Source organism: Drosophila rhopaloa, unplaced genomic scaffold (genome assembly GCF_018152115.1).
Source record: "Drosophila rhopaloa isolate 14029-0021.01 unplaced genomic scaffold, ASM1815211v1 contig_164, whole genome shotgun sequence".
Classification (NCBI taxonomy): domain Eukaryota; kingdom Metazoa; phylum Arthropoda; class Insecta; order Diptera; family Drosophilidae; genus Drosophila; species Drosophila rhopaloa.
In genome coordinates, this window is record NW_025335044.1 from 47,733 (window position 1) to 119,821 (window position 72,089).

The 72,089-nt window shown below is 41.3% G+C and overlaps 1 protein-coding gene across 4 annotated transcripts; it reads right to left on the reverse strand.

Moving 5' to 3' along the window:
• Positions 1-13,630: 13,630 nt before the first annotated feature.
• LOC108040059 (proline-, glutamic acid- and leucine-rich protein 1) lies at positions 13,631-56,317 on the reverse strand. 4 transcript variants are annotated; one of them, XM_044458372.1, is made up of 10 exons: positions 56,223-56,317; positions 55,964-56,157; positions 34,271-34,805; positions 34,037-34,216; positions 22,765-22,872; positions 18,802-18,946; positions 18,566-18,733; positions 17,636-18,506; positions 14,864-15,008; positions 14,671-14,795 (listed from the first exon to the last, which is right to left on the reverse strand). In XM_044458372.1, exons 2-9 carry the CDS (start codon positions 56,154-56,156, stop codon positions 14,995-14,997), a joined length of 2,214 nt encoding a protein of 737 aa, XP_044314307.1. In that variant the 5' UTR covers position 56,157; positions 56,223-56,317; the 3' UTR covers positions 14,671-14,795; positions 14,864-14,994. The 4 variants fall into 4 exon arrangements, with proteins under 4 accessions (XP_044314310.1, XP_044314309.1, XP_044314307.1 ...); XM_044458373.1 differs by lacking the exons at positions 14,671-14,795; positions 14,864-15,008 and having other exon boundaries at positions 17,575-18,506; XM_044458374.1 differs by lacking the exons at positions 34,037-34,216; positions 34,271-34,805; positions 56,223-56,317 and having other exon boundaries at positions 14,670-14,795; positions 55,964-56,075.
• Between the last annotated feature and the right edge of the window lie 15,772 nt (positions 56,318-72,089).

The following is a 72,089-nucleotide window of genomic DNA, read 5'->3' on the forward strand; positions in this document are numbered from 1 at the left end:
ACAAAACCGCCGTCAGCGACAACACCGCAGTCAGCGACAACACCGCCGTCAGCGACAACACCGCCGTCAACGACAACACCGGCAGAGCCATCACCAGCAGAGCCAACATCGGCAGAGCCAATACCGGCACAGCCTCACAGCGGCAGAGCCATCACTGGCAGAGCCAACCTCGGCAGAGCCACACAGCGGCAGAGTAGCAGAGCCAATAGCAGCAGAACCAATACCGGCAGAGCCACATAGCGGCAGCGCCATCATCGGCAGAGGCAACCACCCGGCCGAGCAACGGGTATGATACAATAACATAAGGTAGTCTCGTCGGCAAAATCTGGTACCTCTACTATTATATCAATGAGTGCGACTGAAATGGGAACTGTTCAGTAAGTGCGAGCAGAGCGACAATAGAATGTGTGGCTTAACTCTTAGATGTTTCAGGGTTTTTTTTTGCCTTTCATAATAAAACGAGTTTAATTTTTTTTTATAATTTAATTTTTAATAATCTGGAATTTGAAAATAGACGTTGTTTTTGTCTTTGAATGCTAAGTGTTTTCTTAAAATTCTCTTTTTTCCAAACATTTCGGTGCTTTTAAAAATTGTACGCCATCGACGTGTTTGCGGCACAAATTGCAACCTTTTCCTTCCAAAAACGAACACGTACTGATCAAAACCCGAACGTTTAGACAGCCGACGAGACTACCTTATGTTATTGTATCATGGACAGAACAAACAAACGCCAACCGAGCCGAACAGCACCGGCGATCTTCACCCGAAGGGCGCCCTTAGCCCATGAGATCACCCCTCTTCCCCATGTGGCAGCCAAGGCAGGAGCGGCACCCGGGTTTTCGGGGTCGCAAACGCCGCGGCCGTAGAGATTACCTCCCCTCCCCCACGTGCCTTGGTGACCAAGGCGGGAGCGGCACCCGGGTTTTCAGGGTCGCGAACGCCGCGGTCGTAGAGATCACCTCCCCTTTCCCCCGTGGGTCGGCAGCCAAGGCAGGAGCGGCACCCGGGTTTTCGGGGTCGCAAATGCCGCGGTTGTGAGATCACCTCCCCTCCCCCACGTGGCTTGGCGGCCAAGGCAGGAGCGGCACCCGGGTTTTCGGGGCCGGCTAACTGCACCCCTCTTCCACCTCCTAATCTCCCCATGCCCAACAATTCCGGCCATTTGGCCACCCGTCCGGTCTGTCCCCGCAAATATATAAATATTTCCGTGGAGGACCCTGATACGACTTTGTATGTATCCTGGCCCGTGATTAGCATCCTTACAGAATGGCGCCAAAACTGGGACTAGACAAGACATGCAGGACGTCAAGGACATCGACATCCACCGTGGATTAAAGCCCCACAGTTTGGACAGCATAGGAGGAAGTTTAGTGAGGTTAGGCGAATTTTGTGTCAGGAACCACACAGGTGCCATGACCATATTTTCCGGGACGCTGACGTACATACATACATACTCACGCACACGCAACGCAACAAGAAAAAAAATCATAGTTCGGGGCATCAGATCCCCGAACACTACGTCGGCGTACACGACGCGAAATATAGGCACGAACACTACGTCGGCGCACACTACGCGAATTATAGGCACGAACACTACGTCGGCGCACACGACGCGAAACATAGGCACGAAGCTTCACGAAGCTTACAAAGGGACGAAGACAGACGCATGATACAATAACATAAGGTAGTCTCGTCGGCTGCCTAAACGTTCGGGTTTTGATCAGTATGTGTTCGTTTTTGGAAGGAAAATGTTGTCTGCGGACGAATTTTTTACAGAATTAACCCTTGAGCAACATGACTTTTTGCAATTTGTGCCGCAAACACTCGATGGCGTTAAATTTTTAAAAGCACCGAAATGTTTGGAAAAAAAAGAGTGCTGTGGGAGGAATTAATAATTTTAACAAAAGACTTAGCATTCAAAGACAAAAACAACGCCTATTTTCAAATTCCAAATTATTAAAAATTAAATTATAAAAAAATTAAACTCGTTTTATTATGAAAGGAAAAAAACCCTGAAACATCTAGAGTTCGCAATTTATTGTCGCTCTGCTCGCACTTACAAAACAGTTCCCATTTCACTCACTATTGTTATAATAGTAGAGGTACCAGATTTTGCCGACGAGACTACCTTATGTTATTGTATCATGGTGCAGACAACGGGCCGAAGCCAGAAGCCGACTTTGGTCTCGTGCCGGCCGAAGGCGAGAACGCCGACGAGGAGCAAAGGGATCGGCAGACGAGGACGGCTCACGAACGCCCCTCTGCTCGCCGATCGAGGAGTTGGTTTTTGGCATGAAAGGTGATAACGTGGACACCTCGTGCCCGGGACTTGGCGGAGCTCAGCCAAGCGGTACCACTACCGGCTGCCCAGGACAAGGAGACCCATGAGGCCCCGCCCTCATGGATAGGCGGGACTCCATGATGATGGAGGGACAGGAGGAGCTGGTGAGACTGGCCTCGGCCCGAACCCTACGGGGAGCAACTCTCGTGGCGGTGAGACAGATAGGAGCTAGAGCTAGGAACCTTTTATATTAAAGGGGAAATAAAATAATTAACGCAACATTTATTTCGGCGCTTTTCTGGTAAGGTTTCCTCCCTCTCCCTCTCCAAGTTCATCACGTGGTTCGGCAGCCAAAGCGCGAGCGGCACCCGGGTTTTCGGGGTCGCAAATGCCGCGGTTGTGAGATCACCTCCCCTCCCCCGTGGCTCAGCAGCTAAGGCAGGAGCGGCACCCGGGTTTTCGGGGTTGCAAATGCCGCGGCCGTGGAGATCACCCCCCTTCCAGCCACGTGGCTTGGTGGCCAAGGCGGGAGCGGCACCCGGGTTTTCGGGGCCGGCTAACTGCACCCCTCTTCCACCTCCTAATCTCCCCATGCCCAACAATTCCGGCCATTTGGCCACCCGTCCTGTCTGTCCCCGCAAATATATAAATATTTCCGTGGAGGACCCTGATACGACTTTGTATGTATCCTGGCCCGTGATTAGCATCCTTACAGAATGACGCCCGAACAGGGACTAGACAGGACATGCAGGACGTCAAGGACATCGACATCCACCGTGGATTAAAGCCCCACAGTTTGGACAGCATAGGAGGAAGTTTTGTGAGGTTAGGGGAATTTTGTGTCAGGGAGCACACGGGTGCCATGACCATATTTTCCGGGACGCTGACGTACATACATACATACTCACGCGCACGCAACGCAACAACAAAAAAAATCATAGTTTGGGGCATCAGATCCCCGAACACTACGTCGGCGTACACGACGCGAAATATAGGCACGAACACTACGTCGGCGCACACTACGCGAATTATAGGCACGAACACTACGTCGGCGCACACGACGCGAAACATAGGCACGAAGCTTCACGAAGCTTACAAAGGGACGAAGACAGACGCATGATACAATAACATAAGGTAGTCTCGTCGGCTGTCTAAACGTTCGGGTTTTGATCAGTACGTGTTCGTTTTTGGAAGGAAAATGTTGTCTGCGGACGAATTTTTTACAGAATTAACCCTTGAGCAACATGACTTTTTGCAATTTGTGCCGCAAACACGTCGATGGCGTTAAATTTTTAAAAGCACCGAAATGTTTGGAAAAAAAAGAGTGCTGTGGGAGGAATTAATAATTTTAACAAAAGACTTAGCATTCAAAGACAAAAACAACGCCTATTTTCAAATTCCAAATTATTAAAAATTAAATTATAAAAAAAAATTAAACTCGTTTTATTATGAAAGGAAAAAAAAAACCCCTGAAACATCTAAGAGTTCAGCCACACATTCTATTGTCGCTCTGCTCGCACTTACAAAACAGTTCCCATTTCACTCGCACTCATTGTTATAATAGTAGAGGTACCAGATTTTGCCGACGAGACTACCTTATGTTATTGTATCATGGTGCAGACAACGGGCCGAAGCCAGAAGCCGACTTTGGTCTCGTGCCGGCCGAAGGCGAGAACGCCGACGAGGAGCAAAGGGATCGGCAGACGAGGACGGCTCACGAACGCCCCTCTGCTCGCCGATCGAGGAGTTGGTTTTTGGCATGAAAGGTGATAACGTGGACACCTCGTGCCCGGGACTTGGCCGAGCTCAGCCAAGCGGTACCACTACCGGCTGCCCGGGACAAGGAGACTCATGGGGCCCCGTTTTCATGGATAGGCGGGACTCCATGATGATGGAAGGACAGGAGGAGCTGGTGAGACTGGCCTCGGCCCGAACCCTACGGGGAGCAACTCTCGTGGAACCTTTTATATTAAAGGGGAAATAAAATAATTAACGCAACATTTATTTCGGCGCTTTTCTGGTAAGGTTTCCTCCCTCTCCCTCTCCAAGTTCCTCACGTGGCTCGGCAGCCAAAGCGCGAGCGGCACCCGGGTTTTCGGGGTCGCAAATGCCGCGGTTGTGAGTTCACCTCCCCTCCCCCGTGGCTCAGCAGCCAAGGCAGGAGCGGCACCCGGGTTTTCGGGGTCGCAAATGCCGCGGCCGTGGAGATCACCCCCCTTTCCTCACGTGGCTCGGCAGCCAAAGCGCGAGCGGCACCCGGGTTTTCGGGGTCGGAAACGCCGCGGCCGTAGAGATCGCTTCCTCTTCCCCATGTGGCTCGGCAGCCAAGGCAGGAGCGGCACCTGGGTTTTCAGGGTCGCAAAAAACCGCGGCGATCACCCCCCTCGTGCGGAAACGGCGCGGTTTTGGGGTGGAGATCACCCTCTTCCCCATTAGGCAGCCAAAGAGGGGCGGCACCCGGGTTTTCGAGGTCGCAAATGCCGCGGTTGTGAGATCACCTCCCCTCCCGCACGTGGCTTGGCGGCCGAGGCGGGAGCGGCACCCGGGTTTTCGGGGCCGGCTAACTGCACCCCTCCTCCACCTCCTAATCTCACCATGCCCAACAATTCCGGCCATTTGGCCACCCGTCCTGTCTGTCCCCGCAAATATATAAATATTTTTGTGGAGGACCCCGGTACGACTTTGTATGTATCCTGGCCAGTGATTATCATCCTTACAATTTTATAAAACTTGGGTAACCCACCACCGAAACATAAGAGATAAAGCGTAATTAAACAAAATGTGCGTAATGTGAGTAATGAGTACGAATAATGATAATAAAACGTGATAAAGACAAAAACTTATGCCAAGTGGCTAGGGATAAAAAATGGAGAAAATAGTAAAAAATGATCAGGCGAATGACAACATGCTTGTGTTTCGGCTACCTAAAGTTGTCCTTGTGGACCACCCTCCCCTTAATGAGGACTGTGGTCCCCATGTCCGTTTCCACAGTGTTCTCTTCTCTTCTGTTGGATTTCAATAGGACTTTGTCGCCGACATTGAACACTCTGTTTTGTCGGGAGCCATTTTCCCTGCTTCTCAACTTATTTTGGGCATGCCTTATCCTTTCCTGTATATCGCACCACGTCGGCCGGTCTCTTATCGATGACCAAATGTATAGGCTTGTTGTACTTAGACGTGGCCAGCAAGATCAACTCTACAGTGTCGCTAATGCCTTTGTCAATTTTAAGGCATCTGGCAAGCTCCACCAGAGTGCTGTGGAATCGCTCCACTTGTCCGTTCGAGACGCTGTGGAGTGGCGGTCCATTTAAGATGCAAAATCCGAAGTGATTTTCCAGCATGGCCCGAAGGGTGTGCGAGTTCAATGAGGGTTCATTGTCGCAGTAAAAAAAGCCGGTTTGAGATCCTTTATGGTTCTAGAGGGAATCGGTTGGACCATTGCAAACTTTGAAAATTTGTCAATGCATGTGAGGAAGTATTTCCTGTCAGAGGAGAAAATGTCTATGTGTAGCATTTCTCCCACATGACACGGTACTAGCGTTTCGACGTGTTCGTGTTTTTTAGGATGCCTGTCATATTTTGCTTTAGCGCAGGTCTTGCAGTTAGTGACGATTTCATTCGCTAACTTGGTCATTTTCGGGAAATAGTATTCCGAAAGTACCTGCTTGACATTCTCCTGTGCAGATCTGTGAGCCCTATTATGCTCAGTGGTGAAGACTTCTCGTCTCTCAGCGACTGCGAAAATATCTGTAACACGGTTCTTGCAGTGCCAGAATTTGGTGGCTGGGAATTGCCGGACCAATTCATCCTGTATCATTGCCATCGTGTGCAGATCGCAATGAATGGCGTTTACGCCTTTGGGGATTATAATGTCCGCGAGCTCCTCAAGCAGTGACTCCTTGCATGTGAAGTCAATGTTGTGCCGTCTCTTGTTTCCGAAGAGTACGAAGTTGCGTTTAGGCGGAAAACGTGCTTCCTCCAGAGTTATCTGGTTCTGAAAGCAATTCAATGGCTTATCCGTGGCTTCGATGGTGTGTGTGAGCGACACTTGGCTGTGAATAGTGGCCGCACACGAATAAGCTTCTTCCGTTAAGTTGCTGTCTGGAGAGGGGATCCGCGACGAGATTCTCTTCGAGCTTTCCATCGTTTGATTTTCGCATTCGGATTGGATTCCGAAACTGCGAATGTCAATGGCTGGTGGTCAGTATAGATATTTATAACTTTTACTGCATATAAGTAATGGCGTAATTTGGCCAGTGCCCAAACTATGGCTAACAGCTCACGCTCGTTAGTAGCGTAGTTAACCTCTCGGTCTTTTAGGGTCCTAGATATCATGGTGATGGGTCTGGCCAAATGCCGAGGCATCCGTCGTTAGATCGAAAGCCTTCTTGTAATCCGGTTAACTGAAGCCAGAATGTTACGCAACGTTTGGAAAGCAGGCCGTTGCTGTTCGCTAAATTGCACCTTGATATTTTTGGATCTGTGCCTACTGACACTTCCATGCTCCCCTTCCAGAATATCGGAGATGCAAAATCTTTAATGAAGCATCGGTAATAACTGGCCAGGCCAAGGAACGATCTCACCTCGAATATATTTTTGGGTTCGGGGAATTCCTGAATGGCCTTGATTTTTTCTGGGTCAGTTGTGGCACCGTTGTTGGTGACAATAAAGCCCAAAAAGTCCGATTTTTGCGTTGATACCCTCATGTTGGCGTCGTGCAGGCTCTTAAGAACCCAATCTACGTGCCGTATGTAGGCGTTTTCGTCTTCTGAGAAAACGATGACATCATCAACATAGACATAGCAAAATTTGCAAATCTGCTCTCGCAGTATGCCGTCGATGCTTCTTTGGAAGATGCTGGCAGCTTTCTTCAAACCAAATGGTAGCCGGCGAAACTCACTAACCGTCCTGATGGTAGCTACCACCGAGCATTTGCCGAGCATTTTAATAAAGGCCTCTCTAGCTAGGGGGGGCGTCCGAGCAATCAATGTTGGTAAAATAGACGTCGAGGCACGATTGGAATTCTAACTTTTCTACTTCGGAGCCCCATTTGAGGTGGCCGTAAGCTAGACAAAGCGATGCCCCTGCCTGTTTGAACAGGTCAAAGCCAATTATGGCATCGAAGGAGGACAAATCTGGTAATAAGAAGAACGTGGCCTTCAAGTTGAATAGGGAGACAAAGCTGTTCTTAGTGATGGTGGTGACGCCATGGATAGAATGTATCGTAAATGGCGATTCTACCGGGCGGACGCCTTTTAATCCTTCGTATGGACGGATGAAATTTTTTGACGCGCCCGTATCTACCAAAAGCTTCACATCTACTCCCGCTACTCTTCGTTTGATGACGGGTAGCAGGGATTTTCTCCTAAAAAATGAATAACGTCTGAATCATATTCATGAATGGCGTCGTCATTGATTTCATGGGCCGCGCTTGAAGCTGCGGCGGTGTATTTGTCCTCAGTTTCGCCTGCGCTCTGCGCGACCCGGTTAACCCTCTGCCTCTTGTGCGGGCCGGATCGATCGGATACGGCCGGCTTTCTGTTTTGGTAAGCCGGCGCCTGAGATGGCTTGAGCATCTTGGACAGCAAAGGGTCGATGTCCATGGACTCGGGAGTATTCTCACGAAGCCTATCACTGCGTGGAGCAGAGTGAACTTGAACTTTGTGCTGCTTTGTGAAATATGGATTCTTGCTAGCACCTGTTTGGAAATTGTTCTGAGGAGAGGCCTGTTAGCGCTCCTGCGTCTTTGGATATTGTTTTTTATCTTTAGTCTCCTGGCTTTTTGCAAACCAATCCGCGAAGGAATACCCTTCGTGATTTGCCTCCACCTCCTGGGCCAAAGCAAGCGCTGTTGGCATGTCCTTCGGCTTTGCCGAGAAGAGGACATCTGTGAGGCTGCGTTTTAATCCCGAGATGAATACTCGAAGGGCTAAACCCCGAAATTTCTCGCACAGGACCCTTGCCGCCGAAGCGTCGTGCGACATGGTGGCTTTGTTTGTGAGGAGGGTCAATTTTTTCTCGACCTCATCATAATATTGTAGCAGTGAGAGATTTCCCTGCCTGAGGGTGCCCATCTCCTGCTCTATGACATGCATCGGTCGCCCGTCACTGTATGTGAAATCGAAGCGATTTATAATCGCATCAAAATTTAATACAGTGCCAAACGAAGATAGCACGGCATCAGCTCCCAATAATAATTACAGCCTGGTGATGGCGTAAGCTATTTACATAATTTCTAAATATAAAATATGCAGATACCGCCGCCAAGAGACATATGTCTCTTGTGCCCCCGTAAATTCGGGCAGGCATTTAACGGCGTCTAGGGGCTCGTTGCATTGAACATTGCCTGTGATATCAATGGGTTCATAAACTTTAATCTGGGGGGTTTCTATCTGGGCGGGTGATACCCGCGCCTCTGCCACCTGCCTAGCTAAGTCTTCTATAGTTTTGCGCATTTCATTCTCCCTGCGCTGGTCCTGGCCAGCCTTTTCTGTTTGGTTATCCCTATAATTTAGGAATGACATGGACAGGAATGCTAAATTCCATTAACCAAGACTTTCATGCCTAGCAGCCTTACATAAACAAAATTGTACAGCAAAGGGGCCGTGGCGGCTGAGCTGCCGCTATGGTAAACAAAGAAGCGAAGCTAACAAGAGTCGAAATGTGAATTGGCGGTGTCGGGTAAAAAAAAAAAAAACTTCAAGATTGTTGCGAAGCTAATACAGAGAATTTTAGGTATAAGCAAAAAACACAACGACACAAAAGGGCAGTTGAGACAGTTCTGTCGCCAATTAAATTATTTAAATAAATTATAAATTTATTTATTTCCCAGCGGCGCTCTTGCGCTGAGATATTTAATAATATGTTTTTATTTTATATGTGGCCGTAATGTAGATGTTCAGCACTGAGATTTCCATATGTCTGATATACTAATATTTTTAGCAAACAACAACAGAAACAAATATAATAATAACGCATATAATTCCACAATTTAAAATTTCACAATGTCACCAAATAATGAGTATGTTAATTAATATTGTATTTATTTTTTAAATTAACACCAAATTATGGAAGCGGAGCTGCAGAAAATTTTCTGGCAGTGATTTACTTGTTTTATTTATTCGAGCTGCAGAAGAATAGGCTGGCCGAAGAAGTTACACACAAGAAGTTACACACAAATGCAGATGCCGGGAAGTATAAGGACATGATCCCTATTATACCGCTGTGGGTACTTTTGCGTTGAGCGCCAATTAATATATATGATTATCCCAATTATGAATTGCCGTCGGCAATTGATATCTCCACGGGTGCTCCTTGGCAGTTGCAGATAATCCAAAGGGTGCGGGTGACAAGGTCCCCTGCTGTGGTTGCTGGCCGGCTGGCCGAAGAATTCTCCAAGATGAATTATAAAGATTACGATGGAAGGGTGACTGCCCTTCTTTACCTGCTGGCCTAGGGATTCAGACAGTTTTTCAATGATAACAATTTAACGACAGTTGATCTTGACATATGCTGACTTAATTTTCGGAAATTTAATAATGAAATGTAATAATGTTAATCCATTAACATGGATTGTAATATTTTAACAGACGCAACGGACAATATATCTCCAACGGGGGTATCTGTGGGCTCCTCAATCCACACACTTTCCAGGTCTGCATGATCTAATATGCTAGGGCTAACTATATTGATTTTGGCAAGAGCTATTGCTAGAAATAAATTTTGCAGCTCCATCGCAATCATCCTATTCCGAGATAATAACATCTCGTATAGGTGCCCCGAGTCAATTTGGGATTCTTTAGCCGACCTCAGAATTGGGTTGACAGTGGTGGAAATACTATTGATTTGTTCCTGTATTTTTTTGTTAATATTTATCTGTCTATTGTTTGCATTGATAAGTTGGAATTCAGTAAGTTTAATATTTTCAAAGTCCTCCGCGTCTGGCGTTCTCCTGACTGACGAACAGTTTTCATCGATCTGAGTACTAGGCTTAAGGAACTGCAATCAGTCAAACCATAGTTGGTTTCGATGATTTGCAAACATAGATAAAATCGATATTTCACTCAGAGATCACTTCACATTGGAGCAAGACTCATAAATGGATATTTAAAACAGCCGTGTATAAATCACTACAATTGGCAATAGCTCTCGTTGTCAGCCCAGAATTCTATAATGTGCTTTACAAAAAAAAAAAAAGTCGTTTTTGCCACTGAAGCTTGCGAGTTTTCGTGTGGCTTGCAAATATTATTACGCCAAGAGAACCGAATTACGCGTAATATAGTAGTGAAAGTTACCCAACTTTAATCCTCAACATTGCTACGAGTTGGAAAGAAGCCAAATTACCGCTGTAGCTATCGAAAAGATTACAGTTGGTTAGAGCTTATATGTCATACTTTTACATTACAAATTGTCACCCTAGCTTTTTAGCTAATAAGTCTTCCGTAAAAAAATATGGCTAGACAGAGCACAATAAGTCTAAGACGAACATTTAATTCCTGCATTCTGCTTATAATTTCAGTCAAAAGTTTTCAACGCAGTGAAGGCGACATTTCCGACCCTATAAAGTATATATAAATTAATATATATGATTATCCCAATTGTGAATTGCGGGTGGTCCCTCGCAGTTGCAGATAATCCAAAGGGTGCGACTGACAAGGTCCGCCGCTGTGGTTGCTGGCCGGCTGGCCGAAGAATTCTCCAAGATGTATTATGAAGATTACGATGGAAGGGTGACTGCCCTTCTTTACCTGCTGGCCTAGGGACTCAGACTGAAACTTAAAGCTAACAAAAAAGAGACTCATAGCGGCCACTCCATGAGCTTCCGGCCAGACGCTGTGTCAGCAATTTGGCCGGAGCGAGACTTCGGACGATCGGTCATTGCCGTCGCCCGGTTAACTTAGTTAACCTATATTCCTGATCAGCATCACCAGGAGAGTCGATCTAGCCATGTCTGTCTGTCTGTCTGTCTGCCTGTCTGTCCGTCCGTCCGTCCGTTTCTACGCAAACTAGTCCCTCAGTTTTAAAGCTATGCTTCTCAAAAGTTGTCTCTCTATTGCAGGTAGTATATAAGTCGGAATGAGCCGGATCGGGCAACTATATCATATAGCTCACATAGGAACAATCGGAAAAAAAATTTAAAAGTATAACTTTGTTGTTTTTTTTAATTTTGTTTTGTTCTTTGGGATTTGGTAATATTTAAATACTTTGGAATTACGGTTTTAATCAAATTAATTTTATTAAATCAAAAAATTTTTAAAAAATTGTATTTTGCTGTTTTTTTATTTATCAAAATATTGATTTAAGACATAGTAATTATTTACTATATCAGAATTACGCTTTTAGTTTTGTCAAAATAAGACAAAAATATCATATAGCTGCCATGCAAACGAAATATAGGCGCTATACAGGCTTAAGCGTTTAATGAGTTTATGGGCGTGGCAAACTTTTATTAGGCCAATCGATAGGTATTGACGAAACAAATACATATCAATTAAAATTTTCATAATAGCATCAAAACTGTGGCCACAGCTTGTGGCTTGTGGGCGTCAGAGGGGGCGTGGAACAATTTTGAAACAAACTTGCGCTACGTAGGAACTCCTAAAATCTACATGCAAAATGCCAATCTTCTAGCTTTTATAGTATCCGAGATCTCAGCGTTCATACGGACAGACAGACGGACAGACGGACATGGCTAGTTCGACTCGGCTAGTGATCCTGAACAAGAATATATATACTTTATAGGGTCGGAAACGCTTCCTTCTACCTGTTACATACTTTTGCACGAATACAATATACCCTTTTACTCTACGAGTAACGGGTATAACAATGAAGCTTCGTCAATATTGCGCACCATTTTGCCATCGTTTCTATATTATCCGATTTTAATTTAATTAAATCTGTAATTCCATAACATTTAAATATTATCAAATCCTAAAGAACAAAAAAAAAAAATAATTAAAAACAATAGAAAGAAAACTTTTGGGAAAGTTTTAAGCAGATAGCTTTAAAACTGAGGGACCAGTTTGCGTAAAAACGGACGGACGGACAGATATATATATACTTTATGGGGTCGGAAATGTCTCCTTCAATGCGTTGCAAACTTCTGACTAAAATTATAATATCCCCCTGAAATTTACAATAGAGAAAATATTCTTTGGGATTTGGTAATATTTAAATACTATGGAATTACGGTTTTAATTAAATTAATTTTATTAAATCAAACAATTTTTAAAAAATTGTATTTTGCTGTTTTTTTATTTATCAAAATATTGATTTAAGGCATAGTAATTATTTACTATATCAGAATTACGCTTTTAGTTTTGTCAAAATAAGACAAAACAAGAGAGAACGCTATAGTCGAGTGCCTCGACTATTAGATACCCGTTACTCAGCTAAACAACTTAATATAAATATGCCTTCTTGTAATAAATTGACTAGAAAGATTAAACATACATACTTATATTGGCTAAACACATACATTCTTAAATAGTATTATGTATATTAAAGTCTAAATGTTTGCACAACACGAGTAACGGGTATAGCGAATAGCTTTTTTGAAAGGAGTTATCTTTGCCGGGCAATTGCAACTGAGTACAATGTAAATACATACATATGTATATGCTTACATAAATACACACATACGCCATTGTTTGACTCAGACCTCCAATTTGGCTAACTTGATTTGATTTGCATAGTTCTTGGGATATAGTTCGGTATTGACAAATGAAAACAAATGAAATTAGCGTTGACTCTGTTGAGCACCTTGGTCAGCTGATCCAAAGTCATCCGTTAGATGGCGCCATGGAAGGCGGAAATGTAGGCGCTAGCCAGGCTTAAGCGTTTAATGGGTTTTTGGGCGTTAGAGTGGGCGTGGCAAACTTTTATTAGGCCAATCGATAGGTATTGACGAAACAAATACATATCAATTAAAATTTTCATAATATCATCAAAACTGTGGCCACAGCTTGTGGCTTATGGGCGTCAGAGGGGGCGTGGCACCATTTTGAAACAAACTTGCGCTGCGTAGGAACTCCTCAAATCTACATGCAAAATGCCAATCTTCTAGCTTTTATAGTATCCGAGATCTCAGCGTTCATACGGACAGACAGACGGACAGACGGACAGACGGAGATGGCTAGTTCGACTCGGCTAGTGATCCTGAACAAGAATATATATACTTTATAGGGTCGGAAACGCTTCCTTCTACCTGTTACATACTTTTGCACGAATACAATATACCCTTTTACTCTACGAGTAACGGGTATAAATATCATATAGCTGCCATGCAGACGATGGCAAAACGCAGCGCATTAGTTAAACATAATATACCAATAAATAAAAACGAAAATGTTGAGCTCAGTTCAAAAATGTTTATCTTCTTAAAACAATAATTTGTTATAATGTTATTTAAGTTCACCAACAAATTCTGCTTCCAAGTCCGCTATCATTTTTTCATCATCATATTTTCCTAAGTTCTTTGGCAAATTTTTGACACATTTTTCAAAATTGTAGTAGGAGGATGACAAGCCAGAACTATCATTGCCATTAATCATTTCTTGATCACGGTTTTCAAAACTCTCTAAGTTGTCGTTTACTAAAAAATGGCATGATTCTTTTGATATTTCCTTGACATTTTGTGCTGAGTCGTTCAACAATTCTGGAATTATTTCGAAACGATTAGTATTTAATTTTTCAAAACATTTATCATTTTTCAATAAATTATTATCAAACTCGATGTTATATTTATCATTAACGTCAATTGTAGTTATTTTGGAGGATGTTTCACTAAAATAGACATTCTTTTTATAAAGTGGATTAATTGCTTCAGGACCAGTTTGTAAACTAACTTTTTCTTTTTCTTTTTGATTACTTGGGATTACAATTTCATTCTCATCAGCATGAATGTGTAATTGACTTATGTCTTTAAGTGATATCCATTTTGAATTATCCGAATCAGTAATGTTTGTATGCCTGGTAGTTATGATCCCTACATTTTCAAAATATTTTTTAAAGGTAATATCAGCTTTCTGAGGATGAAGCATTATTTCCAATGCATTAATATTACAATTTTGTCGTAGTTCAATGCTGTTTTCGTTTAAACGGGATTCGTCTAAAAGAGTGATCATTATTTCAGAAGGCACAGGACATCTATAATTTCGCGATTTTAATAAAAATATGAATGATCTGTAAATTTCCAAGCGACAATTCCAAATGTTTCGTAAATATGGCTTTTTCATCGGTTGAGAATGTATTTTAATAAAAATTTCCAATAAGGTGTTGTGCACGTCCTGTAATTTTTTTGATATAATTGGTTAAATTTGTATTAGGAATACTTTACTATACTTTCCTTTAAAAGAGATTGTTTAAGCAAGAAACCAGAAGATGATAACAATTTTCGCAGGCAAAAATGGGCTTCCTTACGAAGCAGATCATTATCTTCATCACCAAATGACATCTCCAACATCAAATAAATGTCTTTGACCGAACCTTTTTGCATTAAATTTGAATTGCCTCGCTGGTTTGGGTTTAAAAAAATATAAAATTTATATTTAATGTCTTACAATAAACATATATGTTACTTACACATGTTAATGCTGTTGCGTCTCGTGGATCTATGTCATCCAATATTTCCTTAATAAGAGTCTCCGATATAATTTCGCAGTGGCTTCCTTCTTTTAGGGTAGAGCACCATAATGATATTACCTTATACACAATTAGGCGTATACGGCTAAAAAATAAAATTGGAGGGTATTTTTAGTCGTTATATATTTAGAAAACATGAAAACGAGCAGTGCTTTTTACTCATAAAAACGAGATCACGAGAGGTGAAAAACGACAATATATTCTGGAGTTCCGAAATTCAACACACCCAAACTCCCCTCTCTTTCTCTGTCTCAATCCCTATAAGATGAGCTAACAGGAGGAGGACATTCTATTAAAATCATAATACCTGTTGTTACCTATGAAATTTAATTTGTTTTTGTAATACGTATTCTAGTCGATACTTATTTATTAAATTATTTTATGGATATACTTTTAACAAATAAAATTAAATTTGATTGTTCTGAAAGAAATGAATTTATTCATTAAGAGAATTTAGATAATGTAAATTTATGTCATACAAATTTAAATACACTGATTTGACGCGAAGCGAAACATGTAAAACAATAAAATTAACGGAGTCCTTGTTTTTTCTCGAAGTTTTTATTTTTATTTTGGTGGTCTGTTTTTTCGGCTTTTACATGCAATTGCATTATATTTCCACAGAGAACGGATAGAAGTTACGATTTTTTGTGAATAGTTAAAAATTAAGTTTTATTATTATAAGTGTGACATGAGACATGTAAAAATAACTTTAAAATATTTAAACAAGTTCATCTCGACCCTTGCTACTTATTACAAAAAAATATTTTATCGCAGAAATTATATGCAAATAGGCAAGTTTATTTGTTTAAATGTGGCTATAGAAAAAATTGCAAGGAATTTTAAAATAAAATTTGTTTTTTTTCATTTAAGGGGTTATCCGGGTCTTGACACTTCAAAAATTCATTTTTTTCAAACTTTTTTATATAATAGTACAAAGTTTCAGGAATGTTGTCTAAAAATTTCAAGTCGATCGAAGCAAAACTGTAGGAATGGGAGAAATTTAAAACCCAGCGCGTCGAACGTCACAACAAGCCAAGGGCTCTGGCGTCGGGCAGATGCGGGCACTTTAAACGCGTTTTTCTCAAAACCACTTTTTTGAAGTCGGTAGTCACGATTTCTCAAAAACTATTGCACCGATCAACTTCTGCTTTTGCACACTTCTTTTAAACATAATTCTCTTGTCCTTAACGGAGGGATTTTTTAAATTTTTAATTACAACTCATTTTATAAGCCAAAATATGGCCAAAATTTACGTAAAAAATGACACTTTTTATGAAAAGCGCTACAAAAATCCATTTTTTATTTTTAAATAAAAATGGCTCGTAGAGGACAAGCGAGACACATTCACTATCAGAATAATTTTGGTTTTTTGATTTCAGATAAAAATTGGCGGAGATATTTTGCCTACCGCAAAGACACAATTTTTTAAGAGGTCAAGTTCAAGCCTGCCTCAACGGCTCAATTTTAAAAATTTTTGGTTCAAATTTTTACACAATGTTGGTCAAACCATAAACATTAATGTACAATAAATTAAATTTGTGAAATTGTCGTAAGATCTTTAAAAAAAATTCACGAAAATAGGCTTTTTTTCGTGTTCCAAGACCCGGATAACCCCTTAATGTAAAATGATACTAAGTAAAATGATACTAAATATGTAAAAATACTATTTTGCTCGCCACTGTTTTTATTGATATTATGTTGAATTATCAAGTAATATTCTAAGTATTTTAACCAATAATTTTTTTATCGATTAAACTATTCATATGCGGATAATATATATATATATATCTTAATATTTTAAGGAAAAGTATGTGGTCAAGCTGCTAGGCCAACAAAAATTGAGCAGCGTCATAACAAATATTTTGACGGAGGAGATGGTGCTAAACTACAACAAGAAAGGAAGAAAACTTCGGCAAGCCGAAATTTATATACCCTTGCAGTTGTTTCAAATCTACTACATTTCGATTTCTATGCCTATATTACTAAAAACAAGAGAGAACGCTATAGTCGAGTGCCTCGACTATTAGATACCCGTTACTCAGCTAAACAACTTAATATAAATATGCGCTATGGTATTGCGCCCCAAGACATTGGTACCACGGGCCACGAAAGGCGGAAATATAGGCGCTAGCCAGGCTTAAGCGTTTAATGAGTTTATGGGCGTTCGAGTGGGCGTGGCAAACTTTTATTAGGCCAATCGATAGGTATTGACGAAACAAATACATATCAATTAAAATTTTCATAATAGCATCAAAACTGTGGCCGCAGCTTGTGGCTTGTGGGCGTCAGAGGGGGCGTGGAACAATTTTGAAACAAACTTGCGCTGCGTATGAACTCCTAAAATCTACATGCAAAATGCCAATCTTCTAGCTTTTATAGTTTCCGAGATCTCAGCGTTCATACGGACAGACAGACAGACGGACATGGCTAGATCGACTCGGCTAGTGATCCTGAACAAGAATATATATACTTTATAGGGTCGGAAACGCTTCCTTCTACCTGTTACATACTTTTGCACGAATACAATATACCCTTTTACTCTACGAGTAACGGGTATAAATATCATATAGCTGCCATGCAGACAATGGCAAAACGCAGCGCATTAGTTAAACATAATATACCAATAAATAAAAACGAAAATGTTGAGCTCAGTTTAAAAATGTTTATCTTCTTAAAACAATAATTTGTTATAATGTTATTTAAGTTCACCAACAAATTCTGCTTCCAAGTCCGCTATCATTTTTTCATCATCATATTTTCCTAAGTTCTTTGGCAAATTTTTGACACATTTTTCAAAATTGTAGTAGGAGGATGAAAAGCCAGAACTATCATTGCCATTAATCATTTCTTGATCACGGTTTTCAAAACTCTCTAATTTGTCGTTTACTAAAAAATGGCATGATTCTTTTGATATTTCCTTGACATTTTGTGCTGAGTCGTTCAACAATTCTGGAATTATTTCGAAACGATTAGTATTTAATTTTTCAAAACATTTATCATTTTTCAATAAATTATTATCAAACTCGATGTTATATTTATCATTAACGTCAATTGTAGTTATTTTGGAGGATGTTTCACTAAAATAGACATTCTTTTTATAAAGTGGATTAATTGCTTCAGGACCAGTTTGTAAACTAACTTTTTCTTTTTCTTTTTGATTACTTGGGATTACAATTTCATTCTCATCAGCATGAATGTGTAATTGACTTATGTCTTTAAGTGATATCCATTTTGAATTATCCGAATCAGTAATGTTTGTATGCCCGGTAGTTATGATCCCTACATTTTCAAAATATTTTTTAAAGGTAATATCAGCTTTCTGAGGATGAAGCATTATTTCCAATGCATTAATATTACAATTTTGTCGTAGTTCAATGCTGTTTTCGTTTAAACGGGATTCGTCTAAAAGAGTGATCATTATTTCAGAAGGCACAGGACATCTATAATTTCGCGATTTTAATAAAAATATGAATGATCTGTAAACTTCCAAGCGACAATTCCAAATGTTTCGTAAATATGGCTTTTTCATCGGTTGAGAATGTATTTTAATAAAAATTTCCAATAAGGTGTTGTGCACGTCCTGTAATATTTTTGATATAATTGGTTAAATTTGTATTAGGTATACTTTACTATACTTTCCTTTAAAAGAGATTGTTTAAGCAAGAAACCAGAAGATGATAACAATTTTCGCAGGCAAAAATGGGCTTCCTGACGAAGCAGATCATTATCTTCATCACCAAATGACATCTCCAACATCAAATAAATGTCTTTGACCGAACCTTTTTGCATTAAATTTGAATTGCCTCGCTGGTTTGGGTTTAAAAAAATATAAAATTTATATTTAATGTCTTACAATAAACATATATGTTACTTACACATGTTAATGCTGTTGCGTCTCGTGGATCTATGTCATCCAATATTTCCTTAATAAGAGTCTCCGATATAATTTCGCAGTGGCTTCCTTCTTTTAGGGTAGAGCACCATAATGATATTACCTTATACACAATTAGGCGTATACGGCTAAAAAATAAAATTGGAGGGTATTTTTAGTCGTTATATATTTAGAAAACATGAAAACGAGCAGTGCTTTTTACTCATAAAAACGAGATCACGAGAGGTGAAAAACGACAATATATTCTGGAGTTCCGAAATTCAACACACCCAAACTCCCCTCTCTTTCTCTGTCTCAATCCCTATAAGATGAGCTAACAGGAGGAGGACATTCTATTAAAATCATAATACCTGTTGTTACCTATGAAATTTAATTTGTTTTTGTAATACGTATTCTAGTCGATACTTATTTATTAAATTATTTTATGGATATACTTTTAACAAATAAAATTAAATTTGATTGTTCTGAAAGAAATGAATTTATTCATTAAGAGAATTTAGATAATGTAAATTTATGTCATACAAATTTAAATACACTGATTTGACGCGAAGCGAAACATGTAAAACAATAAAATTAACGGAGTCCTTGTTTTTTCTCGAAGTTTTTATTTTTATTTTGGTGGTCTGTTTTCTCGGCTTTTACATGCAATTGCATTATATTTCCACAGAGAACGGATAGAAGTTACGATTTTTTGTGAATAGTTAAAAATTAAGTTTTATTATTATAAGTGTGACATGAGACATGTAAAAATAACTTTAAAATATTTAAACAAGTTCATCTCGACCCTTGCTACTTATTACAAAAAAATATTTTATCGCAGAAATTATATGCAAATAGGCAAGTTTATTTGTTTAAATGTGGCTATAGAAAAAATTGCAAGGAATTTTAAAATAAAATTTGTTTTTTTTTCAGTTAAGGGGTTATCCGGGTCTTGACACTTCAAAAAATTCATTTTTTTCAAACTTTTTTATATAATAGTACAAAGTTTCAGGAATGTTGTCTAAAAATTTCAAGTCGATCGAAGCAAAACTGTAGGAATGGGAGAAATTTAAAACCCAGCGCGTCGAACGTCACAACAAGCCAAGGGCTCTGGCGTCGGGCAGATGCGGCACTTTAAACGCGTTTTTCTCAAAACCACTTTTTTGAAGTCGGTAGTCACGATTTCTCAAAAACTATTGCACCGATCAACTTCTGCTTTTGCACACTTCTTTTAAACATAATTCTCTTGTCCTTAACGGAGGGATTTTTTAAATTTTTAATTACAACTCATTTTATAAGCCAAAATATGGCCAAAATTTACGTAAAAAACAAGAGAGAACGCTATAGTCGGGTGCCCCGACTATCAGATACCCGTTACTCCGGTAAAGGGAGTGTGAGGGAGATGGAGATAGAAACTTTGATCACGCATAACTTTTTAACGAATGGTCCGATTTGAAAAATTTCTTCTACATTTCGATAGGTATTGATAAACACAATAAAACTGCATTTTTATTTTTCGAAATATTTAAATTTTTAAAATCGTATATAAGCGATTGTGGGCGTTAAAGGGGCGTGGCACCATTTTGAAACAAACTTGCGCTGCGTAGGAACTTCTAAAATCAATGCAAAATGCCAATCTTCTAGCTTTTATAGTTTCCGAGATCTCAGCGTTCATACGGACAGACAGACAGACAGACGGACAGACAGACGGACAGACAGACAGACGGACAGACGGACAGACGGACAGACGGACATGGCTAGATCCACTCGGCTAGTGATCCTGATCAAGAATATATATACTTTATAGGGTCGGAAACGCTTCCTTCTAGCTGTTACATACTTTTGCACGAATACAATATACCCTTTTACTCTACGAGTAACGGGTATAATGACACTTTTTATGAAAAGCGCTACAAAAATCCATTTTTTATTTTTAAATAAAAATGGCTCGTAGAGGACAAGCGAGACACATTCACTATCAGAATAATTTTGGTTTTTTGATTTCAGATAAAAATTGGCGGAGATATTTTGCCTACCGCAAAGACACAATTTTTTAAGAGGTCAAGTTCAAGCCTGCCTCAACGGCTCAATTTTAAAAATTTTTGGTTCAAATTTTTACACAATGTTGGTCAAACCATAAACATTAATGTACAATAAATTAAATTTGTGAAATTGTCGTAAGATCTTTTAAAAAAATTCACGAAAATAGGCTTTTTTTCGTGTTCCAAGACCCGGATAACCCCTTAATGTAAAATGATACTAAGTAAAATGATACTAAATATGTAAAAATACTATTTTGCTCGCCACTGTTTTTATTGATATTATGTTGAATTATCAAGTAATATTCTAAGTATTTTAACCAATAATTTTTTTATCGATTAAACTATTCATATGCGGATAATATATATATATATATCTTAATATTTTAAGGAAAAGTATGTGGTCAAGCTGCTAGGCCAACAAAAATTGAGCAGCGTCATAACAAATATTTTGACGGAGGAGATGGTGCTAAACTACAACAAGAAAGGAAGAAAACTTCGGCAAGCCGAAATTTATATACCCTTGCAGTTGTTTCAAATCTACTACATTTCGATTTCTATGCCTATATTACTAAAAACAAGAGAGAACGCTATAGTCGAGTGCCTCGACTATTAGATACCCGTTACTCAGCTAAACAACTTAATATAAATATGCGCTATGGTATTGCGCCCCAAGACATTGGTACCACGGGCCACGAAAGGCGGAAATATAGGCGCTAGCCAGGCTTAAGCGTTTAATGAGTTTATGGGCGTTCGAGTGGGCGTGGCAAACTTTTATTAGGCCAATCGATAGGTATTGACGAAACAAATACATATCAATTAAAATTTTCATAATAGCATCAAAACTGTGGCCGCAGCTTGTGGCTTGTGGGCGTCAGAGGGGGCGTGGAACAATTTTGAAACAAACTTGCGCTGCGTATGAACTCCTAAAATCTACATGCAAAATGCCAATCTTCTAGCTTTTATAGTTTCCGAGATCTCAGCGTTCATACGGACAGACAGACAGACGGACATGGCTAGATCGACTCGGCTAGTGATCCTGAACAAGAATATATATACTTTATAGGGTCGGAAACGCTTCCTTCTACCTGTTACATATTTTTGCACGAATACAATATACCCTTTTACTCTACGAGTAACGGGTATAACAATGAAGCTGTGTCAATATTGCGCACCATTTTGCCATCGTTTCTATATTATCCGATTTTAATTTAATTAAATCTGTAATTCCATAACATTTAAATATTATCAAATCCTAAAGAACAAAAAAAAAATAATTAAAAACAATAGAAAGAAAACTTTTGGGAAAGTTTTAAGCAGATAGCTTTAAAACTGAGGGACTAGTTTGCGTAAAAACGGACGGACGGACAGATATATATATACTTTATGGGGTCGGAAATGTCTCCTTCAATGCGTTGCAAACTTCTGACTAAAATTATAATATCCCCCTGAAATTTACAATAGAGAAAATATGAGTGTTTTATTATTGATTTTGGAAAATGGATACAAACTTCATATTCTAACAAATTTTTTGTAACGGTTGTAAGTATATATAAAATGAGATATGTTTTGTTATTCACAACTTTAAATGCCTTCTTCTCCTTCAGATCAGATCTATTTAAATTCAAAATTTTAGTCCCACCATTGGTTTATTAATTTATTTTTTGTTAGGTAAGACAAAGCATATTCTGAAAATAATTCCTAAAAAATTTTATGAGATCACTTTCTTCCAATCCGTCTTCGGTATCTGGTAAAAATCTTCAAAGCGCGATTGGAATGAATCTATACCGATTTTCAGACTTGATCACTTTGCTAGTTAATATGTAAAATTTGTTTCACAGTAAGCAAGTACGTAATACGATTTTGCCTTGTAAAGCTGTTTATTTGTTTATAGGGCAGATATGTGCAAGTGATATATTTTTACTTACATAACTTGATTTCGATTTGCTTCTGATAACATTGATTTTGTCCTTTCGAGAGCATCCATTAAAATATTTAAAATGAGCCGAAAATCCATCCTGAGGTGTGCATGACAACTTTAAGTAAACATGTAAATAAATATATTTAGACGTAAATAATCAAAGTAACATGTAGGCTTATTGCTGATATTTTAATACTTATAAGGTTTTTAACGAGAAACTCGGCTATCCTGATTTTTTAAAAGATAACAGAATTTTTATAAAATAACCTGTAAGTAAATTTTCTAAAAATTGCTCATTCAATTAATTTTCATGTATTCTTTTGTTTAAGGCACTAGTAAAGAGTTTTCGAATTACATTCTAACTCCTTTAGCTTCTAGCTTTTTCTTAGCTTCTCCCAATATTGTCTTTCTGTTTTTTCCCTTGTCATTTTAAAACACAACAAAAATCCGCAGCCAATTTTTAAAGTCGAGCTAGAGGCAGCTAGCAGAACCTTGACAGAAATCATATTAAAGTCAATATTATGGCTTTCATTAGGCAAACCGATTTGGAGTACCAGTCCTTATTGGCCGGCCGGATTTAAAGACTTATTTACTCGGTTTGAAAAGGCTGAATCCAACTTTAAAGGCCCTTTGGCTACCAGGTCTCTACTGATGTTGCTGACGGCTGCACGGCAGATCCAGAGGAACTACTCCTGCAGCTGCCTATTTTGGACCTCCCGATCGAGTCGCTCCTTCTGATCTGCACCTCGTCAACAACGACCTGGCATCTACGTGGTGTGCTGCTGCAGTTGGCTCTGGCAAAATTTTGACGCCTGCTTATACGAACACGGGACCATTGCAGTCAATCTTATCTGGAGTCGCTCATATGGAACCTAAGCCCTTATCGGGCGTTTCAAAAAAAAGATTATTTTCGTCTCTCGCCATAATCCTGGTGCTTCTGAAGATGACGTCAAAAACTACCTGCGCAGCAAACTGGATGTTGCAACTGCGGGTACTGACGTCGAGTTTTTTTTTTACTGATTATTTTTTATTTTATAATAATTAGTATATCGAATTTTTAGGCTAAAATCACGGTTTTTGACTTCAAAGTGTCACCAAAATTCCAAAAATTGAATAAAAAAAAACTCAACGTTGTGACCTTCAGAAATATATTAACTAATAAACACAATTTTTTTTTTCAAATGATCCATTATGGGTGTGTGCTGTTCACCGCAAACCCTTTTTTTTGAGGCGCCTGCGGAGTTTGGCTGCGAGCGGCAGATTTATTTTTTTTTTTTCGATGAAAATTTGTAAAAACTTAGTTTAAGTGTTGTACTTTAATATGCTATTTAAATAATTAATCTGACTTTAACCGTATCGGGGGAAAAGATTCTTGAAAATAGTCCTTTTTTTTTGACGAATTAACCATACCCCCTTAAGATGGCGGACTAGTTCTTTTTATCTTGAGTTGGCAGGACTGTTGATGACATCAGGCGGTAATTTCATGTCAATGTCAGTATCCGTACTACATTTACGCTTGTGTTTACCAAACGATCAAGAGTGCATTTGTCGATTTTTACAATGTCTGATTTAATTGAGCAGAGAAGTGCCATCAAATTTTTTTTTGCGGAATGAAATTTCGGCTGCGGAAGGGTGTTGAGGATGTTGCGGAAGGCCTTTGGTGATTCTACCATGTCCCAGAAAAATGTTTATAAGTGGTACAAAGACTTCCAAGAGGGTCGGGAACGTGTTGATGACTTGGAGCGCTCCGAACGACCATCGGCGTCAACAGATGAACAACACGACAATGAAGTGAAGGAATTAGTGCTCAAAAATCGTCGGTTGACTGTTGGAGACCTTACTGATATGATCGGAATATCAGAAGGATCTGTGAAAACCATTTTGAAAGACCATTTGGGCCTAGGAAAAGTCAAATCTCGTTTGGTACCGAAAACGCTCAATTTCTGCACTCGTTCTTCGTGACCAAATCGCCAAGAATTCGACGCATATCGTTCCGCAACTACCGTACTCTCCTGATTTGGCTCCGTGTGACTTCTGGCTATTCCCAAAACTCAAGAGACCGCTCCGGGGAACGCGTTTCGAGTCGATTGAAAAGATAAAAGCGCAATCGACGAGGGCGCTCATGGCTATACCGGAAAGGGACTATTTGGCCTGTTTCGAGGATTTGAAAAAACGTTGGCATATTTTTTTTTTATAGGGAGGGGATTACTTTGAAGGGGATGAAATTGATTCAGGAGAATAAATAAAGAATTTTCACATTACAAACAAATTCACCTTACTTTTTGCCCACAGTAGTATGTTGGCAGATATTTGCTAACTTTAATGTAATAAATAAAAAAAAAAGTTCCCCCTTGTGGAGACTTCCAAAACTCGCCACCCTTTAGTGCGAACTGGAAAGGCCCGAACCCTAAGAAATGCGGGAACACCATAAGAAACTCCATTCATCAAATTACAAAGGATGTAATTAACAAACCGAAGCGGACCATGGGAAACATGCAACACGAAATGGGAAAGCCACATAGCTACATTGAAGCTATGATGATAACCCGTCAACAAAGTATAATAGTCTTTAGTTCATGTAAACAACCTATGAAAAATATGCAGTCAAAATAATATAACTGAAGTCTACGATCCATATGGATAGGCAGTTGGAAAAACGCGTCTCACAAATAAAAAACATCCAAATAGAAAGTTACACTTTCTACTGCGTTTTCATCTACCGGATGGAAAATGAACAGTGAACATGAACTTAATTAGGGCCACATGAAGCAAATCAAAGGTCTGCAACCAATTGCAAGTTACTTCTATGAAATGACAATCAGCTTTAATACATAAGTATGTCAGTTCCCACATTAAACTATCCCCACAACTGAACATCAATCATCATTGATAGCTCCTCTTGGCCTCCTCTTCACCTACCGCACTGGTAAGTCCCACGTGGCGGATATAGGATATAGTCGGCCGATCCCTGCCGTTCCAACTTATAAATTGCGTGCAAAGGAACGAAGGGTGTGTGCAAAGTTTCGATATCTTTAAAACTGAGAGACTCGTTCGTTATAAATATATATACTGCGTTGCACACTTTTGACCAAAATTATTAATAATATAAAAAAAGATAGTTGTTGACTTTCTTGACATCGACAGATTGAAATTTAAGTAATTTGTAAAAAAATGTCACCCAGGTAGGTGCAACACCTCAAAATATGGCACAACTGAAGACTTTCATCGGCAAGCGAACATTTGGAAATGGAACAATCCCGGCTACTACCAGCGGATGTCAAACATCCAATGATTGTGCCAAAACATCATCGCCTTTTCCATCATACCTTGGATCACCAGCACAAAACACATTTTTATTACCAACAATATTGGCAACCTATGCACGCCTTTAACAAATGTTTTTATCAACGATACAAAACAGCTGATCAACATAGAAGATTTGCCAGCTGTTCGGGTACGCAGAACCAGCTGCGACTAAGCCGGACCGTTTGGACGTCAGGTGCTCAAAGGACGAAATCCACGAAATACATTTAAAATAAATATTATTAAAGGAACGAGGTGTCTATTTTATTTATTTATATAAAGCTAACTTAAGGTGTAAAACTATAAATTAACTAGTTATTCAGAGGATTAGCAACTATGGCCTTCTGCTCGTCTGGGATGACAGTAGTAATTTAATGAGAACGATTTTAAATTTTATGTAAGAGTTTGGCTTTTGAATCAATGAAATGTTTTTAGGGTTTGCTATGATGTTGACTGGGTTGTCGGAGAGGAAGGATGTAGCTCAGAGTTTGGAGGGGGCAGGGCAGGAGTTTAAAATGTGGTCCATGTTTAATTGTGGGCTGTTCCAATATGGGCCAGTCTTTAGGAGGTATCTGTCCATGTAATGAGCGTTGGTAAGTGAGGTGTGCGGAATTCGTTTTATAATTATATCAGTTTTCCTGTTACGATTACTGTTTGAATACGAAAAGTTTGAAGGTGTATTTAGAGCGATTTAATTAGGGAGAGGTAATGTTATGAGGGTCGATTTATATTTGTTTGGTAATGTGCAATGTCGTTAATGTTATTATTTTGTGTTTATATACAGTCCCGCACTAAAGTTTTGGCACACCTGAAATTTTGGACTTTAAATGTTATTTTTAGGCTTCTGTAGAATTTTTAATGATTCCATTTTTTTTGGTTAAATAAAAGATTATTAATTTGAAAGGCACTATTAATTTTTAATATTTTATAACGTTATTAAAGCTATTTTAATTTTAAATGAAAAGGAACTTTTTTCGTGACACAAAAGTCTTGGCACAGTTAAAATATTTTTGTGTACTATTTCTATATTAACCCGGATCTGGTCATACTTTTTTATGAAATTTATAACGGTTTTCCCGTTCAATAACATGTGATCAAAGTTTTTTTTTTTTTTTTTTTATAGTTTGTTGAACACGCCACACAAGGATGGACCTTATTTTCGTGTATTGACGAATTATTTCTAAAGATCCCAAAAAAAAGCGGGTAACGGGTGCTCCATTCTTGAGCAAATCAGGTGTGGTCATAGCCGGTCAAAAGTTAATCAAGATGTGTTATTACAGAAGACGACCGTGTCTGTCACGGCCGAGAATCCATAAGTCTGCCGGGTGTCGTCTGCGGAGACGCCGTCGACCCAGTGGTGTTGCAAGATGTCTTGCCAGACAGTTTGCATGTGTGAGCAAACGTTCCCGGTATCGACTTGAGGATTTGCAAATCGTCTCCGTTACCGTCGGCACTCCCGTGTTCTGGAACATAACTCGGTTTTCTACATAATGGTGCCACTTCACCCCTAGCATCCTCCTGAGAGCCTTTGTAATGCATGTTTGCATCCTTTTTAGTGACGAATCACAGGCCATGCCCCAGCAAGTGATTCCCCAGTTTAAAGTTGGAAGGACAATGGCCTTAAAAAGCCGCACCTTAGCTTCAAGGGATGGACGAAGGAGCCAGTGCATTTTGTCAAGTTTTGTTCTTGCTGATCCACAAACTCGATCAATTTGTCCCTTCCAACAAAGGCGACGGTCTAAGGTAACTCCGAGGTACGTCACCTTATCTTCGTGCTTGAGCCTATTCCCATCAATGTAAAGGCTACGCGAACGGCCAGGGCGGAGAGCAAAAGTGGCATGTTGCGTTTTGTCAACATTAAGCGCAATGTTCCATCGAGAGGCCCAGCACTCAAATTCGTCTAAGAATGTCTGGACGCGTCGGGAGGCAGACGTAGTGGTGCTACCAGCTGCAAGAAATGCAGTGTCATCTGCATATGTGGCCAGGAGTGTACCACGAGCAACTGGGTTTGGAAGATCCGAAGTGTAAATTGTATACAGGACCAGACCAAGGACGCTTCCCTGCGGGACACCAGCTCGAATTGGGCGAAGTCCAGAACGGTGTCCACGAATGTCTACAGCAAACTCTTTATTATCTAAGAACGAAGCAATGAGATTCCAGAACCTTTCAGGCAAAAGCGGCATTAGCTTGTAGAACAGTCCTTCGTGCCAAACCCTGTCAAAGGCTTGTCGAACATCGAGAAAAACGGCTGAGCAGTATTTGTGGTCTTCGAAAGCCCCCAGGACATGGTTAATTACTCTGTGCACTTGCTCGATAGCACTATGGCGACTACGAAAACCAAACTGGTGGTTCGGAAGTGCGTCTTCAAAGGCGTTAATAGCTAGAAGTCTACCAAGCATGATCCGCTAAAAAATCTTGGAGAAAGTGGATAGTTTGCTGTCCACTATAAGGCCTATAAGATTCCGGGCAACATGGGTCTTTTCCGTTTTTTGCCACCATTGTGACTAATGCTCGTTTCCAAGGTGATGGAAAATATCCAAGGTCCAGGCAAGCATTAAAGAGGAGATAGAGCTGTGCAATGACAGAGCTAGGCAGAGCCTTTGCTACTTTGCCATCAATCGCGTCCATGCCAGGAGCTTTAGTAGTAACCAGTCGCTTTATATGACCACGTACCTCATCTTCGTCTACTGGACGAACAGTAACAGGAGGGCCAAATGAAAGTCCTAACCTAGAGATTGTTGTCTGGACTTCTTCGCTTGTTGCAAATTCAAATGGAGTAAAGCGATTTTCAAAATCATCGGCAAATACTTCAGCAATCTCGGAATCGCTGTGGGCCCAAGTCCCATCACCACGTTTAAGGGAAAACCTCTGAAGCGGCTGTCTTTTAAGGTTGCGGGTGCATTTTCAGATTCCGTGATTCTGGTTAGGGTCAATTGCATTGAGCTTGTCTATAAAAAATTCTGACTTGGCCGAACGGAGGACTTTCCTTAGCTCTGATACAGTAGCCTTCCACCTTGCCATATCGATGGTATGCCTCGTCCTCATCCAGACACGGCGAAGTGCATGACCCTTTCTGGCCAAGGCAGCAATTTCTGGCTTTGAATAAGCCCAAGATGGAGGAGGAATAGGTATACTTCTAGGAGGAAGGGCAGCTTGATGGATCTGTTCAACTAAGTCCTCAGCAAAGGAATCTACGTCGAGAGAGCAGTAAGATGCGCACTGAATCTTTTAAGATCCGAGCCCGGGGAAGAAGCCTGGATTTGGTAACGATCGTATAGGCAGCCACGCAAAAATATATCAGGAGCGGAATATGACCAGAGGAAAGTCCCGGGCACTCTGAGATTGTAAGGGGGTTGCACGGGATGCCTTTGTACACAGCAAAATCAATGGCCGTCGGGAGGTGGTCATTGATCCAAGGAAAATGAGTGGGTCCGCCAGTAGCCAAAATCTGCATATTTGAGTCAGCAATAACTGACATCAGGGTGTTTCCCCGAGGGCATGATCGCCTGCACCCCCAGAAACTGTGGTGCGCATTCCAATCCCCTCCAATGAGAAAGCGGCTAACTACAGAGCCAGAAAGACGCAGACATTCCTCAGTCGTCCAAGAAAGGCGGTGACCTGGTGGACAGTAGACAGCACCAAATGAAATTCTGCCAAACCCAGTGACCAAACTTATAACTGATTCGAAAAGTGAAGGTGGATCGAAAATAACCTCTTCCCAGATTGCCGCAGAGGTTACGAATGAGTTTGGGAAGGTAGTTCAACCCATGACTGTGCAAAGGGCCCTACACGAAGCCAACTACCACAGTCGTACAGCTAGAAGGAAGCCATTGATCTCAGATGTCAATAAAAACAAGAAAGGAAAGCTAACTTCGGGCGGAGCCGAAGTTGATATACCTTTGCAGAATATTCTGTAAATTATATTCTCCAAAATTATTCATATGCTTCATTCTTAATACTTATACAAAATCCCAACTTCCTAACTTTACAAGCACCAAAGTTATGGCATTTCCAATCAATCAGTTATATGGCGGCTATAGGATATAGTCGGCCGATCCTTATGAAATTTGTAGGTCGGATTGATGGCCAAAAATAGAACCCATAGAAAATCCCAACTTCCTAACTTTACAAACACCAAAGTTATGGCATTTCCGATCAAGCAGTTATATGGCGGCTATAGGATATAGTCGGCCGATCCTTATGAAATTTAGTAGGTCGGATTGATTAGCCAAAAATAAAATCCATAGAAAATGCAAACTTCCTAACTTTACAAACACCAAAGTTATGGCATTTCCGATCAAGCAGTTATATGGCGTCTATAGGATATAGTCGGCCGATCCTGGCCTCTCCAACTTATATACTGCGTGCAAAAGAAAAAAGGGTGTGTGCAAAGTTTCAATTCGATATCTTTAAAACTGAGAGACTAGGGTCGGAGATGTCTACTTCACCGCGTTGTACACTTTTGACTAAATTATCAAACCCTCTGCATAAATGTCATGGTGTGGGGATGCATGTCATCTGCGGGTGTTGGGGAGTTGGTATTTATCGAGGGAATCATGGACAAGGCTTATTACCTCAATATTTTGAAGGACAACCTTAAAACGAGTGCCTCAAACCTAAGCATGCCAAACTCGTTCACAAAAGCATACAGCCACAGATTTTCGCATGTGGCTTACGTACAATACCGCACACGTCCCCCACAATTACCTGATCTCAACCCTATCGAGCACCTATGGGACGAATTGGATAGAAATATAAGAAAGCATGACATTTCATCGAAAAATTATCTCAAACGAGGACGGAAGCTAACTTCGGCAAGCCGAAGTTTTAATACTCTTGCAGACTTTGCCGAAATTGCTAAAATTGAAAAAGTAGCAAAAAGAATAAGTTATACATAAATAAATAAGATTTGCGTAGTTTAATAGCTTTTATACTGCAAAAATGTCATATAAAAATAGAAAAAATTGATATTTTTGCTGCCTTTAACAAATTTTCCCTACGGAAGGTATTAGATATAGACGTCCGATTGGCAACCGATTTTACCCTGATCAAGGTATGCGTAAATAAATAAGACTTGGAAAAATTTATGTCAATAGCTTATACACAGCGCCAAATATTCTGAAAAACATCAAATTTGGACCGATTTCACCATATTGCTCCTATGGGAGCTATAAGATATAGACGTCCGATCGGCACGCGCTTTTACCTTGATTAAGGTACGCATAAAAAAATACGATTTGGAAAGATTTATGTTAAAAGCTGTTACACTGCGCGAAATATCATCAATTCATGCAAGGTATATCCGATTGTTCCTATGGGAGCAATATGATATAGACGTCCGATCGGCACGCGCTTTTACCCTGATCAAGGTATGCATAAGCAAGAGAGGAAAGCTAACTTCGGGCGGAGCCGAAGTTGATATACCCTTGCAGAATACTCCGTAAATTATATTCTCCAAAATTATTCATATGATGCATTCTTAATACTCATAAAAAATCCAAAATTCCAAACTTTAAAAAGACCAAAGTTAAGGCATTTCCAACCGTTCAGTTATAAGGCAGCTATAGGATATAGTCGGCTGATCCTTATGAAATTTGGTAGGTCGGATTGATTGGCCAAATATAAAACCCATTGAAAGTCCCAACTTCCTAACTTTACAAACACCAAAGTTATGGCATATCCGATCAATCAGTTATATGGCGGCTATAGGATATAGTCGGCCGATCCTTATGAAATTTGGTTAGTCGTATTGATTAGCCAAATATAAAACCCATAGAAAATCCCAACTTCCTAACTTTACAAACACCAAAGTTATGGCATATCCGATTAATCAGTTATATGCCAGCTATTGGATAAAGTCGGTCGATCCTTATGAAATTTGGTAGGTCGGATTGATTGGCCAAATATAAAACCCATAAAAAATGCCAACTTCCTAACATTACAAACACTAAAGTTATGGCATTTCCGATCGTTCAGTTATATGGCAGCTATAGGATATAGTCGGCCGATCTCGGCCGTTCCGACTTATATATTGCGTGCAAAGAATAGAAGGGTAGTTCGCGTAGCAACAGACAGACGGACATGCTTATATCAACTCAGGAGGTGATCCTGATCAAGAATATATATACTTTATAGGGTCGGAGATGTCTCCTTCACTGCGTTGCACACTTTTGACCAAAATTATAACACCCTCTGCAAGGGTATAAAAATACTATTTGGAAAGATTCATGTCAATAGCTTTTACACTGCGCGAAATATCATCAATTCTTGCTAGATATATCCGATTGTTCCTATGGGAGCTATAGGATATAGACGTCCGATTTTGAAACTTGATTTGCATACACATGTTTTAGGGCGACTGTGAAAGTTTCAGATCGCTAGCTTTTAAACTGAGCTCGCAAACTGTATTGAAACAGACGGACAGACGGACATGGCTATATCGACTCCCCTATTGATCCTGATCAAGAATATATATACTTTATGGGGTCGGAAACGTCTCCTTCACTGCGTTACAAACTTCTGACCAAAATTATTATACCCTCTGCAAGGCTATAAAAAGCTTTGATGAAGACCACATTTAATGGTATTGTTTTCGTCGGTTACTCTAAAGCTTGATATGCCATCGATCCATCGGTGTAGAGGAATTGATGGTTAGGATGGTTTGTACATAATATAAGTATTGGCTTTGCAGTACTTGGAAATACCGGAGTTGGTAGTTTTGATTAGTAATTCCATGCTGAATTTTTTATTAGGGTAGCTTTTGATTGGTAAGTAGGAGAGGTTTAGTTTCTATACTTCGGTCTATTGCACTTGGGTCTATTTCTTGGTTAAAATACTTACCGTTATTAATTTATTTGAGAGTTTTCCTGTTAAAAGTTCTGTCTTGTGTTCTATTGTGTTTTTATTGGATTCAATAAGTAGTTGGTTGGTATAGTAAATGTAATTGCTGATTCTTGGATTCTTTTAGATGGTTAATTAGGTGTGCAGGTGCACTTTCATAAATAAGTAGTAGTCAATTTTAGTAATTAGCATGATGGTAGTTTCTGGGATAGTTAGGAAGCCGGTATATATTTTTGCTCATCAGTTGTGTTTGCGGCATACATGTAGGTGTTGACATTTTTTTAATAAGAGGAAGCATTGCCAAGTGGAAGGGAAGTTGGAAAACGAAACTCAGTTTCAGATCAGATTATCTTTATTTTTGTCATAAGGTTAGAAACGTATTTAAGAATTCGAGGGCGTGCTCTCCATTTTTGAAGTTGGTGGATAAGGGAATTTTATCAAGAGCTTTTGCAAAGTCTCTGGATGTGATCGAAATGTGACATTTTATGTCTAGGACATATTTTTTCCTTTTAAAACCGAATTGGTTGTTGTAAATGAGTTTGTTGGTTCAAACCAACCACCACAACCTTTTGGCAACGATTTTATCTAGAACTTTTTCTAGGCATGTATTTATGGGTATAGGTCTGTAGGATTTGGGTTCGATTTGGGGTTTTTGAGGTTTTAAAATAGGGAGGACTAGGCTTAGTTTGTAAGATTGAGGGATGTGAGAGTTAAAGGTATTATTGAAGTGACGTAGAATTTTGAGTTTAAAAGGGGTGGGTGTTTTTTTTATCATACAATAGGAGATACGATCCATTCCTGGAGTGGCACCTTTGAGCCTCTTGAGAGCAGATAATAGTTCTATTAGGCATTTCTAGAGTTGAGTTTGATGGGGAGTAGGTTGATATGTCGCAAATCACGTTTAACCTCCGCATTTGCAAAAAAAAAATACCGTTATTTACGATTTTTTCTACGATCACGACTTATCACGTACAAATGAAACCCCTATATTGTACGGCCGGTTCACCATATACCACATAGTCTTAATAATTTCGTAGATTTCGCTTCGTTCGATCTGTTAAAAATTTTTGCACGAAAACCAAATACCATTAAATCTGAAAAGTAAAACTTTGGATATTTATGTAGCCGTTACTTACATATCAATTAGAATTTCCAAAAGTTCCAATAATTTTATGTGCATTTCCGGTAAAAAAGTTCGGAAATATACCTGATCCATTCTTATGTTATTTCTTTGGTTTACATGTAAATTTAATCCTTTATGTATTAGACCCAGAATTTGGTGTGTGCAAATATACTTTTTCATTACGTATGGTTTGCTGAAGAAAAATACGTTTTAGTAAAAGAAAATAAAAAGAAAATATTTTTCTTACCCTAATGCAATTTTAAAATATTCAATAAGATTACAAATTCGTCCAAAAATTTGTAATGCTCTTTCAAAAGGATCTTTAACCAATTCAAGAGTAGAAAGCCCAAAGTTATTTGCTTTAGAAGGGCTGTCAATAATTTCCTCGGGCAGAAGTAATGTTTTGTTTATAATACAATTAATATTATTTAGTAAAGATAATTGGAAATCTTTCCATACAGTTTTGATATTACTGTTTTCATTGTTGGAGTTACCACGAATATTTTGTAACAAAAGCCAACATTCACCAGTTTGACAAACAACATCAATATTAGTGCTGTCTATTAATATTATTAATAGTTTTTCGATTGATGTTGTACCAGATTTTATAACTTTTGGGTAATATTTCAGACATCGTTTGATTGCGTGTAAAGCAGCAAGTGTGCATCGTTCGTTTTTAAATATTTCTTTTAGAGATAAACATTCAAAAACTTTGGATAAATAAGTCGTCGCAAATGCTTTTGATAAATTAGCGTCGCTCTGGATTCTGTCTATTAAAAGTGCTGAAAAGAGGGAAACAATTTGATGCATCAATTTGTGTACATTTATATATTTATAAGCACACTGAACACGCTCATTGAAAAAAAGCCAAAATAAGGATATGTTCAACATGTCGGCCAACTTTGCGGTCCGCTTTTCAGCATGTAAATTGAAATAATTACTGTACAAAAAACACAAAAAAAACAACAAAGTAAAGATAAATATTCTGTAAATAAAAAAATCCCAACTTCGTAACTTTAAAATCACCAAAGTTATGGCATTTCCGATCAAGCAGTTATATGGCGGCTATAGGATATAGTCGGCCGATCCTTATGAAATTTGGTAGGTTGGATTGTTTGGCCAAATATAAGACCGATACAAAATACCAACTTCCTAACTTTACAAACACCAAAGTTATGGCATTTCCGGCCGTTCCGACTTATATACCGCGTGCAAAGCGAAGGGTGTGTGCAAAGTTTCAATTCGATATCTTTAAAACTGAGAGACTAGTTCAGACACACGGACTGACGCACACGCTTATATCAACTCAGCACGCGATTCTGATCAAGAATATATATACTTTATAGGGTCGGAGATGTCTCCTTCACTGCGTTGCACACTTTTGACCAAAATTATAATACCCTCTGCAAGGGAATTAAAAAGTAACAAAAATTTAAAAAAAAATTTATAAATTATTTTGTTTGTATCTGGAGCAATTTTAAATAGGTACATTCAACAACAACGGAAGCAAACTTCGGCAAGCCGTTGTTTATATACCCTTGCAGTAAAATAATTTGTTTTCATTTTTTTTTTTTTTTGATATTTCTATGGGAGCTACTTGTTAAAGATGTCCGATTTAAATTGCCATATCATTGGTTTTTAAGTGGTGCCATATGCCAAACTACAGTGACAACACTACAAACAAACAAAAAGAAAGCAGCTCCCATGACCCCCGATAACAGTGTGAAGCAAAATAATAATCACATTAATCTGCTTAGCGTTAAGCTGAGGTCCTGTGTTTTTTTTACCCTACTCAAACTCGAAATAATTAATTAAAAGCATTAGTCAGTAATCAGCAGCTCAGCAACTCTACCGTCTCAGGCACAAGACTCAAAGCGATACGGGGTTAACTGTCTCCTGGAACGCGTTATATCAGCGTAATGAAAACGCCATTGATCCGTCGGTTTTATTTTTCCTAAGAGTTATACCCTTGTAAAATATATATAAAACTTTTGTTAAGAAGTTTGTTACGCAGAGAAATTTCTGATCCTGTATATAACGAAGTTGATACAGCCATGTCGGTATGCAAATAATAATTAAATTGTGATATATATTTTCAGAGCCCGTCCGCCGCAACCTTGCCAAATTTCCGGTGCATGAAAATTATGGCTATTTTTACACGATATTGTTATTTGTTTTTGTTTCCCCCGATTGTTCCCAAGCTATTTAATAAAGTCGACAAAGCTGGTCTGTTCCAACATGTATATCACTTACAATAGAAAGAACACTTTTCGAAAAGTTTCATCCAGAAAGCTTAAAAACTGAGGGACTAGTTTGCGTAGAAACGAACGAACGGATGGCAAAGTCGGAAATGTCCCTGCATCGCCTTGCAAACTTTTGACTGAAATTATAAATTATGGAAAAACCATCAACAGCGAGTATTACTGTGCATTGTTGGAGCGATTGAAGGCCGAAATCGCTGCAAAACGGCTTCACATGAAGCGAAACAAATTTTGTTTTTGCAAGACAATGCAGTGGCGCACAAGAGCGTAGCAACCACGGCTAAAATAAGTGATTTAGGGCTCCGATTGCTTCGGCATCCACCCTATTCACCCGATTTGGCTCCCTCGGACTATTATCTCTTCCCGAACCTGAAAAGATATCTCATTAATAAAAAAATCAGCTCACGCGAGGAAGTCATCGACGCCACGGAGGAGTATTTTGCAGACCTTCCGAAAAATTACTTTTCGGATGGGATCAAGAAGTTGGAAAATCGTACTGATCAGAATTGACGAACAAATCCTTTGAATTTCTTAGATGATTTGTCCTTAGAAACTATAACCGTGTGGACCGAGACATTTTTGAAAGATTCATGGACTTTTCCTGAGATTATGTACCTAAAGCGTGTTTTCTGAGCAATAGGTGAGATTCACGTCCACAATATTTTACTCAGCATCAACTGATTATATATGACACTTCCCAGCAATGTCTCCGCCGTTGGGTACAAAATAATATGGACCAGCTGGGCAGAGATGTTTGACTACAGTTTGGCAAGCGATTACTCACGTGTGGCTCAAATCATGATTGAAAACTCATTAACGCAGAAAAAATATCTTCCGAAATACATGCATTTGACATTTAACTCACGAACTCGCTCTACCAGTATGACCGTATGATAAGATTCTCTATTCTAAGTGACCCAAATGAAGATAATGTTATCGCCCAAACACTTACCGCCAAGCAACTGAGGCCGCCACCTATTTATGTTCGGCAGGCAAAATGTGCTGAATTGTTAAAAAATAAAATGATCAAGTTCGCGTAAACAAATTCTACGTCGAGTACATAAAAAGGAGTAAAATAAATGAAAAATAATACAAGCGAATGACGAACAAGATTTATCAGTGGACAAATACCTCGACATCAGTAAAATAAATTACTACACCTACCAACAGTGCATTATAAGTTGTTTTCAAAGGAATCGAACCAACAGTCCCTATTAGCGCAACAATAGCTAAACTTAACGAAAAGAGCTTTGATGTAAAACTGGCTATTAACATAGTAAATAGAAATAAAATTCTTCAGTCATTATTCCAGGTAGAACTGACTCCTAAAGGTATACCGCCTTTAAATAAGAATGAAGTTTAAACAATCTAAAAGCTTTAACATCTGCTGGACCGTAGAATCACCGTTGAAGGACACTACAAAACGGAATGGAATATGGACACACGAAAACCGATTGCATTCTGAGCGCAGTCTGCGTTGCCTACGGGGATGCACATTCAACTGTAAAATTCTTTGACCTTTTTGGTGACCACTTTAAATAAAGCCTTGTGGCCTTGGCTCGCCTACCTTAAAAAAAAAGGAAACTATACAACGCTATTATAGCACCACGAAACAAGCTTGACCTTATCTCTACGGGCAACCCTACATACTAAACAACTACCTAGTACAAACAAGAATGGAAAGCTAACTTCGGGCGGAGCCGAAGTTGATATACCCTTGCAGAATACTCTGTAAATTATATCCTCCAAAATTATTCATATGATGCATTCTTAATACTCATAAAAAATCCCAACTTCCTAACTTTAAAAACACCAAAGTTATGGCATTTCCAATCGTTCAGTTATATGGCAGCTATAGGATATAGTCGGCCGATCCTTATGAAATTTGGTAGGTCGGATTGATTGGCCAAAAAAACCCATAGAAAATCCCATAGAAAATCCCAAAAATTCAACGTAACAAATACCAAAGTTATGGCATTTCCGATTAATCAGTTATATGGCAGCTATAGGATATAGTCGGCCGATCCCGCCCGTTCCGACTTATATACTGCGTGCAAAGGAAAGAAAGGTGTGTGCAAAGTTTCAATTCGATATCTTTAAAACTGAGAGACTAGTTCGCGTAGAAACAGACAGACGGACAGACAGACGGACAGACGGACATGGCTATATCAACTCAGGAGGTGATCCTGATCAAGAATATATATACTTTATAGGGTCGGAGATGTCTCCTTCACTGCGTTGCACACTTTTGACCAAAATTATAATACCCTCTGCAAGGGTATAAAAACAATACAAGATGAAAAAAGCAAGGCTCCGAATTATGAGGAAAGGCTTGCTTAGAAAACATCATTATTTCGAAGATTTTTAGAACTATAACTGAGGTATATGCGAAACGTAAATATTTGTAGGATCTGTTAAAGACAAAATCGACAAGGTGAAACCTTAAACGAAGTTTAAGGACAAGCGTCATACTTGCGCGGTCAATAATTTGGAACACTAGGCAGACCGGCGAAAAGACCACAAGACCCAGCAACAACATTTAAATAATAAATTGCAAAAGAGAAGATTCAATACACAAAATATCGCATAAAAAATGTTTGTCCGTTCCTCGCCACAACTAGATTGTGGACTCGAGCTTAAAAAACGTCCTTAAATGCCGGTCAACTTTCAAATTTTATGGGCAGCTTAACCTTCCTGTCCAAAAAACTATGATGGTTAATACCTCTTTATGAAGAATTAGGCCTTTAAACCCGTTTAGGTCAGCTCGGTGTATGCTTCCTTGGAATAAACTTTATTAATGAGACCTAACCAATTCATCATGTATGGGCATATACACTTCAATATATTGAAGTGCAGTATCTTATTTGCAGGAGAACTCTCGTGGAGAAAAAGCATCCCTATTCAGTGCACTTATTGCCAAGAATGCGATCACAAAAGAAAGCACTGCACTTTTCGCCATGTCCGCATAGTTTCCGGTGACGTTTACAGCAAAGAACCATGTCTAGGAAATAAAGAAGAATTTGTAGCAACTGTGAAAGGAACCACATTGCTGTCAAAGTCAGTGGCGCAATCAACCAGCATGTTACCTAATCTAACTTCTTTAAACTTCTACAACCATCCTTTGTCAATATCGTCCACCAGGCAGAACTGCAAATCCCGAAAATAATACAAAGCATTCCACAGGTCGAAGGTAACTGCTTTATATCAGCTTCGTAATAAAAAGGCACCAAAATTGGAAAGGACGTCAATTTTACAAGGCTATTATCACCTCAGGTACTAAGATAGTACACGCAAACATTATTGATTTTGCTGTAACTAAAATAGAGCTAAAATAGAGCTTTCACTCGCTTGAACCCTCGCTGCCATCTAACCACTCACCCGCCTGTTGTCGACGAGCAACCGCTCCTGAAAATAACACATATTAAAGCTTCGAGCTCGAAGCAAACTCAAACATTTTTCAGACGTCTTGCCCTTCTGCTGCCAACGAGTCTACGCCAGAACCCAGGGTGACTACCTTCCCAAGAAATGCACGACCTAAAAGACATATTTAGTGGATCCCTTTGGAAAAAGGTCAACTCCACTGTGAACGTAAACTGTTTAAACCTACAAGGTGCGTTCCGAAGTAAACAGGACTTAAAAAAAAACATAACAAATGGTTTTTTCGGCAAAATCAATTTATTTTATTCAAAATAGTCTCCTTCTGCTTCAATACAGCTTTTTGCACGGTCCAAAAACATGCCGAACGAGTGTTTTTATGGTTCTTTATGGTCAAACATATTATATTGTACTTTTAGTTCTCGTTGGCGTATTCAAATTTGATTACACTTCGGTAAATATTCAAATTTTCAGCAAATAAAACATTATTGACCTAGCAATCAAAAGACGATTTAGGTGAAAAACAAGAAACGAAAGCTAGCTTCGGGCGGAGCCGAAGTTGATATACCCTTGCAGAATATTCTGTAAATTATTATCTTCAAAATTATTCATATGTTTCATTCATAATACTGTGACGATCCCGCCTGACGGCTAGGCCGCCACAATATATATTTAAACAATAGTTATCTAAGTTTCACATTATTACCATTAGTATGTAAGAGATTTAAAATGAAGTATTATAATTTAGTAATGGTTAAGCGGTCTAATGGATTTTAGGGTATAAAACCAAAATAGGTCAAGTTTGGTTCCGCACCACCTGCCCGAGGTGGCAACCATAGAGAAAAATACTGGAAAATAGGGAAAATACCAAACCTTCCTTGGTGAGAAAAGGTCCAAAAGGATGAGAGGGTCACACGGCGGTTTCCGGGACAAGCTCGGCTCTTGAACTTCGAAGCGATCGGTCGCGCACGCGGACAAAGTAAAAATAAAGGAAACACGTGTGAAAGAGAACGCGGTCGGTAGGAAATAAGGTTAGTGAATCAGTGTAATCGGCGCAGTGAAACACAGGGACGTTTTAAAACCAAAGAATTAAATGGAGTGAACTCGTACGAAAAAAAACGTCAAGCCGGATTGTTATGCATTTTATTTTTACCCCGTACCCCTTCGTTCCCCGAGTGATTCAGGCCGTTAGCGACTGATGAGCCAATTGGAAGCGGTAAATTATTTGCACCATATACATACACGTTATCCCGATCTACTGAATTTCACCCACTAACCTGCCTGCGTAGTGAGGCGGAAGATCCCCTCATTCTCCTACTTAATCCCCCTCCCCCGCGAAGTGGCAGATCCCTTCGTGCCCCACTAACCCCCGCGGCGAGACGGAAGATCCTCTCACGCATCCCCCTCTAATATCCTACCGCGAAGTGGCAGATCCCTTCGTGTCCTACTAACCCCCGCGGCGAGACGGAAGATCCTCTCACGCATCCCCTCTAATATCCTACCGCGAAGTGGCAGATCCCTTCGTGTCCTACTAACCCCCGCGGCGAGACGGAAGATCCTCTCACGCATCCTCTCCTCGTATCCTACCGCGAAGTGGCAGATCCCTTCGTATCCTATTAACTCCGACGGTTAGATGGAAGATTCTCTCACCGGCCCCTATTAATCCCACATCTTAACGGAAAGGCAGGTCCTTCCGACTAATCAAACTTGTTTCCAGCCGGCCAACCACGATAGAATCCGGCTGCGGCCTCGCCCGAAGGTCCAGCCCGTGGGATTCTTGGCCCCTCGAACCACGTATCTCGGCCAACCACGATAGAATCCGGCTGCGGCCTCGCCCGAAGGTCCAGCCCGTGGGATTCTTGCCCCTCGAACCACGTATCTCGGCCAACCACAATAGAATCCGGCTGCGGCCTCGCCCGAAGGTCCAGCCCGTGGAATTTTTCGTCCCGGAAGGACTACGATGGATTTATGCCCGGCGTAAAGATGAGTTAGCCGCTCTAGCACTCGAGTTCGGGTTTAGCGCCGGCGGCACCGTAGCAGAAACGCAGAAGGCGTTCGCTACACTCGTAAGCACAGGATCGTTTCCAGAATCGGTGTGGAAACGACTCGCTCAACTACAGGAGCAGTACAGTTCGAGAGCCGTCACTCCGAACCGCCTAGGAGGCGACAAAGGGTTCATGCCGGGAGCCAAGATAACCCAAGTTGACCAGAATCAGGCTCCATATTTCGCCAGTCATAGTTTTCCCGGAAGACTGACAAGCTATCGAGGTGTCCATCCCGGCACGTCACGAGATTTTACCGCCTCATCACTCGGAAATCATGGCGTGTCGAAGCCGCCAGAGTCAGAAGTTCCACTCATTATCACTCTTCCTCGTCATTTACTAGCCGAGCGGATGCATAAATGGAATCTACGATTCGACGGGACGTCGGACCCGCTGACCTTGATCGCTGAACTTGAAGAGAAGATAGCAACCTACGGAATCAACCAGGAGGAAGTACCCCGCGCCATGTCAGAGATTTTGGAAGGTAGGGCAGCGCGATGGTTCCGCACGAGCCGCTTACAGACAGCTACGTGGGCAGAGTTTCGCGCCGAGTTTTTAAGTTTCTTCCTGCCCCCGCGTTACTTCGAGCGACTAGAGGACGAAATCCGAGCTCACACCCAGGGAGCTGATGAGACGTTTAAGGAATATTTGGTCGAGTTGAGGACCAAGATGCAGCAAGCCGGATACCAAAAGGAAGAAGAACTCTATCGGATCTATGAAAATATGGCACCGGAATATCGTCTGTATATAAGACGCCACGAGTTCGCGACGCTGGAACAATTAACCCAAATGGCAACGGAATACGAAAGTGTGAGGCAGCTGACGTCGAGTCGCGCAGGTATTCCTAGGACGACGACTGCAGACCGGGATAGGGCCAACGCCCGTCTGACGCCGAACCCCTTTCGAGGCCACGGGGTACCCGTTCAAGGAGGGAATGCAACTCACCGAATGATCAGACAGCCCCTCTCGAACGTCGACGTACAGTGAGCTTGTAGTAGATGTGGAGAAGTCGGTCACTTTAGGCGGGGTTGTACTAACCCACGTCTGAACTTTTGTTGGGACTGCGGTCGAAGGAACACATTGACCGTCGACTGTTGTCGCCGGGACACCCGGGAAACGAACAACGTCTTCGCCGAGATGCGGGCGCAGCGGAGACGAATGCAGTAACAGCCCGGCACCAAGAAACCCACCATTAAGGATAAGCAACGGCCTGATCACTGCTTCCGTGCAGATCGGAGGCCGATGGGTGGATGCCACGGTGGATACAGGAGCGTCGAGGAGCTTTGCGAGTGAAGGGTACGCTCGTATGGTAGCAAGACCTGAGGAGATGCAGGAGATCATCACTACGATAGCGTTAGCTGATCGGTCAAGCCTGGCAGTGAAGAAGTTATGGCGTACTCGCGTGGAGTTAGCTGGCACGCGAGTGTGGATGCCATTCTTGGTGATGCCAACCATGTTGGATCGCGTGATATTAGGTATGGATTTCTTGGCGGCAATGGGAACACGGATACAGTGCGGAGAAGCTACCTTAAAGGTAAAATTGCGCCCGTCGGTGGAAGACCCCCGACTGCGGCCGAGCAAAGTCGATCGGATGTCATCAGAGGATACGAACTCGGAAATACTCGAAGGAAGGAGTATGACGGTTCTAGGGGGTCAAGAACCCGACGATAAGGACACCAGGTATGCAGAGCAGAGTGAGGTCCCCGCACACAACCGGATCATGCGTCAGATGGCCCCATCAGGAGAATTAAAGAACGACGGAGGAGACGGGACCGGGAGGCACGACGAACCGGGAAGGGCCTTGCAGGACTTTCCAGATGAAATCGACGAAGCAGAGGGCGAAGAACCAACGGCGGAAGAGGATGATCTGAGACCCGACCAGCGGGAATTCATCACTCGCGAGTTGGCGCTTTTCAAGGAGCTTCAAGGCGTATCACACGTGGCGGAGCATCGGATTATAATGCGAGACGATAAACCCTTGAAACAAAGGTACTACCCAAGGAATCCGGCAATGCAGAGCGTGATCGACACCCAAGTGGACGAACTACTCCGCGAAGACGCCATCGAACCGTCACGGAGTCCACATAGCGCACCCATAGTGTTGGTCAAAAAGAAGACGGGTGAATGGCGCATGTGTGTTGATTATAGGCAATTGAACGCTCACTCAGTACCCGACGCGTACCCCGTCCCCAGGATCAACCATATTCTGGAGAAGCTACGACAAGCCCGATACATTTCGACGCTGGACTTAAAGCACGGTTATTGGCAAATATCCATGGCCAAGGACAGCCGCCAATTCACAGCCTTCACCGTTCCGGGCAGAGGCCTATACCAGTGGAAGGTCATGCCCTTCGGCCTTCACTCGGCAAGCGCAACCTTCCAACGCGCTTTGGATGGTGTGATCGGTGCGGACATGGAGCCGTTCGCCTTCGCCTATTTGGACGATATCATCGTTATAGGCGCCACGGAGGAACAACATTTGTCCAACCTGGCCGAAGTCTTCCGTAGGCTGCGGAGGGCGAACCTGAAGGTGAATCCAAAGAAGTGCGCGTTCTTCAGGAGGAGGTTAGTTTACCTAGGCCACGTGATTAGCGCCGAAGGGGTACAAACCGACCCGGAGAAAGTGACGGCCGTTACCAACCTTAAGTCCCCTACCTGTCTCAAGGAGCTCCGGCAGTGGCTAGGCATGGCATCTTGGTATCGCCGGTTCGTCCCTAACTTCGCAACCGTGGTCCAACCGATGACGGCCCTGTTAAAGAAAGGCCGGAAGTGGTCGTGGGGTCCCGAACAACAGAGTGCGCTGGAGGAGGTGAAAAGGAGGTTAACCACCGCCCCCGTGTTAGGATGTCCCGACTTCGACAAGACGTTTGTGTTGCAAACTGACGCTAGCGACGTGGGACTAGGAGCAGTCTTGTCGCAAGATATCGAAGGCCAGGAGAGGGTCATCGCGTACGCCAGCCGTCGACTCACGGCCGCGGAGGGCAATTATACGACGACGGAAAAAGAGTGTCTGGCCATTATATGGGCCATTAGGAAAATGAGGTGCTACTTGGAAGGGTATCGGTTCGAAGTGGTTACCGACCACCTAGCCCTCAAATGGTTGAACTCCATCGAAAGCCCCTCCGGTCGGGTAGCCAGATGGGCGCTGGAGTTGCAACAATTCCAGTTCGACGTGCGGTACCGCCGAGGCAAATTGAACGTGGTGGCGGACGCGTTATCCCGGCAACCCTGTGAAATCTTGCAACAGATGACCGAGGTGGAGACACCCTGTAAATGGATCCAAGGTATGCAAGTTAAGATAAGAGAGTGCCCCGAGAAGTTCTCAGACTACATGACGGAAAATGGACAACTATACCGGAATTTGGGACATAGAGCGGATGACGAGGACTACTTCCCATGGAAACTGTGCGTCCCTAGTTCAAACAGGGTCCGAGTCCTCCGAGAATGCCACGACGCGCCCACGGCTGGACATTTGGGCGTCCGAAAAACCGTTTCCCGACTATCGCAGAGGTATTTCTGGCCCGGCATGTTTAGAGACGCGAAGCGTTACGTCCAGCGCTGCGAGTCGTGCCAGAAGTTTAAAACCGCCCAGACGAAGGCGGCAGGCAAAATGCTAACCCGCGTAACAAGCGAACCGTTTGACGTTCTATGCGCAGACTTTGTCGGCCCGCTACCTCGGTCAAAGCACGGAAACACCATGCTCCTCGTGTTTCATGACATCTTTTCCAAATGGGTGGAGTTGATCCCGTTACGGAAAGCTACCACCGCCCAGGTTCAGAAGGCATTCCGGGAACGGATACTGGGTCGGGTCGGCATCCCTCGGAAGTTCGTCTGCGATAATGGTACTCAATTCACCAGTCGCACTTTGAAAGAGTATTTCAGCACGATAGGGGTAGAGGTCCAATATACTGCCCCATACTGTCCACAAGAGAACCCTACCGAGAGGACGAATCGGACTGTCAAGACGATGATAGCCCAACTCACCGAGGGAGACCAAAGTTCCTGGGACGAGCTGTTACCGGAAATAGCGCTCGCCATCAACGCAAGTGTATCGGACTCGACGGGATACAGTCCCGCCTTTCTGACGCAAGGACGCGAACCCAGACTCCCTACTATGTTATACGACGAGGTCACCCCTGGATCGGCGGTGATATCTAAGGACCCCGCAGGAAAAGCGTTCCAACTCAGAGGAATCTTCGACATCGTCAGATCCAACCTCCAACGTGCTTCCCAAGAGCAAGCACGTCATTACAACCTTCGACGCCGTGAGTGGAGACCGAAGCTCGGTGACAAAGTGTGGGTACGCCAACATCCCCTCTCGAAGGCAGCCGAGGGTTTCGCCGCCAAATTGGCCCCCAAATATGACGGTCCCTACACCGTAACGAGGTTCACATCCCCTAACCTTGTTCTGTTGCGAAGCCCCGGAGAAAGACGTTCACGCTCCGCCAACATCAGCCAACTGAAACCCTATTACTCAGAGGACTTCGAGAATGCCGCCGCAGAAGAAGATGACGAGGCTACCCAGGGGGCCGACACGAGAGGTTAAGTAGGATACAAGGTCATACGGTAATTTCTAAGCTGAATTGTACTAACACACCCTATGTTATTATCTAAGTATTCTAAGTAGAGGTTTCACTGCACCGATAGGTAGGGAGCTTAATCAATAAGGGTCTCGTATCTATAAGTTTAGTCTCCGCTTTCAGATGGAAGAAGTCATCGAGTTGTCGGATGGTTCCGACGATACCGAATCTTTTCATCACGACCTTTCCGATCGCGACGAGTGGGTCGCGGAAGGATACAGCGGAGGAGATTCGGACACATCGGGGGACGAAGAGGGAGAGATCGCAGAGGACCAGGTTACCGACGATGGCCAAGGTGAAGAAGACCCACACGGCGGCGCTGAGTCTTCCGACGACCAGGAGCCTGGGGGTACAGGTGGGTCGCGGTTTGCGGGCATGTGGAGCCCTAAACCCGGCGAAACACGACGACCCGATCGACCATCGGCAGCGTTCAACGTCGAGGACGACTCCAGCAACGCGAGCGCAGCGACGAACGCGACGAGCCTCAGGATTACACGAGAGGTCGTCGCTCACAGGGGCCAGGGTATTACGCACCGCGAGGAGACGACGAACAGCCGTGGACCAGGCGAGATCCTCGAGGCGGTCACCCGCGATACACCGAGTCCCACCAACGTCCCTCCATTGAACACTCGTGTCATCGTACGGTCGAAGACCAAGTCAGCCGCTGGGAAGGGCATGTCGCGATGATGCGCATCGAGGTCAAGTCGGTCGTGTTTAAGACACCCTGGATACACGCCGAAGGTCCTTACGTGGACGAACCTCCATCACCACCGCTACCCCCCGCTTTGGATTGGGACGCGACGTTCCGTCCCCAGGCAGAGGTCCCGACGTCCCCCGGCGGCCGCCGTGCTCGCCGAAGAAGACCCGCGCGCAGGAGACGCAGACATCCCCGACTTGCTGGCAGCGTTCGCCGAAGCAGACCCGTGCCCGGTCTGTCCAGACGTCGCCAACTTGCCGACGACGCTCGCCGAGGGAGACTCGCGTCCAGGCGGTCCAGACATCCCCAGTCGGACTACGGCGCTCACCACGGGAGACCGGAGGGCAGGAGACGAAGCGTTGCCGCGTGAGTTCGCACCACGGGACTCACCACGTGAAATATTTTATGGAGTGCGAGTTGGCAACCGACAGCGAGGACGGGGTAGAAGATCGCCCCCTGTTCCGTCGGGTATTCCAGAACTCGGAGGCAGCGGAGGCCAGTACGGCAGACCCGGACCCAACGGACGAGGCCAAGGAGGACGACGTTGCAGTCCAATCGACGTCACACCAATCCCCGATCTGCGCACCGCCAGGAGCACCACTGACCGAATGGGAGGACGGAGTTCTCGATCAGGTCTTGACCGAGATCCAGGGGACCGGTTGGGACGGGTCGTTCATGGAGGAGTTGACCTCATCCATAGCAACTCCGGAGGTACCTCGAGACGAGTTAGCCCCGTTACCTGAAGGTTGGATTGGGACGGGCGAACTGCGGCGATTGCCGACATCGGCCATTCGTCTGATCGCCGAGAGGGCGGCCGAACAAGCCGGACGGGGACATCGCGTTCGCTTCGCCGTTAAGGGACTGGATTGGCACTACGTCGTCACCGTGAAGAGCGACGGGCGGTTCATCATCAGCCCCCGGTATATATATATTTAAACAATAGTTATCTAAGTTTCACATTATTACCATTAGTATGTAAGAGATTTAAAATGAAGTATTATAATTTAGTAATGGTTAAGCGGTCTTATGGATTTTAGGGTATAAAACCAAAATAGGTCAAGTTTGGTTCCGCACCACCTGCCCGAGGTGGCAACCATAGAGAAAAATACTGGAAAATAGGGAAAATACCAAACCTTCCTTGGTGAGAAAAGGTCCAAAAGGATGAGAGGGTCACACGGCGGTTTCCGGGACAAGCTCGGCTCTTGAACTTCGAAGCGATCGGTCGCGCACGCGGACAAAGTAAAAATAAAGGAAACACGTGTGAAAGAGAACGCGGTCGGTAGGAAATAAGGTTAGTGAATCAGTGTAATCGGCGCAGTGAAACACAGGGACGTTTTAAAACCAAAGAATTAAATGGAGTGAACTCGTACGAAAAGAAACGTCAAGCCGGATTGTTATGCATTTTATTTTTACCCCGTACCCCTTTGTTCCCCGAGTGATTCAGGCCGTTAGCGACTGATGACCCAATTGGAAGCGGTAAATTATTTGCACCATATACATACACGTTATCCCGATCTACTGAATTTCACCCACTAACCTGCCTGCGTAGTGAGGCGGAAGATCCCCTCATTCTCCTACTTAATCCCCCTCCCCCGCGAAGTGGCAGATCCCTTCGTGCCCTACTAACCCCCGCGGCGAGACGGAAGATCCTCTCACGCATCCTCTCCTCATATCCTACCGCGAAGTGGCAGATCCCTTCGTGTCCTACTAACCCCCGCGGCGAGACGGAAGATCCTCTCACGCATCCCCCTCTAATATCCTACCGCGAAGTGGCAGATCCCTTCGTGTCCTACTAACCCCCGCGGCGAGACGGAAGATCCTCTCACGCATCCTCTCCTCGTATCCTACCGCGAAGTGGCAGATCCCTTCGTATCCTATTAACTCCGACGGGGAGATGGAAGATCCTCTCACCGGCCCCTATTAATCCCACATCTTAACGGAAAGGCAGATCCTTCCGACTAATCAAACTTGTTTCCAGCCGGCCAACCACGATAGAATCCGGCTGCGGCCTCGCCCGAAGGTCCAGCCCGTGGGATTCTTGGCCCCTCGAACCACGTATCTCGGCCAACCACGATAGAATCCGGCTGCGGCCTCGCCCGAAGGTCCAGCCCGTGGGATTCTTGCCCCTCAAACCACGTATCTCGGCCAACCACAATAGAATCCGGCTGCGGCCTCGCCCGAAGGTCCAGCCCGTGGGATTCTTGGCCCCTCGGACCACGTATCTCGGCCAACCACGATAGAACCCGGCTGCGGCCTCGCCCGAAGGTCCAGCCCGTGGAATTTTTCGTCCCGGAAGGACTTGGTGGCCTGACGTTATCGCACCCTCGAAGGTCCTGGAGCACTTCGGGATAATTGATCAAAAATCGTCGTTCGCCGCGCGAACATTACTCTCTAGCCCTATGTCTCAGTGACTTTACAAATTTCTTGTAAAAGGACCTCTGGATCCGACTGAGAGTTGTATCCTGGCCAGAGAGCATCCTTACAATACTCATAAAAAATCCCAACTTCCTAACTTTAAAAACACCAAAGTTATGGCATTTCCAACCGTTCAGTAATATGGCAGCTATATGATATAGTCGCCCGATCCGGCTCGTTCCGACTTATATACTACCTGCAATAGAAAGACAACTTTTGCAAAAGTTTCAAGCACATAGCTTTAAAACTGAGGAACTAGTTTGCGTAGAAAAGGACGGACGGACGGACGGACAGACAGACGGAAATGGCTAGATTGACTCTCCTCTTGATGCTGATCAAGAATATATATACTTTATAGATATTCACTGCGTTGCAAACTTTTGACTGAAATTATAAATCCCTCTGCAAGGGTATAATAAGGTTTAACTTCATTTTTTTATGTATACAAATTATAATTTCTGACGCGACAAACTTTAAATATGCATAAAAGATATGTACAAACATATAATTTAGTGTAAAATTTAAAAACTACCTATAATTATTATTCTGATGGTTGAAAATAGGAAAAGTGATTTCTTTTCGGTCTAAAGAGTTCCAATAAGGCCAGAACAAGTTAAAAAAAATCAACAAATTGTTGCAGAAATAAAATGTTAGTGTTGATCCTGTTCCAAAACCGTATATATATTATTAACGAGCGTTAAGCAGAACGCGCGAAATTTAGATTGCGCTCAGCACGCTTTTAAAGTAATATAATATAAACTACGAAGGTTTTGGAAATTGATGGATAATATTACTCTTTAGTTCTGGACTTCTGGCGAGGAAAGTAGATTAGTATGCAAGGGCAAATCCAATATATGCATAGTCACCGATATGGACCGGAGTAAGCCGTAAGCTGTGGCCATCAATCTGTTGTGCCGTCAGTCAGGATTCCATTTGCGCTGACTCTGTTAATTAAGTCTATTACTAAAACACGTCTAAATGCTTGACAGAACAAAAAAAACACGAATTCTTATAAAGTCAAAATCAAAACGATTTTTAGTTATGGGTACAAAAAATATACATTTTTTTGTTGGAATTCTTATTGCAATACATTTTTTTTATTATCTAGTTATGCACATACAGTGACAAACTAAATTATTGGCACAGCTAGCTTGTTAAGCTTTAAGGCTATTTTTCTTTTTCTAATATGCTAATATTTAAATAAAACAAAATATTTTTAGATAGAATCATTAATTTGTTGTTAAATACAATAGACTTTATTAAGTTATCTATTATAAATAATTTATGAAAAATAAAGAACAAAAAAATGGGACAAATTTCCCTGAAGTAAATTATTGACGCACTTGGGTTTTAATTAACTACTTTGTTAAAATTTGATCCATTTGCCCATTTTTTTTTAATTATCACATTTGCCGCTATAATATTAATGGTATAATGAGTAATTTTATAGCTAAAATTGTTTTTGTGCCTTAAAATAAAGGAAAAGTTGTTTGACTTTACAAGTTAAAAATTAAATCAACCGCATGTGTCCACAAAATAAGAGCAAGCAGCACCTCCGCCCTCGTCAACAGTTTTTTTGCTATATTCCGCGCTCGCAAATATATGATCTCAGCATTTCATGTATGGAATTAACACTTAATATGCCCGATAACTTCTTAAGGAATGGTGATTTTTTCGCTGTGCCACAGATATTGAACGAATAAGTTTTTTTTTGAGTTTTTACAAATACCAACAGGGGTCTAACAGGTATTGAATCAGTTTTTTGATTTTAGGGCGTTAAAATGGGGGTGGAAACGTTTTGAAATAAACCTGCGTTGAATCAAAATCGATATAGCTTCATTGTTTTTTTTACTCTTGCAGAGTGTATTATAATTTTGGTCAGAAGTTTGTATCGCAGTAAAGGAGACGGTTCCGACCTTATAAAGTATATATATTCTTGATCAGGAGCATGAGGGGAGTCGATATAGCCATGTCCGTCTGTCCGTCCGTCTGTCCCACTGTTTCAATACAGTTTGCGAGCTCAGTTTAATAGCTAGCGATCTGAAACTTTCACAGTCGTCCTAAAACATGTGTAGATCAAGTTTTAAAATCGGACGTCTATAGCTCCCATAGGAACAATCGGATATATCTAGCAAGAATTGATGATATTTCGCGCAGTGTAAAAGCTATTGACATGAATCTTTCCAAATAGTATTTTTTTATGCATACCTTGATCAGGGTAAAAGCGCGTGCCGATCGAACGTCTATATCCTATTACTCCCATAGGAACAATCGGATATACCTTGCATGAATTGATGATATTTCGCGCAGTGTAACAGCTTTTAACATAAATCTATCCAAATCGTATTTTTTTATGCGTACCTTGATCAAGGTAAAAGCGCGTGCCGATCGGACGTCTATATCTTATAGCTCCCATAGGAACAATATGGCGAAATCGGTCCAAATTTGAAGTTTTTCAGAATATTTCGCGCAGTGTATAAGCTATTGACATACATTTTTCCAAGTCTTATTTATTTACGCATACCTTGATCAGGGTAAAATCGCTTGCCAATCGGACGTCTATATGTAATAGCTTCCGTAGGGAAAAATTGTTAAAGGCTGCGCAAATCAAATTTATTTATGTATAACTTATTCTTTTCGCTACTTTTTCAATTTTAGAAATTTCGGCAAAGTCTGCAAGGGTATTACAACTTCGGCTTGCCGATGTAAGCTTCCGTCCTCGTTAGTAATATAGGTATAGAAATCGAACTATAGTCGTTTTTTAATAACTGCAAGGGTATATAAACTTCGGCTTCCCAAAGTTTGCCTTCTTTCTTGTTTTATTTGGTTTAGCTTGGATAACGCTTTCTTGTTTTATTTGGTTTAGCTTGGATAAAGATGTTCATATAGATTCCAGAAAAACGTTAACATATCTGCAATGCTTCTGTTGGGAGATATTCTTCATGCTTGTTTTAAAAAATTTTCGCAATGTTTTGAAACTTTTTCCGTGTCACGTCCCTTCTTAAAACAAGAAAGGAAAGCTAACTTCGGGCGGAGCCGAAGTTGATATACCCTTGCAGAATACTATGTAAATTATATTCTCCAAAATTATTTATATGATGCATTCTTAATACTCATAAAAAATCCCAACTTCCTAACTTTAAAAACACCAAAGTTATGGCATTTCCAATCGTTCAGTTATATGGCAGCTATTAGATATAGGCGGCCGATCCTTATAAAATTTGATAGGTCGGATTGATTGGCCAAAAATTAAACCCATAGATAATCCCAACTTCCTAACTTTACAAACACCAAAGTTATGGCATTTCCGATCAATCAGTTATATGGCGGCTATAGGATATAGTTGTCCGATCCTTATGAAATTTGGTACGTCAGACTGATTAGCCAAAAACAAAACCCATAGACCTATCTCAACTTCCTAACTTTAAAAACACCAAAGTTATGGCATTTCCGATCGTTCAGTTATATAGCAGCCATATGATATAGTGGCCCGATCCGGCTCGTTCCGACTTATATACTACCTGCAATAGAAAGACAACTTTTAGGAAAGTTTCAAGCAGATAGCTTTAAAACTGAGGGACTAGTTTGCGTAGTAACGGACGGACGGACAGACGGACATAGCTAGATTGACTCTCCTGGTGATGCTGATCAAGAATATATGTCTCCTTCACTGCGTTGCAAACTTTTGACTGAAATTATAATACCCTCTGCAAGGGTATAAAAATGGTAATAGTTTACTTTTCTGCAAGGCATTTTGTGTGGAACAGAAGACTGCTGTCGCATACTTTACGTGATCGTTGTCTCCTAATTTAATATTCCTTTTCTTAAGGTAACATATAAGCAAGCGGAATCCAAGAACACGACTTTTGCGTTTTTTAAGCGTAGATGTTGTATGTTGATCCATCCTAAGTCAGGACGCTTTTAAAGTAATATAAAGCCCGCACTTTAGATTTTCAGGTGTGTTAACTTTTTATTAAACTACGAAGGTTTTGGAAATTGATGGATAGTATTACTCTTTAGATCTGGACTTCTGGCGAGGAAACTAGATTAGTATGCATCACGTACAAGCCAAAAATACTTCTTTTTTCTTTCTTTCTGAGGGCGTTAGAACGACTTCCTTGACCTCACCTCAGAACAACAATCCTGTTCTCAAATGCTCAGCATGCGCAGACAAAGGGCAAATCCAAGATATGCATAGTCACCGATATGGACCGGAGTAAGCCGTAAGCTGTGGCCATCAATCTGTTGTGCCGTCAGTCAGGATTCCATTTGCGCTGACTCTGTTAATTAAGTCTATTACTAAAACACGTCTAAATGCTTGACAGAACAAAAAAACACGAATTCTTATAAAGTCAAAATCAAAACGATTTTTAGTTATGGGTACAAAAAATATACATTTTTTTGTTGGAATTCTTATTGCAATACATTTTTGTTATTATCTAGTTATGCACATACAGTGACAAACTAAATTATTGGCACAGCTAGCTTGTTAAGCTTTAAGGCTATTTTTCTTTTTCTAATATGCTAATATTTAAATAAAACAAAATATTTTTAGATAGAATCATTAATTTGTTGTTAAATACAATAGACTTTATTAAGTTATCTATTATAAATAATTTATGAAAAATAAAGAACAAAAAAATGGGACAAATTTCCCTGAAGTAAATTATTGACGCACTTGGGTTTTAATTAACTACTTGTTAAAATTTGATCCATTTGCCCATTTTTTTTAATTATCACATTTGCCGCTATAATATTAATGGTATAATGAGTAATTTTATAGCTAAAATTGTTTTTGTGCCTTAAAATAAAGGAAAAGTTGTTTGACTTTACAAGTTAAAAATTAAATCAACCGCATGTGTCCACAAAATAAGAGCGAGCAGCACCTCCGCCCTCGTCAACAGTTTTTTTGCTATATTCCGCGCTCGCAAATATATGATCTCAGCATTTCATGTATGGAATTAACACTTAATATGCCCGATAACTTCTAAAGGAATGGTGATTTTTTCGCTGTGCCACAGATATTGAACGAATGAGTTTTTTTTTTGAGTTTTTACAAATACCAACAGGGGTCTAACAGGTATTGAATCAGTTTTTTGATTTGAGGTCGTTAAAATGGGGGTGGAAACGTTTTGAAATAAACCTGCGTTGAATCAAAATCGACATAGCTTCATTGTTTTCTTACTCTTGCAGAGTGTATTATAATTTTGGTCAGAAGTTTGTATCGCAGTAAAGGAGACGGTTCCGACCTTATAAAGTATATATATTCTTGATCAGGAGCAAGAGGGGAGTCGATATAGCCATGTCCGTCTGTCCGTCCGTCTGTCCCACTGTATCAATACAGTTTGCGAGCTCAGTTTAATAGCTAGCGATCTGAAACTTTCACAGTCGTCCTAAAACATGTGTAGATAAAGTTTTAAAATCGGACGTCTATATCCTATAGCTCCCATAGGAACAATCGGATATATCTAGCAAGAATTGATGATATTTCGCGCAGTGTAAAAGCTATTGACATGAATCTTTCCAAATAGTATTTTTTTATGCATACCTTGATCAGGGTAAAAGCGCGTGCCGATCGAACGTCTATATCCTATTACTCCCATAGGAACAATCGGATATACCTTGCATGAATTGATGATATTTCGCGCAGTGTAACAGCTTTTAACATAAATCTTTCCAAATCGTATTTTTTATGTGTACCTTGATCAAGGTAAAAGCGCGTGCCGATCGGACGTCTATATCTTATAGCTCCCATAGGAACAATATGGTAAAATCGGTCCAAATTTGAAGTTTTTCAGAATATTTCGCGCAGTGTATAAGCTATTGACATACATTTTTCCAAGTCTTATTTATTTACGCATACCTTGATCAGGGTAAAATCGCTTGCCAATCGGACGTCTATATGTAATAGCTTCCGTAGGGAAAAATTGTTAAAGGCTGCGCAAATCAAATTTATTTATGTATAACTTATTCTTTTCGCTACTTTTTCAATTTTAGAAATTTCGGCAAAGTCTGCAAGGGTATTACAACTTCGGCTTGCCGATGTAAGCTTCCGTCCTCGTTAGTAATATAGGTATAGAAATCGAACTATAGTCGTTTTTTAATAACTGCAAGGGTATATAAACTTCGGCTTCCCAAAGTTTGCATTCTTTCTTGTTTTATTTGCTTTAGCTTGGATAACGCTTTCTTGTTTTATTTGGTTTAGCTTGGATAAAGATGTTCATATAGATTCCAGAAAAACGTTAAAACATACACAGTTGTATTGAAAATGCGTATTCCGAAAATTTTTTTCTTAACATATCTGCAATGCTTCTGTAGGGAGATATTCTTCATGCTTGTTTTAAAAAATGTTCGCAATGTCTTGAAACTTTTTCCGTGTCACGTCCCTTCTTAAAAAAATGGTAATAGTTTACTTTTCTGCAAGGCATTTAGTGTGGAACAGAAGACTGCTGTCGCATACTTTGCGTGAGTCGTGATGATCGTGATGACCACTGGACCACAATAAACAATAAATGTAGTACTTTATTACTAATAAGGCAGCAGATACAATAATAAATTAATTAAACTTACCCATTGCTGCAAAAATAAGATCACCATATGTGCGTAACTCAGATAAATTACATGATTGAAATATTATGGACATCCAAATATGTTCGTTTTCTCCTAATTTGATATTCCTTTTCTTAAGGTAACATATAAGCAAGCGGAATCCAAGAACACGACTTTTGCGTTTTTTAAGCGTAGATGTTATATGTTGATCCATGCTAAGTTAGTAATATAAAAGAAAGTCAATCATAGAATTAATTTTTAAATTTAAAAATGTTCTTACTTGTAATATTCGATCAAAATTTAAACAACTCAACATGTGGTTGACGGTAATAGTTGTGTTTTGTTTAGAGTGACCGCAGCTTCCTGTAAAATTTTCCGTGAAGGCCTGTTCTCACAGAGCACCATCCATTTGCTGGATGGAACATAGGGCTTTGCCGTGCCAAACATTTCCCTGAAAGTCCACCAAATATATAAAACCGCACATATCTGGTCATATTTAACTTGAGCAACACTAAGACCTTGACGATAAACAATTTAAGTATAAATGCCAGTCATTTTAATTTTTGTAGGACGTTAGATATTTTATATAAGTTTATATGATCTTTTAATTATAATCTCAAAGAACTTTATAAAATAATAATAATTATTAAAACAGTTCGTTATAGTCATCAGACCACCTTCGGAAAGACCTCAATTGATTGTTGTCGGCTGTTGTTGAATGGTTGCTCTGTGAGAACACGGTCTCACCTCTGTCAAAAATCCCAAGCATTCCTCTTGGGTGTGGTCTGTGGGATTGGGCCTTAAGAACCGTACACATAAATGATGATGCTTCACAACATTTTTATACCCTTGCAGAGGGTATTATAATTTCAGTCAAAAGTTTGCAACGCAGTGAAGGAGACATTTCCGACCCTATAAAGTATATATATTCTTGATCAGCATCAGCAGGAGAGTCGATCTAGACATGTCCGTCTGTCCGTCCGTCTGTCCGTTTCTACGCAAACTAGTCCCTCAGTCTTAAAGCTATCTGCTTGAAACTTTTCCAAAAGTTTTCTTTCTATTGAAGGTAGTATATAAGACGGAACGAGCCGGATCGGGCGACTATATCATATGCCATATAACTGACATATAACTGAACGATCGGAAATGCCATAACTTTGGTGTTTGTAAAGTTAGGAAGTTAGGATTTTCTATGGGTTTTATGTTTTACCAATCAATCCGACCTACCAAATTTCATAAGGATATATCCTATAGCCGCCATATAACTGATTGATCGGAAATGCCATAGCTTTGGTGTTTGTAATGTTAGGAAGTTGGGATTTTCTATGGGTTTTATTTTTAGCCAATCATTCCAACCTACCATCGACTATATCCTATAGCTGCCATATAACTGAACGATTTGTGAGCTTATTTTAGATTCATGAACAAAAACATTCATGAAAAAACTATGGTCAATTGGTGGTGTTCGTGCAAATCACGAAGGCCAATACCGCAATTTATTTCCAACTAATAATTCGGACAGACGAGAACAAAACTTGTGGACACCTTCGTTTCCAAATTGAGAGTACTTAACTCAAATTTATTCAAGCTCTTCTAGAGCCATTAAATGAGTTTTAAAGTTACAATAGTGGTTCATGCGAGTGCGAGGGAGCGAAAGCTCTTTTTAATACAAGAGCGCAAGTTCGACTTCATGAGATCTTAGCTACTACTTGTTACATTGTTTTACAAAAGTAAATCGCCACCGAATTGACTGAGCATCGGCCGCGTTGACAGCATTAACATACAAATGCTTCAACTAATCGGAATAGGTACAAGGCGGTGAATGGAGCGTTTATATAGACCCAATTTGGTTCTGACTACAGCCACGCGAACCTTCCCATCATTTCCTGGAACGACCTCTACGACTACGTCTATTATCCATAGCTGGGGGGAACGTTGTCTTCGTGGATTGCCACCATTCCGATCTGAAGATTGTCCACGCCTTTGGTCCATTTCCCTCGCTGCTGTAGGCTCAGAAGATAGTCCCTCGACCAGTCGCTCCAAAACCGCTGTTTGATTGCTGAGACTAGCTGCCATTTCTGCAAGTACGTGAGGTTGCCGTTTGCCTGTGGCTGCCCGGATGCGGGCGGCAGCGTTTCTATCGTTGTGCCTACTAGCAGATGAGTTGGCGTGACAATCTCTCCCTCGTTGGGACTGCCACTGTCTACGATAAGCGGCCTCGAATTTAGGACGGTATGGACCTCGTCCTCCTTCAGAATAGCCTGCCCATAGCCTTGAGAAGAAGATGCTTGACCGATTTTACGGCCGCCTCCCAAAGGCCGCCTATATGTGTCGCTCTGGGAGGGATGAATTCGATGGTGAATCGGTGGGCCGCAGCATACGACATGATGCTCTGGTCGTTGGTGTCGACAGGTTCCAAAAGCTTCTTCAGGATTCGGGCAGCTCCCACAAAATTCGTGGCGTTGTCGCAATAAAGTTTGACAACAGGACCACGACGACCCACAAACCTGGATAAGCATAAAATAAATGCATTAGACGTCAAATCTTTCACAATTTCCAAATGTACAGCCTTGGAAGCAAAGCAGACAAACACTGCTATGTACATCTTGATTGGCTGCTTTCTCCGAATTCCAAGTGAGACTTTAACAGGCCCAAAGAGATCCACTCCGCTTACTTCAAAGGGTCTATTTCCATGCAATCGATCTCTTGGTAAATTACCCATTATCTGTGATAGGCGTTTTGGTTTATAGTGAAAACAATGAACGCACTGCCGTACAATGGTACGCGACGTGCGTTAATAAGCCAAATCGCTTGTCTGAGAAGCCAACCAACGACCGGGGACCCGCGTGACATTTGGTTCTATGTAAGTGTCTCAAGTATAGGGTCACAAATTTGCAATTTTTAGGCATTAACAAGGGGAATGTAGCACCTACTCGCAACAAAGAGTACGACCACGTTCCAAACTGTTCAACAGATAGAAAAGGATTTAATTTTTGAATTCCAGCATGGATATTAGCGGATTTTTCTAGTTTTACAATTTTTTTTAGCAAATGCCGTCTTTTGAATAGCTTCAACTACTTTAAGAAACGCTGTTCCAAGCTCGTCCGCTGACGGACAATTTGAATTCCAAGATTTCTTTTTTCTTCGGCTGATAAATCGATACATATAAGCCACAATGCAAACTACTTTCAGATACGACGATGACCTTTCTACAATATTTAAAATCGGGTTTAGTTCAACATCGGCCGCGATGAAAGAAACGCGTGCCTTTTTGGTTTCTAGTGATGCGTCTGTTTCTGATAGCTTGAAATGAGAATTTATTGGACAGCACTCGGCTTCCTTCTGGAAAAAGCTAGGACCGTTGTACCAAAATGAGGTATTTAGCTCATCCACAGAGCATCCTCGCGAGACTAAATCTGCAGGATTTTCCTTGGTTGGCACATGCCGCCAAACAGCTGATGACACAATGTCTTGTATATCAGCAATTCGATTAGAGACAAATGTAGCAAGCTGATTTAGATGGATGAGTTTGTATCCAGTGAAGAACTACTTCCAAAGGATAACACTATCGACTGGAAAGGTAATGATGTTGCGAACTTCTCCCACAGCTTTGCCAACAAATGCTCTGCACATAGCTCTAGTCTGGGCACCGTCTTTGTTTTTAAAGGGGCAACCCTAGATTTTGCTGTTAGCAGCTGCACCGACACCCCACTTGGCTCCACCACTCTAACGTAAAGGCAACACCCATAGGCCCGTATAGAAGCATCAGCAAACCCATGAATTTGACACAATGCTTGTTTGCGCGTTCCAACAAATCTTGGAATAACCAATTTTTCCAAGAATACATAGTCATTTTTACCAGGTTCCACTTATCTTCAAAGTCTTGGGGCACAGGGTCATCCCAGTTCAGATTCAAAAGCCAAGCCTCTTGCAGAAATATTTTCGATCTGGTTATTATTGGGCATAACAAACCCAAGGGATCAAAAAGAGTGGCGATAAAGGACAAGATTGATCTTTTTATTACCACCTGATCTGTGGATACTTTCCTAACGCCGTACTTGAAAACGTCAGTCTGTGGATTCCATGTCAATCCAAGTGTCTTGAGATCTTGAAGATCTCCGTTGAAAATTTCCGCATTCTATTTGTCGCTTTTACCTGTTTTGCAATTCGAAGCCCATTATCGTCAAAACAAAGCCCGCTGGTTCGAGGACCTCAATTAGCTCGCGGCGAAGAACATTCATTCCCTGCTCTGTGTCCGTTCCAGTGAGCAGATCATCGACGTAGAAGTCTGTGCCAAGACATCTTGCACCTAGAGGATGAGATTGCAAATGGCTCTTGCTAAGATACTTTAAGCATCTTACTGCTAGAAATGGAGCACTTGCTGTTCCATAAATAACAGTATTTAGGCGATAAGTTTTTAAGGGGCTTAATTGATAAATTCGTTGCGGCTCGTCAACCTCCACTTGACGGTACATTTTAGTTATGTCTGCAACAAGTGCGTATTTGCGACAACGAAACCTAAGGAGAGTGGAATATAAGCATGGCTGTATTGTTGGTCCTACCATAAGAAGGTCATTAAGCGATACTTGCGAAGTAGTCTTGCAAGATGCACCAAATACCACTCTAAGCTTAGTGGATGTGCTTTGTGGTCGTTTTATACATTGGTAGGGTATAAAACAATGCGAATCTTTCGGAATTGAACCCTCGATTGCAGTCATGTGTCCGAGAGCCAAATTCTCTTCCATGAATTGATTAAACATTAACTGTGTGTTCGGATTTTTAGTTAATCGTCTCTCTAACGACAAAAAACGGCCTTTCGCCATCTCATACGATGATCCGAGACACGCAGGGCTAGATTTAAACGGTAAGGATACTTGCAATCGACCTGAGGGTAAACGAACAATTCTTTCTCGAAAGATTTGTCACCCAAAACATTTGGAACTTGTTCCAACTACCAAAAACGTTTGGAACTTGTTCCAACTACCAAAAACGTTTAACTAGTTTTTCAAGTGGACCAGACTCCTTAACTATGCTCACCATAGAACACGCTGCAGTCCCTTGGGGTTGTTTTGATTTACAACGCCCTGACACCACACAACCAAAAACAGTGTTTTTAAAAGATCAAAAATCGCGTCTGCTCCAAGCAGCAGATCTACGTTTTGTGGCTTTTGAAACGCTGGATCAGCAAGCGGTATATTTGGAGGAATATTAAGAGATTCAATAGAAACGCTTTTTTCTGGGTGATAAGAGGAAATAGATTTTAGAACGACGAAGTCTACAACCATTTCATATTTATGAATGGGAGAACTATTTGTTGTTTGCACAACTTGGTGCGCAGATAAGCTAGATTTTCCAATTCCCAACAAATTAATTTCTTTTCGAATCCGTTTTAGCTGCAAACCTCTCGCCAACTCGTCCGTTATAAAATTGACCTGGGAAAATGAATCCAAAAGTACCCTGGCTGGCTGAATCTGCCAGGAGCCACCTTTAATATCTACATAAAAATGCTGTCGATTCGACGACAACAGATTTTTATGTTCTGCAGCTTGCACTCCTAAATTGCTTGCCGCTGGATCTTAATTTTGTTGTATGTTTGCGTCAGCAGTATATCGATGTAACAATGTATGGTGGGGCTTTGAGCATACCCTGCAGTGAGCTGCCTTGCAGGCGGATACATTATGCCCTTATCTCAAACAATTTATGCAAAGTGGGAGCCCTTTGGCAAATTTAAAACGAGCTATGACAGAAGCAGCTTGGAATGTTGGACTTGTCGTGATAAAATGGTCATTAGACTTGCAGAACGAACATTTGGCTGTTTCAGGGGTTCTAATTGTTTGTGATACTGCCAGTGAAGTTTTGCCAAATTGCTTGTTTCGTTTATATTGTTGTCCTTTGCGACCTTTTGAGTGTCCACTTGTAGCCTCTTCAGCCGACAAATGCTGAATTCTCTTCCCACCTGGAGCGCGTCTTTCCGTCAAACTTTGACAATGTGAATTAATAGTGCGTTTGCAATAAACTTTTCGTCGCCAACGGACAACAAGGACTCATATATGGCCGATACTGTATCAATAAGCGACCGCAATGCGCTTGCAGATGGACTTTGGATAGCCTGTATCTCAAAAAGCCGAGATATGCCATCAAAAAATATAAGGCACTCGTTGTTATAAACTTGCTTTAGAGCAGCCAACGCTTCGCTTTCTAAGCAACAAAATAAATGATTAAACTTTTTAACGTTGTATAGGGATGGGTCACTATCAATTATGCTCGAAAATAATCCAATAAAGTTTTTGAATTCAGAATAATTACCTCCAAACTTGGGCATCTGCAATTGAGGAAGGTGCCTTGTATTCGATAGAGTTGTATTTAATACTGATTCGTTTATATTGTTTGGCGGGGCTGGAGTTCTTACTGACATTAACAATGCCCTGGTTAGCACGCATAAATCATCAAGTTCAGATCGCGATGACAAGTCCGGATCGACATCCTCAATTTGCAGTTGTAACGAAAACGCACGATCGATATACGTATCTCAAACGACAATCCACTCCTTTTTTTAAATTAAAAGTTGAATTTTTGTAGCGCTTCTCATAAAAAGTGTAATTTTTTACGTAAATTTTTGCCATATTTTGGCTTATAAAATGAGTTGTAATTGAAAATAAAATAAATCCCTCCGTTAAGGACAAGAAAAACATGTCTAAAAGAAGTGTGCAAAAGCAGAAGTCGATCGGTGCAAAAGTTTTTGAGAAAACGTGACTACCGACTTCAAAAAAGTGGTTTTGAGAAAAACGCGTTTAAAGTGTCTCACTTTCAAACTAATTTTTGCCCGGCAGCCAGAAATCGGCTCCAACCAAATTTTCCAAAATGCCTCCAACGAAATGTCCAACGGCTCCAATGGAATGGGTCCGACGAAAATGTCCAAAGATATAACTCCTCAAAGTGTCCAATTTTATGGCACAAAATGTCCACACGGGGGCGCCAAATTGTTCGTGCAAATCACGAAGGCCAATATGGCAATTTATTTCCAACTAATAATTCGGACAGACGAGAACCAAACTTGTGGACACCTTCGTTTCCAAATTGAGAGTGATCCACTCAAATTTATTCAAGCTCTTCTAGAGCCATTAAATGAGTTTTAAAGTAACACTAGTAGTTCTTGCGAGTGCGAGGGAGCAAAGCTCTTTTTAATACAAGAGCGCAAGTTCCACTTCATGAGATCTTAGCTACTACTTGTTACATTGTTTTACAAAAGTAAATCGCCACCGAATTGACTGAACAAGTGGCTAACAAATAGGTCAGCCGCAACCAAAATAGTTATGCACTTTATCAAACATCTTCCGATGTATTGTCTCATACTCAAGGCAGAACTAAAGGCCATACCAAAAATGCTAAAGCCTAGTATCCACTTCGACGTAAACCGTACGCCAGTCATGAGAGAAAGCGAGAGGCAAACAGCTGGCGTTCACTTTTCGTCGGGCCTTTTTTTCACGTCGGTCCCCTGATCGACGAAAAAAATACCAGAAAATTCCATAGCGTTGCCACGTCTGCGGAAATAAACTTTGGGTGAACCCTAGCGAAAAGATTAAAAAATTTAATCTTTTGGCGTGCGCTTCTCACTGAACATTATAAGAAATGGAGGGAAAAACTCAAAAAACTCACAAAAGTCGATTGCAGGTGTTTACATGTGAGGACAAAATAACATTAATACTATCTGGGGTGCCTCTTGTCAGAGCAAAATGCTTTTTAGGTCCAGAATGGTCGAAAAAACACAATAAAAGTGCAGCAATAAACTTTAAATTAGCAAATAATTACCAGTAAATTAAAAAAAAGAACTGTTAAATTTAAATTGTATTGTTTTTTAATTTCTTTGTACAGCGGCAGACTTGTCTTGCCAAAGTATTTGATAATATCTTTTAAAGGCTCTTTCCCGCAAATACGATATTTGAATTTTAACTGCTTGTCAACAAACTCAGCTGATTGACAGTACGACCGTAGCACGCTTAAATCTGATGAACTCTCAAACTTTTGGTCACACTGGAAAGATTAAAGTTTTTACGCTAGAGTAATCGTTTGTCGATCTGGATACTAGGCTTAACGTGCATAAGTTCAAGTTTTCTTTCGTTATGCCCTCTTCCCATAGAGTCCATCCGTTTAAAACGGTTAGGATTTTTGACAAATGTGAAACTCCGATTCACACAGAGCACATCCAACATTCACCATCCGATAACAGCTGATCTAAACAGCTGAGGCTCATTATTTTAACCCGTTGCATTTTGCACAACATTTAAAATGAGCAGAACAGCGTTATAAATGATACTTGATCTATGCGAACAACCAAATCGAACTAATATGTCTGCAGAATTTTGCCAGCCTGCAGAAAAAATATGAACCGAGCAGGTGTTCTGCTCCATATTGTGTATACGGTATACGCCTAGGAAAGAGTGGAGCAACTCTTATTTCTGCCACACGGATGGAGCAGTAATTAATTAATAATTACAAATATTATGTAGCATTTCAAATTGGAATCGGCTGGAAGAAATAAGAAGTAGGTATTCGTTTTTGGTAGGGTTATCAATGAAGTTTGATGGGTGGCAGCCCCTACTGAAGTGGCGCCCCCTTCTGCTCATGCCCTTGGATATCTAGCTATTTTAACAAGCCCGGTTCGCTCTGTGCATGGCTAGGATGGCCTTGGATTCGTCCAACGACCCAGTTTTCGGAGAGCAGAGAGAATATGGCGAATGACATTGCGTAGGTCAGGGATAGGGCTTAGTTGCTGTCAAAGACCGAAGCCAAGTAGACGCAATTTTTATATTTTTTAGTTTATTATAATTCGAGAAAAGTAAGAGTGTCAATAAGTGTTAGTGAAGTTCGGGAATAAAGTGAAAGTTTATTTATTTTAGGTTCACCGGGGACCCTATTAAGTAGAACCCCGGCAGTTTCTTCTATTTTCTTCATTTTCCCCCATTTTTCTCTTGGAGAAAGGCAGCAGGCACCTCCTCGTGGTAACCCGTCCGCCACAGGCAGCAGTGTCCGCCGCAGAAGCCGCGACTACCACAAGCAGCAGTACCGCAGGTAGCAGCAACAGCCACAGGAAACACACAGCACAGGCAGCAGCAACAGCGACGTGCAGTAGCAACCGCCGCAGGCAGCCACAGCCGTGGGCAACAGCCCGTGGGCCACCAAGAAAATTACATATTACCTTTGTGAGTCCGTTTCAGGCACGTAGAACCCGTGCAGGGCAGCGTCGCAGTGGTCCACAGTGACCGAGGCATGGCGTTGTACCGATCTCCGGACAGCCAACTCCACATCGACGCGCACCTTCAAAGGGGGGACCCCTTTCAGTCCCGATTTGTTACTCGGCGACCAGCCGCCGAAATCCCTACGTGGCTTACTGGCCGCACCTGAAATTAGATTTTAAGTTATATTTTTGTACACACGTAATTGTTCGCATACATACCTTCATCCGTTTCTGCACGTGATTCCGCGAGCTTGAGTGCGGCCTTGCGCAACTCAGGGTCTAAAATGCGAAATCGGGATTAGAAGAACTGAATACATTTTATTTATTCGTATTTACCTGCCCCTTTTGTCCTCTCGGAGCTCCAGCAAGGTAGATAGGAGAAAAAAGGGGTATTAAATTTAAGCCGCTCGGCGAACTTAAACTTTTCTGCGAGGCCAAATTTCCTGATTTAAAGAAGGCCTTGCAGCTGACGCAGTCCAGGCCCGGGTAACAGTTTTGCGTGATCTACAATAAAGGAAAAGATGTTTAAATAACTTTTTTGAAAATATATATTTATAATAAATGTACCTAGGAATTGAGATGCGGATGATGTTAGCCTAAGGCACTTACCTGTAGGGAGACTAACCAGCCGTCGTCCGGCCTGGCAGTCGCTCCGGCCTTTGAAAATGGGTGGAGCCCCCTGAAATCCACTGGGCCACTATAGGATGGGTGGGAGGGCGTTGGCAAGTCCATCTGATGCCACCTTTTCGTATTTCGTCCGATGTTTTACCTTTTTTTTTGTCTTTGCTTACCTTTTGTTTTCGTTAGAGATTTTCCATTTGAAAATGGTGTGTGAGACGTCGATTTGTATCGATTCCGTGTTGGGAACTGTAGGGTCATTGGGGGTACCCTGCCCTGAGCATCTAACCGGTACAGTCCCCAATAAACAAAGTCCCCATAACATAGTGGCGCCCAAGTTATGGCGCAGGGCATCAGCAGGTTGCATGCAACTGCACCGGAAGTGGTGGGCTGCGAGCCAGAGCGAAATGTTTAGGGAGATTTGTTTTGAGCAGGCAGGAGGCTTGAAGGGAGACAATGGCTCCTGGTCACAGAAAGCTGATCGGTCGTGACCGCCGTCTGCCATCTTCGGCTGTAAAAGAAGCGAAGGACTTGCATCCGAAGGTGGTCCGTGCAATAAGCACGAAAGACGATATTTCTGTGATAACTCTGTGATAAATAAGACTGTGATAGATTAGTTTAATTACATATTTATTTATATTTATAGTATTGTGTTTGTGGGGTAAAGTCCGTTACAGTAAATAAATAAGTTTTTTTTTTATGTTGATCCTAATGTTTTTTTCTCGTAGGTGTTTGTGTGTTCGTGACCCGTGACTTACACGCGCTGCATGAACACCTCGATTTAGGGATCAAAACTAGAAAAGGGAAAACAAAGCCAACAGGACTCAACCAGCAGCCGATGTGCTTAACTGGCGGCTATCAACAAAGTTGATAGTCAGTCCAGTTGACGAGGGGCAGTCATGGGCGAAATTACAAAAACTACGCGCCAGAAAGTCTTTGGTCAGGAGTCCACCGGCTGGTGACCGGTTTCTTCTCCCCATAATAATTCTGAAAAGAAAATAAGTCTGAAAAGATAATAAATCTGAAAAGAATTAAAACAAAAAAGAAAGGAAGAATCATATTTATTATATATTTATTTATTTATTTTATTTATTTATTTTCCCAAATATCTATTTATTTACAAAAAAAAAATTAACTATTTATTTCCCAAAATTATATATCTATTTATTTCGAACATTTATTTATTTATTTAAAATTTTGTTTCTATAATTGTTATCTGTTCTTACATGTTTATATATTTATCTGTTTATTTATTATTTGTTCGTGCTTAATTTCATATTTATAATTCTTCTTAAGTATTTATTTCTTTTGGTGATTTGTTTTGGGTTATACAGGAATTCTTAGGGAGATATACAATATATATATTTTGTTTGTGCGATACGAAGATGCCTTCTAACTACGATCTTCGATCGAAGGTTCTTCCAGCCGAGGAAGATGAGAAACTGTGGTCCACAGATGTAGATGAGGTTGCCGGGGACGAACCGCCTCGTATATCGATGGGACTGCCAAGGACTCCGTTGGGTCGTCTTCGTCAGGAGCTGCGCAGGGAACATCAGGTGGGAACAGATCCCACGCAACACCAAGTTCTGGAGCAAATTAACTCAGCAGCGAACCAGCTGCTGCAAACCGACTATATGAATGACCGTACTCAGAATCCGTTTCTGGACAACGCGGTGAGGTCGGCCGTAAACTTGGCATTGGCCCAGGCGGCAGAAACCCACCAGTTCAGCGGCCGCAGTTTCCACATGGGAACCATCCAGATCAGCAGCAGAATCCGGGTTGGATAAACACCACAGTATCCAAATCTGGTCCAGAAAGGGGCGATTCCGAAGGCTGCACCATCAGCAAGCACGGTTGGCTCCCGTCCACCGTCACCAAGAGTTCCACCAAATCCGCCTGGAAGGCCACTGGAGTCGTTACACGTGGAGAGCAGCAGTCCAGGATAGGTTCCGAGGCCACCAGAGGGAGCACGACAGGATGCATCACCTTCTACAGATAGAGCAGCAGCCGGGAGAAGCCGTGGAGGATTATGTGCATGCGATGCAGCATTTAGCCTCTCGCCTGAAAAAACCACTGTCAGAGCGACAAATGGTGGAAATTATTAAGAAAGGTTTGAGGGAGAGCATCGCAAGATTCGTTTATGCAATGGATGTGCTGACGGTTGAGGGAAGAGTGCTGCGAGGTGAAGCGCAATTTTGGACGAAAAGGATGCCCGATGCGTTATCCTCCGGCGGATAAGGCCATGGTTAGCGTGGTAGCTGGTCCCGACACTGCAGAGGATACGTATAAGCGCATGCTCAACGACTTGACAATCATAGATGGTTACCCGTTACCCAGCTTAGGCGGAATCCTGTCCAGGATCGATCAGACACACTACATCTCCAGCGTGGATCTGAAGTTTGCATTCTGGCAGATAGAGTTGGACGCGAAAAGCAAGGAGTACGAAGCATTTACGGTTCCTAGTCGCCCGCTTTACCAGTTCCGAGTGAGGCCGTTTGGACTCTGCAATGCAGCACAGAGGCTGGTGATGGTCATGGACAGAGTAATCCCAGCCGAGATCCGCTCTAATGTGTTCGTCTACTTAGAAGATAATTTCATACTGGCACCATACATGGAAACACACCTGAAATACCTTCGCCGAGTCGCCGAATGCGTGAAAGTAGCAGGACTAACCATAGGTCTGACCAGATCTAAGTTTTGATTTAAATTATTGACCTACCTCGGTTTCATCGTTGGTGGAGTGCGTCTGCAGATGGATCCAGGGCGAGTGGAAGCTATTAGAAGGATGCCAGAGCCGAGGACGATGAAGGAAGTAAGAGCCGAGTCCTTAAAGAAAACGGGAAATTCTAAATTTGTTTGAGTCCCGAGGGTCAGCTAGCTGTTGAGTCATTGAAGATGGACCACTTACCCGACATCAGAATCGAGGAGGGGCTCATTTTAAATCGGGTCTCTCCGGCAAGTCTGTGAGTGGAAGTTGTGGATTCCCAGAGTCTGACCCACAGCGTAATTGAGCATGCCCACACGGATCCAACAGCAGCTCATGGCGGAAAGGGAAAGACTCTGTAAGTCATACGGCGACAGTTCTACAGCCAGGCATGGTGCTGCAAGTCCGAGTATTCGTACGCGGATGTGATGTCTGCAAGGAGTCAAAGGCGCCGAATTTCCGGATACAAGTTGGTATTGGGGAAAGAGTCCAGACTGAGCAGCCATTTCACAAACTGTACATCGATTTACACGTTTCTGAAAGCCATGAAGGAAGCATCGGCCGCCAGCGTGGTAGATTTTCTCATCCACGAGGTATTCTACAAGTTCGGGGTACCGGAAATCTGCACGTCTTCGTGATTCCGCGAGCTTGAGTCCGGCCCTGCGCAACTCAGGGTCTAAAATGCAAAATCGGGCTTAGAAGAACTGAATACCCTTTATTTATTCGTATTTACCTGTCCCTTTTGTCCTCTTGGAGCTCCAGCAGGGTAGTTAGGAGTAAAAAGGGGTTTTAAATTTAAGCCGCTTGGCGAACTCCGAGGGCAATTTCCTGATTTGAAGAAGGCCTTGCAGCTGACGTAGTCCAGGCCCGGTTAGCATTGTTGGCTGATCTGCAAATAATGGTGTAAGAGGTGGTGTTTAAGGGACCCCCTTCATTTTCGGTTTCAAAAAATCGATTTTTTTAAATTTAATTCGAACTAATAACTATTAAAGAATGTTCCTTTAAAATTTGAAGAGAAAATTTCAAAAACTGATGAAGATATAGCCGATTTATTTTGGAAGCCTCAGGCGACGGCCATAGTTTCTCAAAACTTTAAACAAGTTTTTTCTGGAAACAGTATTTTTACGACTGGCGTAGGAGATTACTCAAAACTATTAATCCTATCGGTTCCAAAGTACGTTTTAGTACGTTTTTCTATGCATAGATAGCTATAGCATGAACTAGGATAAATCAAATCGGTGAAGATCTTCTTTACTTTTTACATTGATTTATGGCTGAAAAGAAGGCGATTTTCAAAAAAAAATGTTCAAGGGTCCGCCATTTTGTTAATTTTTGTTAATAAACAATCCTAGCTCATGCTATAGCTATACATATACTCTTCCTAATCCCGTTGAAATTTTTGGTTTCAGCTGTTCTAGTGATCTGAAATCCCGACAAAAAGAAGGGCTTTTGTTCAATGACAAAAAAAAAAAAAAAAACAAAATTATGTTAAATTTTATTCTTATTATTTAGGTCTTTAAATAAATGGATGCAAAGTTGCAATCCTAAAAAATAATATATGTACATTTTCCAGCCCATTGAAAATCGTCAAAATTTGAAATCGGGAATGGGGGGAGGGGGTGCCCTTTAATTAATGTTTTTGGAAATCTAATGTATATATTTATAATAAATGTACCTAGCAATTGAGATGCGGTTGATGTTAGCCTAAGGCACCAGTGGATCCCTCCATTAAAAATGGATGGTGCCCCATGAAATCCGCGTTAGGAACTGTAGGGACATTTGGGGTACCCTGCCCTGAGCACCAAGCTAGCCGGTGCTGTGCCCAAGAAACAAAAATGTAGTTCCATAACAATTAACAGGATTTATTGATTTGGAGCCTTCCATTTTCAAAAGTTCCCCGTCATTATTGATTACGTTTTCGTTGTGAATGTTTTTGTTTTCACTGTAAAGAAGAAGAACTCGGAGCTGCACCGAAAAAAAATCGCCTAATTAACGCAAAAAAATGTCCGTCAAATGTCGAACTTCATATTCTGTACCACTTTAACAAAAGTTATATTCTTTGCTTGACATTCCTGGGTGCGATCTTAAGTATTGCGCTAAAACCCTGTGCATACACCTTCAGAAAATAATTATTTCTAAAATCCAATTTCCCCATATTAGGAAGGAATCATATTTATTTCCTTTTCACAAAAAAGGTAACAAGCTTTAGGCCAATAATTATAAAGGTATATCTAAGTGTTCGGATATCTCTAAGATTTTGAAAAAATGATTACCCCATATTTGCAGCCCTTTTGTTAACCACGGATTTGTTGAACGTAGATCGAATACCACTTACCTTTTGTAGCTCACTTCATTTGTGTTAAAGGGCTTCAAAAGTAATTATCAAACTGACGTCAGTTACATCGACTTCAGTAAAGCATTTGACTCTGTAAACTTGTTCTTGTTCGGAAACTTGACCAGTTTTCTGTTGATCTTCTTATATGCATCTTATCTGAGTAGCGCGACACATAGAGTCCTTTTTAAAATATAAATAATATATATAATAACTTACTAAATTTAAACTGCTTTAAGTGCAAGCCGAAATATGGGACTTACACGCTAAGTGGTAGCTCTTTGGATAGAATAAATCTTGTAATTAATTTTGGCGTCATTTTGGACCCAAAACAAAAGATTATATTTTGTCCATAGTTAAAAATTCAAAAGGCAAGCTAGGTTTTATAAAAAGGAGGTCAAAAAATTTGTTTATCCTTATGTCACTAAGACTTTATTTATTTCGCTAGTTCATCCGATTTTAGAGCAGGGGTCTCCCGTCTGGAGTTCACAATACGGAATACATATTGGTCGCATTGAATCAGTACAAAAAATAACTTTTGCTTTACGGCGCCTAAACTGGGATGCAAATCTTTTCTTACATTATTTTTCTACTAGACTACTGATAATTAATTTACCCTCCATGGCCAACCGTGGAACGATGCTTTGTGCCGTCTTCATTTATAGTGTAGGTCGGATAACTTTTCAGTGCCAAGTAGATGAACTAAAAATTATATTCCTTTTCAAAGTACTATGTTCTGACTATAATAGACTTTTTCCTATAATTTCAAATCTTAAATCGTGCCGTACGAACAAAGCTGCGCCCCTCGGTCGGTTGGGCGGGTGGTGGGCCGGATTTAGCGCGAATAAAAGAAAAGCGTCTAGGGAACGATGCCCATTTAAAGAAAGTATGCGAATTCCTCGCGGACGAGAGCGACTGCAAGCTCATAGCTTGATAGGTTCACATGCTAAGCAATGAGTCAATTGAGTTGCTCAAATGGATCACCAACTGCCCTCAGCTTTGGATCAAATCTCTCTCAGGTGGATTAAACGATTAAAGAATTGGGATTATATTGGAAATCCAGTGAAAATGTGTTTCGATGTCAAATTAATTTTGATCTTCCAACAGGTACACACACGAAGAGGAAGATGCTTTCAACTATTGCAAAGTTTTTGTTGGAAGAGCAATGCTTTAAGCTATATGTAACACTCCAGTAATAACACGTGCTTTTCGGTTCAATATATTTATTTTTATTGCAAGAATTAATTAATTATGACAT

Bases quoted from the DNA above. Each gene is read 5' to 3' on its own strand.
- LOC108040059 (XM_044458372.1), bottom strand. From the start codon at position 56,156: ATGGATCAACATATAACATCTACGCTTAAAAAACGCAAAAGTCGTGTT. The intron at 34,217-34,270 runs GTAAGAAAAATA...ATTTTTCTTCAG, and splicing joins TATTTTAAAATTGCATTAGG to CAAACCATACGTAATGAAAA. The intron at 22,873-34,036 runs GTAAGTAACGGC...GTTTACTTAAAG, and splicing joins TTGGAAATTCTAATTGATAT to TTGTCATGCACACCTCAGGA.